General features: G+C 43.9%; 1 long non-coding RNA gene across 3 annotated transcripts; it reads left to right on the forward strand.

Annotated features, from left to right (window-relative positions):
* The first annotated feature begins 3,570 nt into the window (after nucleotides 1-3,570).
* LOC145514157 (uncharacterized) lies at nucleotides 3,571-33,031 on the forward strand. Of its 3 annotated transcripts, XR_014059879.1 has the most exons (11): nucleotides 3,571-3,692; nucleotides 4,827-4,900; nucleotides 5,650-5,725; nucleotides 5,859-5,910; nucleotides 9,993-10,085; nucleotides 10,759-10,873; nucleotides 18,978-19,127; nucleotides 24,785-24,860; nucleotides 26,665-26,798; nucleotides 32,018-32,285; nucleotides 32,773-33,031. It is a non-coding gene; the product is annotated as an uncharacterized LOC145514157 (long non-coding RNA). The 3 variants fall into 3 exon arrangements; XR_014059878.1 differs by lacking the exons at nucleotides 5,650-5,725; nucleotides 24,785-24,860; nucleotides 26,665-26,798; XR_014059880.1 differs by lacking the exons at nucleotides 5,650-5,725; nucleotides 5,859-5,910; nucleotides 9,993-10,085; nucleotides 24,785-24,860 and having other exon boundaries at nucleotides 4,752-4,900.
* Nucleotides 33,032-72,089: the final 39,058 nt, after the last annotated feature.

Below are 72,089 nucleotides of genomic sequence, written 5' to 3' on the forward strand. Positions count from 1 at the left end.
TCTCATAAAATGCTAGGTAATAAGTAGGCCCTAAACAATTAGGGTTTTTTTCACTGTAAACTGAAGACAGAAGCATCTGAACTGACTCTACTTAAGCCAACTTGATATTTCCTGTCTCCAGCAATGAAAGGAGAAATAAGACAAAATTTTATATACATAGAGATTCTATTCAAGGTCTCTATGCATTGTAGAATAATGGAGGATCTAAATTTTTAGAAAATTGTCTATTTTATCCAGTGAGCAGAACAATATGGCCACTTGGTCATAGTGAAACACATGAATTTTAATGTTAGCTGAGAGCAGCATAAAATCAGATTTAGACGCTAAGGGCGGAAACTATCTTCTTTAGGGTTCCCGGAAACAGCTGCTCTGGTGTGGTGTACACAGGAAGTGCTGAAAGTGCTTGTGAAGTATTTTACTGAAGTGCCCTTTATACATATTTATACACACATACATTTTTATAACTCACTTCTGTACCTTTGAGAATGAATCTTAAAAGAAAAAAATGTAATCCAGAGGGTGGGATGGGGTGGGGGATTGGTGGGAGGCTCAAGAGGGAGGGGATAGATACATATATACATATATATATATATACACACACACACATATATATATATACACCTATGGCTGATTCATGTTGTTGCAGAAACTAACATAACATTGCAAAGCAATTATCCTCCAATTAAAAATAAAAATTAAAAAAAAGAAAAAACACAGTCAAGCAGAGCCTTTGCTAGGATTGTCAAGGCCAGGCTTGAACACTGATGCATCCTTTGTTATTGTCATGAACTCTTGGTGCTGTACCAACAAGCAAGCCTGGGTAGGCAGAGGATGCGAGGGAAATAAACAACAAGCTGAACTCCTGCTCCATGAGGGCCTGGACTTCAAGTAATTTTCTTTTACCTATGTTTTCATTTTCTTTAATGAATATATTGAATACTTTTAAACTTTTAAACCCAGATCTCTTCCCTCCAATCATGGATATACAAGCATGTATGCATCCCCCAACCACTTCCTCAATACATACACACTATACCAGCGTGTGAATACCACCAGACAGGAGTCATTGGGGTCACCTTGAAGGCTGACTACCAGTGTTCTACAAAGTATGCTACAAAAATATTGCTGTTTTTTTAAACATCTGCTGAGTAGAGATGGAAGTAAGGGGTATGTGGGGGGAGATTTCCTTCTTTCCTGAGAATCATTTTCAACTTTTAGCAGAGTCTTTTACTGTGCTTACTTTTGATATAGATTTTCTGTCTCTTCTACTTTTTCTTACTTCCTATCCAAGTTTCTAAAATACTCTCCCTACTCTTCTTATTCTTGTTCTAGTCTTCCTGGATCTGTGGGCAAATAAAAATATTGAGTGCGGACGAAGGTAATGAGGTAACTTTCTGTAAGGTAAACATTTAAGTTTCAGGGAATGATTTCTCTGGAATATCTAACACAAAACATTTACAACTTGGACAGTGTTTAAGGATGTACAATTAGCTCATCATGGAAGGAAATAGAACTAATTATCTATGTAATAAAGACATTTGGGCATTAAGTGCAATATGACACATCACAAAGTTAGACATATTAGATGTGATTCCTGGCTTCAAAATTACCATGAAGAGAAGAGCCGAGATGAACTGAGATATGTTAAAGGACAGTTTGATGATTGCATATCTACTTAACCCCCACATAAGCTTTTTAGTAGAGTCACACGTTTGCCAACCCTACAGGACTATACAACGCCCCCAGTGTCCTGGAGGACCAACTTCATGTGATGATGCTGTCCTTCAACATCAATAGAAGGTGGACTCTTTGCTCTGAGGGTTGGCTGTGAATCAGGCAATAGAGAGCCATGGGAAGAGGTAGACTCTGGGCACATCTAGAATTCCCGTGGCTCTTTAAGAGCTTTTAAGACTCCTTCTGACTCTGCCGGTCATCTTTCACTGTTTTCTGGGCTCAGCCTCCACCTCACAGTCACTTCTAAGTTTTTATTCCTTTAGAATTGCTGTGGACCAAGAAGCAAAATAACCAAGCATATTTCATTTAAGTAAAAAAAAAAAGAAAAGGATATTAATACTATTAATAAAATGAATAATATTAAATGAATGCAGCCACCAGATCCCCTGGGATCTGGCTGTGTGTTGGAGGGGGTCCAGAGCTGGGTAGAAGAGTTCTGAGTTAACCCAGTTAAAATGTTGACCTACTAGTACTGAGTTACTTGTGCAGAGCAACTCCAACAGAAGCCTCATTAAGGCGTTCCAAGAAGGCAAATGTCTGTTCTCTGGTGTGCAGGTGGAGTTAAGGAATAATAAGAAGGGTCTGTGGATTCAGTCAGTACAAAGACTTCAGCCTACCAGCTGGGTGACCATGGACAGATTTTTTAGCCTCTTGAAGCCTTAATACCTCTTCCTTTAAACAGGAGAGAAAAGTACCCAGCACATAAGTTTTTGTAAGGATTAATGAATAAATACATATAAGGCCCTCAGCACACTGCTTAGTGTACAATAAGCTTTCAAACACTAGCATTTATTAAAAAAACACATGCACACACCTTGGATCCTCACAGTATTTCACCATGGGATTTCATTTTTTAAAGGTAGGACACTTTAAAGTGAGAATCTTCTCTTTTTTCCCACCAATTAAAACCTCTTATTTAAAGAACAGTGATAGAGCAAGAATGGGTCTTATGGAATAGCAGTTGGCATATGACTGTGGGATGGAATGTATTCATGTACACATATATCAGAGGCTCAAAGGCTTTGGCAGGTGTGGGTTTATATGGGAAATGTCCTTTCAGAGTTAGATGCTGATCTGAGTTTAAAAGACTAGAGGGGATAATATGGAAAATTTAAGGCCAAGGCCACAAAAGAATGGATGATAACCATCTAAATAAGTTAGGCAGAAGCTGGGGAGGGGATGAGCTTAGGTGTTGGGAGGCTTTCAGGGAAAGAATCACATAGTATGTAGCTGAAGCAAACATGGGACTTGACTTGCTCACAGAAGTGAACTCCAGGCTCCAGACAGGGTCAGATGCAAGGCTCAAATGGTGTGTATAGGAAGTCCCCTGCCTCCACCTGGCAGACATATTCTCTCCATGTGGTGAGCAAGACTCACATTCTTTTAGCTCAATGCACAGAGAAAGTGTTATCTGAGAACTCAAATTATAAGAGGTTTGGCTAGACCTGGGTCACAGGTTCAACTTTATTCCAGTCACTGTGGCCTTGGAGGAAGTGGGTGCTCTGAGGATGAGGGGAGGTCAGCTGACCCACAGGGATGGGCTCACCACAACCAAGAGGAGGTTTTCTCCTAGAAAAGCAGGGCGAAGAATGCTGTGCAGGCAAGAGGAAAGTGGTTCCAGCTGGCAGTGCTTGACTTAACCTCCCCTTGCCATCTTCCAGTACTCCATGGGCATCCATACCTTCTGCTTCAGCTTGACACCAGCCCTCTGAGCCAATAAGACCCCCTGAGATGATTGTGAAGTCACATAGGTTCCTGGAAACCCCGTCTTAGAGCAGATAGTTGTTACGAGGACTGAGTGTAGGCAGTTCCTTTGTTCCAAGAATGACAGAATTCACTGAAGATGAGATCAGCAGAGTGAGGAGTAGGGTGAGGGTATTGCTCAGGTGGTGTCACACGAGCACAGCCACTGGGACCATGTAGGACCTGGCCACAGGTTGAAGGGAGTCCAGTGCCGGGTAGGTTACAGTAGACCTGTTGTGAGTCAGCCCAAGTAAAACATTAGTAGAGACCTGTTAGTACTGAGTTACATGTACAGCCTCATTTCTAGTATCCTTCCCATGAAGACATGTGGTCTTCAGTTCAATGGGATATTATTCTTTCTCTCTAGTAGAACAATCTCAGGGACATTTTTAGAGAACTGCTTATTTACAGTAAGAATTAGTACACATCCTGTGCTTGACATGCACGCTTCAAAGGCTTCTGGGTGAAGAGGCACATGCGGCTGGTGCAAGGACCAGAGGAAAGTCGAGCACAGGTTACTAGAATGCTTTAGAAATCCTTTTCTGCTTCAGATAAGTGGCTAATTAAATTTGGGATTGGCTACTGGAGAAGTGCCAGTTATGGAAACGAGCATCTGTTGATCACACTTTGCTTCGGAAGCTTGGCTCCTGACTCGAGCCATGTTGGGGAGAAAGCGGGGTGCCGTGCTCACACCACACACCGGCATGGTGGGAGGAGTGATTCATCGTATTTACTTTCAGGCTTTCATCTTGTAACAAGATTAATTCAGTAGAATTCAACTTCTAGAGAAAAATGGACCATTTATTGTTTTAGATTCAGGCTTAGGCACAGCAGGTGGATTTTCAAAATTGCCTCATCTGACATTTCCTAGAAATGTAAGCTAACATGATTCCATTTTTTTGGCAACTGGAAAGTTATATTTGAACATTCTACAAGTCAGTTGGCAGGACCAGGAATTTCGAACATTTAACTATCTTGCTTGAGCTTGATTTTGTCGAATGATTTGTAGCTATGTGACAGTCCTTTTTGTGTGACAGTCCTGAGATCTGGAAATCAGCTCAGAAAATGTAAGTCATTTGCCAAGGGTCACTGAATAATACACACATGAAAGCTGGGAACTGGTGAATATTGATTAGAATCTAGTTCTCTTATTTCTCGGAGTCACTTGTAAAAAGTGACCACAATTTGTGATGTGTGTAACTTTGTTTAACACATGGAGGAAATGAAGATTTTTGACATCCATCTCCTCCTGGCTTTTTCCCCGGTACTTCTAGGGCTTGCTTACTATGGTGTCTGCTCTACCGTAAGTGTGTGTGAAAAGCTACGAATCACATTTACCTTTCTCCTAGAAGCACATGTTCCTGCTCTGTTGGGCAGATCCAGCAAGAAAATCAACTTTGCCAACAGTAATACCATATTCCAGGTAATGACGTTCTTTGATCTTTTCAATGGGAAATGGTAGGCCTAAGCAAATTAAATCCAAGCAAAAACAATCAGTTTTGACTTCTTAATTAATAGTTGTCTCATCTTCACCAGTTGTCTCTAAGGTACCATATTAATTCACTATTTAATCTGTTTTCCCATACTTCTTTGGGAGTTTCTTTATTCAATAATTTTTTAGGTTATTCTTCAATGTTTTTCTTGTTTGCTTTTATGGATGTCACAGATTTCTCCCATATTCCTCTTTATCTTTGGGATTGTTTAATGTGTGTAGCATTTTCTTGTTTAGAATTTCTGATATTTGAAAGTAACTCTTAGGTTGATAAAATTCAGGCATTTTCTGGGGATGTGGATTTGAAAAGAGATGAGAAAATAGATGAGTTTGGATTTAGACTTATTTATCTAGGTGCCTCTGGCCCATCACCTCTGGCACAGCCAGGTGGACATAACCAGTAAGCACTGAGAAATGGTTTGGAACTAAGAGTTTAGGACTAAAGATAGATCTTTGGAATTACCAGCTTTTAAGTAATATATGACATCATGAGAATAGATGTAAACATCCAAAGGAGAAAGTGCAAGTGGGAAAAAAGCTAGTATTAAGTGCAGCCAGGGCAGTGTGAGTGGCAGGTGAAGAGAAAGGAGGACAGTGGATTCAAGGAGATTGGCAGCGAGAAGGGGAGGAGTAGAAGGAAGAGGTTTTTCAGGACGGAGAGCACTGACCGTGTTTCTCAGGGAGAAGATGGGGTCGGAGAATCACTGGCAACGAAGAAAATGAAGAAAGAGGATGGAGCACCATCAGGAGCATTATGTGGGTTTCGGAAGGGGTACCCATTCCTTCAGCTGGAGGCAGGAGTTGAGTGAACATGTAGGTTAGGAAATAGAGAGGAGAGACGTGGAGCAAGTTATCAGTCCTGATGCCCTTTTTCTTCTTCATGGATCAGGAAACTGAGTCATCTGCTGACCACGGAGGGAATTTGAACAGCTGACCACTTGGTAAAGTTTGTAAGCATCTTTATAAATTAAAAATCCAGTGTACCTAGATCTTGTGGAACTATATGGTACACTTCCACTTCAGAATTGAAGTCATTTTCACTTCCTTCTGAGCCCTAAAACATGATGGTTGAGAGCCAGCAACTTATACCAAAAAACAGAGAAGCATGAGGGTCCCAGCACTCCTTGTAATACTCACCCTGGGAATTTCTGACCATCTGAAGGCTTGCCCCCAGATGAGCAACTTGGTCTCCTATAGCACATCTATGCAGATCTGATTGCTATAAAGATTGATGGCTGAGCAATGGATGCCTTAACTAATGTGATAACTTGACTCACTCCTTAAGAATGTTCTATCTTCTTTGGAGATGGAGTAAAAACTCCTTGGGGCAGGGGATCCCTTGAGAAATGTTAGTGTTCCTGAAGTAATAATAGGCTAAAAAGCCTTTTACTGTGGGATGATTGTGATAGCTAAGAAATGGAAAGAAATGAACATGAGTCACACAAAAACCTCAATCCATGACCTTCAGTTGTTGTCAATCATATTTAAGAAAATGTTGTGAGTAACTTCAATATTAGGTATTTCATTTATATTTTCTATAATATCTATGATTGCTATATATGTTGGCTTCAATTCAGAGGAGAAATGAGACAAATACGTAGTTTCACTTTCCCCTAGGCAGAAACTCCTTAGGCAGAGTGATCAGTCATGAGGGAAGAGGGCAGGGAGGAGATACAGGCTTCTGTGTCTCAGCGGAATCCTTAGAATTTTAAAATTTGCTCTATTTTCCTTTAGGACTCTTTACCTTTGGCCCAGGTTTCCCTTTTCAGAGCCTAACTTGGAGTAAGCCCAGAGCAGGCTCCTCCTCTCCGTGTATCCACAGAACTCAGCAGCACTTGCTTGTTCTTGTCCCGGCTTCACACCGCACCTCAGGGTTGGGTACAGAGCAGCTTTCCAAATCTGAGGTATGGCCGGCCAGAACCTGTTCACTGTTGGCCAGTGGCCAACTTTGGAGCCACTGGTGCTGTGGCTCTCAAGGCCCTGCTAATTGGCACATTTGGTTACCCGGGATTGGGGAAGGTGGAGGGAGACACGGCCTGGGATGACTTGGTCCTTCTTTGGCCTAACTAACAACACAAGACCCTTACATGTAGCGTGAACTGAGGGACAAAGCTAAGGAAAACTAGAACAAGAAGCATTGGAAAGATTTTACCTTAACTTAAAATTTCCCCACTTCTCTTTTTAAAAGAAATTCAATGAATTCGCATGTATCAAGCATTGATCATGCTTTGACCAATGCTAAGACTTTGCAGTGCTCACTGCAGGTTTGTAGAATAGCAGCTCAGAATCAGCCTGCAATGTGGGAAACCCAGGTTCCATCCCTGGGTCGGGAAGATGCCCTCGAGAACGGAATGGCTACTCACTCCAGTATTCTTGCCTGGAGAATCCCATGGACAGAGGAGCCTGGTGGGCTATAGTACATGGGGTCCCAAAGAGTCGGACACGACTAAGCAACTAATACACACACAGATTTGAATGTGCCCTTAGACCTCATCTGGTTTTTCCCTTTCCAGAGCATGTGTTCCCCTCTGTCTGGATCCTGATGAACCTCTTGAAAAAGGGAGATTCTTTTGTCAGACTCAGATCCTGAGGCTTCTTCCCTCCAGTGCTGACAGATGTGAGAGAAGCCTCAGCCTCCAACAGAGGCTATGTCTGCTCACTTTGTCTGCTGCCCGAAGCTGGCGAAGCAGCCAGGAGCAGTCACGCAAGTGGGGCGATTATGTTCCCAGCCACTATCATAATCCCTTGGACAGCCTCTTCCTCCTATGCTTGTCTATCTTCCTTCACATTTTTTTGGTTTGTTTTTTAATTTAAGTCTAGTTGCTTACAATATTGTGTTAGTTTCAGATGTACAGCACAGTGATATAGTTATATGTTTTATATATATATCCTTCTTCAGATTCTCTTCCCTTATAGATTATTATAAAATGTTGAGTATAGTTCCTCGACTATACAGTGGGTCCTTGTTGGTTGTCTATTTTAAATATAGTATTGTGTATATGTTAATCCAAACCTCCTAATTTATCCCTCTCCCCACTTCCTATTTTTATTAAGGGTTCTCTGTTTTCTTCTGAGTCTTCAAACACAATTTGTGTCTTATGTATTGTTGGATGTATCGAGGATAGTGTTTTTCTGCCTCTTGAAGAGCTTAAAAAACAGGATATATTCCTACTTTTCAAGAATTTAGTTCTGCCTCTAAGTAAGGAGATGAAATAACTTTCTAATTCTGTGGTCCTTAAGCCTGAATATGAATGTATGTGTGCATGCACAGACGCACATTCGTATCCAACTCTTTGGGACCCCATGGACTGTAGCCCACCAGGCTCCTCTGTCCATGGGGTTATCCTGGCAAGAATACTGGAGTGGGTTGCTATTTCCTCCTCCTCCAAGGGGTCTTCCCGACCCAGGGATCGATAAGGTCCTTAAGCTTATCTTCCCTCTTAACTTTACCAGGTAGCCAACAGGACTCATGTGTACTCTGAGAGGTAAGAGGTGAGAGATAAAGTGAAAGTGTTGTTCTAAATGTGGGTGCCTGGCAAGCCTCTGTCCCTGAGCTGGGAATTGCTATCATAATCTAAAATCAACAGAAAAAGCAATCCAGGGCCAAGTACGGGGCAGGAATCAGGGTCATGGGTTACAAATTGATCTGGGAGTGAAATTACAAGCCTACGTAACACTTTTACAGGGCTTGATTCCAAGAAATAAGGCAAACGTATTTCCAAGGTAGTTCATGTAAAGCTGGAGCTTTCAGAACTTTAATACGCTTTTGTTCTCCCTAAATGGTTGGGAATGTGGTGGACATTTGCCTAGTTTGTTTTCTGCCCAGCATCCCCCTTTCCATCTGGAGGCAATGCCTCATTATGTGTCGTACTGGGGAGGAGCAGTGCTCCGCTGTGTATCAAGGACGATCCCTCCTCCCTACCCCAGACATTCTGAGGAGAATCTAGGCTCAGCCAGTCAGACCCTCCTCTCTGGGACATTGAACATCAAGGGAGTAAAGCGAAGATTCAAAGATTGTTCAGAAACCACTTGTAGTGATGGTGTCATGCTGTGGGCTGTAGTGGGGACTAGCAGGGGCAGACACTCCTATGGCATGACCTTGCTCCCTACTGTCCATCCTCTCTTGGTGTCCAGCCCATTTTCTGAACCTTGGTCTCCAATCCTCCTGTTTATCCTATGAACTCTTCAATATCCTCCCAATACTCCATCCAAGATAAAGTGAGCAGAGTTGTCTTCTGTTGCTTGCAACCAGGCATTAGGTTGGACCATCTGATGCTCCTGAAATTTAAAGAGGTATTTCTGGTGCTGCTAGTTGGTCTCTATATAGATTGGTCTGGCAGCATGCATGCTGTGCCCCTCCACATGAAAGCTGCTGTACTTAGAGATTTTAAGACAAATCTAGAGTCAAGGGTTTCTGGCACTTTCCCAAAGTGGACACAACTAACTTAACATAGAGAGGGATTTCACTCAGAGTGGGACGTAAATGGTCAATGTTTGCAGGTATGACTTCTAGGCCACAGACCTAGGTGGCAAGGGATACTGAGTTTTTGCATGTATTTAAATCAACTTGATTTCAACCTCACCTTTTCCCATATAACAAGAGGGTAATGTATATCTATAGGCATACATGATTGCCCCCAGTGCCTCCTCACCCCAAGGGTTGTTTGGAAGTTCGGGGTCTCATAGCACCAAGATATAGGGGAAGGCCCTCTGGTCGTCAGTCCCTGGACTGTACTGGTGACCTCTGAGACACCTTCTGCCCAAACCAGTACAGTCTCTTCAAACCTGCTGGCTCTGGTTTTTCCCCTGCAGCACATAGAGCATGGTGACCTGTGGTGAGGCTGCTGCCTAGAGTTCTAGTTCCTTGTCATAAAGCTGAGCCTTTGAAGATCTGGTTACTCCTTAGGGCACTTACAGAGATGGCTCTGGTCGCTGATGCTTGAGGAACCTCTGTCTGTCTCCCTTGTCTCCTGGAATCTTTTACTTTGATGAACACTCCACTTTCTTCGTGTTTCCTTTATAGATCCCCCACCCCTCCTGCCACACATGCACCCCACAAATGAGTCAACGGCTTAAGCTTTTGAAAAGAAAAGTCAAGAAGGAAAATATATTGCAGGTAACTTGTGCTCTATGCTCTGCCACAGCATCCTTTGAGACAAGGAAGCACAGAGCCTGTTCTTTGTTCTCATGGTAGAAGGGAGAGAGGGGTCACGGCATGGGGTGGGAGAGGGATAAAAACAAATGAATAGGTTAAAAAAGTCTTGTCAATAGCACTTAAAATTAATGAGGGGAAAAAGAAAATAGACATGCTGAAAGGCTATCAGCTGCCAAATAGAAGGGTTAATTGGCTTTGTATTTGGTGTCACTATCTTCTGTGATTCCTTAAAATTTCATAAGTGATGCAACCTCATCTCGAAGCTATTCTGGTATGAATAGTGTCACTCCTCCTTTCCCCCTCTAACTTTTTCGAGTCAGGAATGAGGAGTGTATCTTGTCTACGTTCTGTAAACCAAGTCAGCAATTCTAGCTCTAATTAATATGCGACTCCTACTCCAGCTGGAAACAAATATTTGTGTAACAAATAAAACAGCATATAATCCACAATCAAGCTGCTTACTGAGCCCCTTATTTCAGCTACTTCTCTGAATAGGGCCCATTTATTATTATAGCCTCCAACCTTGCATAGCAAGGCAGCTTAGGTGGGGTATCTCTGCTGGCGTGTGAGCCTAGTAATTTGTTGATATATTTAAGATAAGCAAGCATATGCTAATTTTTTTTATTCATTATAGATCTTATTCCAAGAAGCAAAGAATCTACATCTTGGGAATTCACAAGTCTAATTCATGCCATACATATGAAGGCTGGATTCTAGTAAAAAACTGATGAATCACTAGAAGAGGGAAGGTCAGTTCTTCTTAAACCTGTAACCATGATCGACTGAGTCACAGAAACTATGATTCAAATGGGGTTAAACAATAGGGGGATTTATTGTTCCACTTAAAAGGCCAGAGGTGGGTTGATTCTAGCATTGGTTAATCCAGGGGCTCAGTGACATCATGGAAGACCCGGGCTCTATCCAACTTTCTTCCCTGCCACCCTCTGTGTGTTGGCTCTTCCCTTATGGTCCAAAGACAGATGAAGCTCTTCCAAGCTCTGAATCCCAGCAAGATTTCCAGAGTCAGAGGGAAGGAATGGCCTGTTCTTGCCTGTCACTCCTTAATAGCAAGAAAGTTTCTCTCAGAAGTATACCCCTAACCAGAAGATTTCTTCTCATGTCTCATTGGCTAGAATTGAATCTAGAATACTGTCCCAGGGCTTAACCCATGGTGCCCCTTCCATGGCACCTGGCTATGGGAACCAAGTCAAGGCTTTCCCAAGAGTGGAAGGGATACATTTAAACAGGCAACCAACAGTGTATATCATACCAGCTTAACCCCCATGAGCTAATAAATGGCTTATAAATGTGTTTTCTGGAATGTAGTTAGAAGTAAATATATGATGTTAACACATATCTATCAACTGTGTTTTTTTGTGTGTGTGTTCCTTTTGTTTACTTTTTTAGCCTCGATTTTAGTTCCTTGACCAGGGATTGAACCAGGGTCCTTAGCAGTGAGAGCATAGAGTCCTAATCACTAGACTGCCAGGCAATTCCCTACTCAATTAACTGCTAGATGTTTCATCTGAACTTTCATCAACTTTTGGAAGACACAAAATAATTTTTAATGAGTACCTTTAATGATCTAAGTTTTTCTTAATTCATATCATTTACACTTCTTTAAGGATTGTCTTAGGAATCATGGAGATGTTATATGACTTGGAGGCTGCTACTTCTCAAGAGTCATCCTGAGAAGGTGTCTTCTGAGGCTCCTCTGTAGACTCATCCAGTCATTGTATCCGCATCTTGGTCTTGCTCTTTGTTCTTCTTTGTACCTGTCTGCTCCTCTAGAGAGGCATCTGCTTATGCGATGCTCCTATCGCAACCATGTGAATTATGGCCACGTTTACATTTTGGTTCTTTCTTCCAAACCGCCTCCCTCACATTTCCATATGATTGATAGATACTCCCAGTTAGGTATATTGCTAGTAACTCAAACTCAGCACATTTAAAGTCACCATACCTTCTCTCATCATCTCCAGTTTTATTCCTATCATTTAATCAAAGTAAACCAACTCAAATTTTATCTTCTTTGTAAAGAACTTTCTAATTGTCACACATCCAATAAAATAATGTGTATCAAGTGCCTGTCATGGGTCTTGACCTACTGTAGACCTCACTATAAGGTGGTGAGCAAGCCCCCATAGAGCATATGTTCCTGTGCAGTGATGTATCAGATCATGAGTGACCAATCGTCTCCGCTGGAGCTGACCTCTGGTCTCTGATCTTCCAGAACTTTCACTATGTGAGACACTGCAATAATGAAGTTATACCTTGGAAAGAATTCGGGTAGGGTGCTGTACTAAGTGCCTAAAATGTAATAACTCATTTAACCATCATGACAACCCTGTGAGGTGGCCCTGTTTGCCCCACCCTTTATAGAGGAGGAAACTAAGAGAAGAAAGGTTAAGAAACTCACTCAGGTTTACAAAGCCAGTAAGTGATAAGCTTCCTTCCTTGAAAGTCAGGAAATTAAATTAGAATAAATTCTAGTTTGAGTAAAAATAAAATATTGAAACTTAAAATAATGTGATGTTTAGTGCACCTACTTGCTCATTTTCAACGTTTTCTCAACTACATCAGTGTCACAGAAAAATAATAGCAATTAAAGACACAATGAAACATCTACATAGCGATCCATGTTTTTCTTTTGTTTCAGGCTCCAGTATGACTTGACACAGGCTTGCTGGAGATTCTGTGTATTTAAACTTTTGCTATTTTGTGCATCATGAGTTTTTGTATTAATTTTGATTTTTAAAAATATTGCATTAAAATATTATTTATCTTGATCTCCAAACTTTCGGCACCCTTGTAAATTGTGTGCCCAAGGTGAGCCCTTAACTCTAATCCTGGCTTTCAGATGTAGAGTTAGGATTTAAAATGAGGCACTGGGTTCCAGGTCTGTACTTTTGACTATCGCACAACTCATGTCCTAACACTGTTGATTTTTGTATCTATATCTACATACTACTGCTCTTTCCAACTAAACTAAAAATGCCTTGAGGACACAGACCATATATCATACTGCCTTCTTGTATTCCTAAAGCATCTGGCATGGTGTTTGTTTGACATATAGGGTGCTAGATAAAGATTGGCTGAAAGGGACTTTTCTAGTAAGCTAAAATTTACTACAGAACCAGCTACTTTTACCACAAATTGTAGTTTTGCTTTCTTTCCTGCAATTTCCCTCTTATATATTACATTTTAATTTTATAAAGATAATTAACTGAATAACGCATCTCATATAAAGATGATGAATGAACACGTGCTAACAAAAATGTTATAAAAATAAAATGCTTTCTTCTACCTAGTATTTTCTTTTAGTGAGACCTTTTGCATTTTTCAGAAATATATGGCCTTTGAGAAGAACATCTGTGTTAGTTTTGTAAGTGAAACAGATGGATATAGTAAAGAGAAAGTAGAATGTTCATTGACATAATTATCAGCTCTTTGGTTACAATGCAGCAGTTTCTGAAGTACAACAGTTCTGTGATTTATGCCTCCCTGCAAACTAGAGCTCTGCTCATTACCTCCCACACCTTGCTGGGGATCAGCTTCACCTGTGGGTGTACCCCTCTCAGTGTAGTGATGACACGCCTGAGTGGTTATGTTTTCTCTAGCACTACTTCTGGGAATGATGGAAGGGTGATGAGTATCTTCTCTCCTGCCACTGAACTTAGAAATGTGGCCTTTGGAAGGAAGAGGGAATCAGTGATGAATGCAGCGATTTCTTCATTATATAAAAGCCATTGACTTGTTTTTCTGTATGTTAACATCCTATGAGCAGGTTTTAACAGCTTTTGAATTTTATCTTTAAGCAGTCTACAGGTAAATTCTATAGGATACTCTACCAAGGTATAGAGTAGTATATTCTATACTTTACTATAGTAAATATAGAATTCTATACCTTCTAGTTTATTTATTATTCTATACCTTCTAGTTTATTTATTAATTTTACAAAAGAGATTTTACAGAGGAGAGCCTGGCAAATTGTCACTTGCTTGACATTTGGGAATTATACAGATGCACCCTTACTCTCTGGGTTTCTGCTGAGAAAACAGTACTATACTCAGGCTAACTTGGAAATGGTATTATTATATGATACAGTATGAAGCACTGTGTAATTACCCGAATTCTGCAGCTATTAATATTTGCCTAATTTTATGAGGAAACAAGGTGTGAGGAGAACAGTGAGAATTGTGAGTTTGCTCTAAAGGCAGTTTTACTAAAGGCTGTATATTGTCACCCTACTTATTTAACTTATATGCAGAGTACATCATGAGAAACTCTGGGCTGGAGGAAGCACAAGCTGGAATCAAGATTGCCAGGAGAAATATCAATAACCTCAGATATGCAGATGACACCACCCTTATGGCAGAAAGTGAAGAACTAAAGAGCCTTTTGATGAAAGTGAAAGAGGAGAGTGAAAAAGCTGGCTTAAAGCTCAACATTCAGAAAACTAAGATCATGGCATCTGGTCCCATCACTTCATGGGAAATAGATGGGGAAACAGTGGAAATAGTGACTGACTTTATCTTTCTGGGCTCCAAAATCACTGCAGATGGTGACTGCAGCCATGAAATTAAAAGACGCTTACTCCTTGGAAGAAAAGTTATGGCCAACCTAGATAGCATATTAAAAAGCAGAGACATTACTTTGCCAACAAAGTCTGTCTAGTCAAGGCTATGGTTTTTCCAGTGGTCATGTATGGATGTGAGAATTGGACTATAAAGAATGCTGAGTGCCGAAGAATTGATGCTTTTGAACTGTGGTGTTGGATAAGACTCTTGAAAGTCCCTTGGACTGCAAGGAGATCCAACCAGTTCATCCTAAAGAAGATCAGTCCTGGATTTTCATTGGAAGGACTGATGTTGAAGCTGAAACTCCAATCCTTTGGCCACCTGAGGCGAAGAGCTGACTCATTGGAAAAGACCCTGATGCTGGGAAAGATTGAGGGCAGGAGGAGAAGGGGACGACAGAGGATGAGATGGTTGGATGGCATCACCGACTCGATGGACATGGGTTTGGATGGACTCCAGGAGTTGGTGATGGACAGGGAGGCCTGGTGTGCTGCAGGTTCATGGGGTTGCAAAGAGTCAGACACGACTGAGCAACTGAACTGAAGGTCACACTCCCCATAAGATTTGTTTCTTGAAAACCCTGCTCTATTTTTGGTACAAACACAACCTCATGTATCTTAGGGGGAAGAAGACATGCTCCTGGAGAAGATATTATTTTCTCCACACAGCCTTTAGCTACTCCAGGGGCACCTCTGTATTCATCAGTTAGACCAGCATAGACTGTGATGAGTGGCAACAAACTTAAAGCTTAATAAGACTCAAGTCCATACTAACTTCTAATAAACTGAGCAGAGAAAATAGTTTAGTAGGTCATCTGAGTGAAACAGGTGAGACACAGTCTTCAAATATATGAAGAAGGGTAGCAGGAAGAGTTGGTACAACATGAGAAAAACAGTTGCAAAGAGTGGATAGTGGTAGGGCCCAGTGTCCAAGTCCTGGCGTGGACGTTACCTCTCTGAGTCCTCAGGGGAGGTTGGAATGTTTAGAAAACAAGGCAGCCAGAACACCCTGTGAGGTAAGCTGGAACTTAGACCAGACACAGCACAAAGGATCAAGTACCCTTTCTATTTCTGCACTGAGGCTAGTTCTATGTACCATGGCAGGATCTTGTAAATTGAGAGACATGAGGATTTAGAGTTCACTCCTGGTCTTAGATTTAGATGCCAGAGCCTAAGAAAGTAACAAATGGGGAGGTCTGTGAGGATGCGATTCAAGAAATACTTGACCTGGCGGTCTGAGTTGTGGTCAGATTCCACCTTCATGGGAGCCAGGGAGTTATCCGGGCAAGCATGGCTGCCACCCCTGCTGCTCGTGCTGCCCTTGCTGCTGGCTGCATGGCTCGGGGCCTCCCCTTTTGCCCAGGCCATGGCTGCTACCAGCCCCCCTGCTGGGAACAGCGTGCCCAGCTGGGGTGCAGGACAAACTCTGGGCCTCACAAGTATGGGTCTCCATCGGATCTGCCCAAGAACTGGAACTGGTGCAAGGTGGGATGGGGTCAACTAGGTCAGTGTTACCAGCAACGAGCACACCCCCAGCAGAATTCAGACAGTGCCATATCCTCCAGAACCACACCTTCTAGAAAGTTGGTGACTTCTCCCTCTCTGGGAGGGAGAACATGATGGTAGAAATCTGGGCGAGCGGGTCCATCAGCCGCAGTACAATGGCAACAGGAAAGATGTCTAACCCCTCTGGAGACATCTACACTGAATACCATGAGGAGACCCATTACCATGGCCAGGTGGGATGTCCGCAATGGAAGACAGTACTGAATTGTCCAGAATTTACAGAGTGATCCATGGGGTGAGAGAGGCTGTATGAGGATAGTGACCAGCATCTACCAAGATGGGAAGAGTACTGATTACAACCTTGCTATCCAGGAGAACTGCACATTTGGGGACCCCATCACTTAAGGCAGATGTCTCCAGAAGAACAGTTCTTAAAGAAATGATCTCATGAGCCATAACCAGAGGGGATTCCATCATCAAGGGCACTGGGTTGGTACTGCCATGGTTTGAAGGGATGGGAGTTAATGTTCAAGCATCTGATGGCTGGTAACAGCACAGAGTACGGAGGAGGGACAGCTGTCTAAATGCCAGCATGGCCTGAAGGAGCATTCCTGGGGGAGAGTCTGATTGGGGGTGACTTGGCACCTACACAGGATGACTTCCTGCCACAATGATGGCTGTGAACCATCTACCTGGAGAAAAGTGATCGCCAGACAGTGAGTGATGTGACCTATGTTTTATTCAGTAAATGATTCGGCAACTGTGGTCTGTGATGAATTTAAGAGGCAAAACAGTTCAGACTTATCACTAGTTTGTCACCTTGAAATCAGTGGTAGGGTGGGGGGAGGGGAGATGGCAATTTCAAGTTGCCTAAGGGATGAATAAAATACACATGAAACACCAGAAAAAGGGAAAGAAGGGAGGGAGGGAAAAGGAAAGAGAGAAAGGAAGGAAGGAAGGGAGGGCGGCAGGCAGGAAGAAAGGGAGGAGGGAGGGAGGGAGAGAGGGAAAGGAACTGAAAGCCCGTCCTGGGGCAAAGTGCTGGCCCCAGGACTGGAGACACCGGCATGATTGGACACAATGCTGCCCTCAAGTAGCTGTGATCTGTCTGGGATTATGTGTTTTACATGCCAGCCTATTGTAGGTTTCCAAGATTGGACAAGGTGCAAATACACTTTCAGAACCATGTGCTTATATGTGTGGAAATAGTAACCGAAAAGTCTATAGTGATAGGACTCTGTTTTCTTTCCTTAATTTAGTAGTATTTCTCACACTTCAGAAAACCTTTGTATTATGCATCTTCCAGGCCATGTTTCTTCAATACCTGTCTTGACTTCTCTCCTGCTGAGCCCTGTTCTACCATACATTTGCCTCCCTAGAGAGCTAATTATAAGCCTGATTTTAATGCCTACATACAAGAAAAGCTTGTGTCAAAAGCAGCACACACACACACACACACACACACATATATATAAATTGCAAAGACTACAATTCCAGAACAGTGATGGAGCAATGCCCTTGGATATGTTCACCAAGGAATGATTCAGGGAAGTTGAAATAGGTCTGTTCAGGTTAGTGCTGGCCAAGTCCCGATGCTTAATAAGTTTTATTGACAATAATCATCATGATAGTGATGAAATGACCTGGTAAAGTTTATTTGGGACCCTTTCTAGCTATAAAAAGGGGCAGATGAACTTCTGTGCTTGTCAAGATCAGTGCTTAGGTTACTGCAGCCTTGAAGGTAAGTTCACGCCTTTGCAGGTCCGTAAAGTTTTTCACTAGTCCTTCTCAATCTTGAGAAATAATGTTTCTGCTGTAATAGTAGCTTAAATATTTGAGTGTTAGGTCTTAAATTCTGGACTTTTAATCACAGGCTTTCTAGTTAATGTTACAATCTCTTTTCAGCCTTTGGTCTCTTGAGCCAGTTCTGAAAAGCTGAGATGCCATTATCACTTTCTCTTTTGTACTGAAATGTTATGAGGTGTAAGGGGGGAAAAGTATAAATAGGAATAGTTTAAGTGTGTATTTACATCTTGGATTTTTGAAGAGGAAACTCAGATCTCCCAAATTGTCTTTTATCATCTATTTAAGGTCGAGAGCACTATTGAAGTTCGCCTTCCCATAAAACCAAACAAACAAAATTTTTTTTCAGAGTTTCCATGAACTTCTGTGTTTATAGATGGAAATATCTGTGAAACTACACACTTTCAAGCCTTATTGCAGGACCCTAGTTTTAGCGGGATCATGTAAAACCTTGTATTGTTGAAAACCCAACCTTGTATTGTCTTCCATCTTGAAGCAGCATTGAATATTTTATCAAACTGATAGCAAGGAAGTGTTTTACCTGCTTGACTTTTTCTTACTATTTCATGCAAGTTTCAGTGCAGTGTGTCTACACCCTGCTGGGTGTGGAGGCCATGACTCACCTAGAGAGAGGATGTATGTAGTTCTCTGGGCACATCCAGGGTGTTGCAGGATGACTGAGGCACTTCTCACTTGGGCTTGATGCCATTTTGTTCCTTCCCTGGTTCTCACTTGGATATTTACTTGGCTACTTGCTCCCAAGGAGAACCAGTCCGTTGAGTATTCAAATATTAATTCCTCTTTCTACACAAGTGGCTGAGCAAGTTTTTACTGGAAGTGTAGACTAGTGCCTGAGGAAAGATGGGGGTGGGGAGAAGAGAGATTGAGGTTAAAAGGCAGCGGGACCTGCAGAAAATAGCTTTCCTGTCTGATTACAAATCTTATGATGCTTTCCCATTGTCCAGGATCTCTGTGCGCAAGACGAAGAACACGTTTTGGTGAAAATAACCTCATGTTGATCAGTTCATGCCAAGGAGCTCCCTTTCCTGCTGCAGCACCACCGTTTGGCCCATTAGAGCTCAGGGAGGGACCTGACGCCTGGTAATCTGAGTCCTGTAAGTTGCATTTTGTACGTAGCACCTTCTCCTTTCACCCTCTCTCAGACTAAGCAGTTGCCCAGAATGCTAGTGGCTGCAGGCCAGGTGTAACTGCGGGGAGGAGCTATCTGGATGGAGGCAGGTGCAGTCAGGCCAAGGGTGACCCTGTGCACCATGCAACCTTTCCTCCCGAGGGTGTCAATGCTCTCCTCATTCTCAGAGGCTCACTCACCCCTGGGTCCTTTTCTTTCCCTCCTGTGGGCACTTCTAGAGCTGGTAGCTTGGGTACATTTCTTATCCAGAGGCTTTTCTTTCTTTTTTAAAATATAATATGACTAGTTGATGAAGAGTTGTATCTAAGAGGGGTCAGACTGGGTATTTGGGGTAGTCAGGCCCAAACCCAACTCTTTATCAGAAACGTGGGAACAGGGGAGAGGGAGAAGTTGGTTAAAAAATATACACTCCAAAACAACAAGTACCTACCGTATATCACAAGGAACTGTATTTAATATCCTATGATAAACCATAATGGAAAAGAATATGAAAAAGAATGTATATGTGTATAACTGAATTACTTTGAGGTACAGCAGACATTAACACAACATTGTAAATCAATCATGAAAGTGAAAGCGTTAGCCACTCAGTGGGGTCTGACTCTATGACCCCATGGACAGGCTTTTCTGTCCATGGAAGTCTCCAGGCAAGAATACTGGCGTAGGGTAGCCATTCCCTTCCCTAGGAGACCTTCCCGACCCAGGGATAAAACTGAGGTCTCTGACATTGCAGGCAGATTCTTTACCGTTTGGGCCACCAGGAGATCATACTTCAATAAAATAAATTAGGGAAAAAACCATTTCAGGATGAGATATCTTTACTGATGCATTCCACCAAAAATTTAAAGAAGCCTTAATACCACTCTTTCTCACAATCTTCCTAAACTGAACAGAAGGGAGTATTTTTTAACTCATTCTATGAGACCAGAATTACCCTGATACCAAAGCCAGAAAAAGACACTACAAGGAAAGAAAACTATATACCAGGGCCCAATAAGAATATAGCTTTTTAAAAAAATATTAGCAGATCAAATTCAGCAACATTAAAAGGATTATGTACCATGACCAGATGGAATTTATTCATGAAATGCAAGGAGAGTTCAATATTTAAAAATCAACCTCTGCAATATACCACATTAATGCAATGAAGAAAAAAATCTCACAGGATCATTTCAATTAATGCAGAAAACTATTTGACAAATTTAACACTCAATGACAAAAACACTCAATTAACTAGAAACAGAGGGAAACTTCCTCAGTATTAAAAAGGCCATATATTAAAAATCCTCAGCAAATATCATACTCAATGGTGAAAGACTGAGAGCTTTTCTCTTAAGATTAGGAACGAAAGAAAGATGTCTGCTTCTAGCTAACATAATATTGGAAGTTCTAGCCAGAGATATTAGGCGATAGAAAGAATGAAAAGATATCTAAATTGGAAAGAAAAGAATAAAATTATCTCTGTTCAGAGATGACAGAATTTTTTATGTAAAAAATTCTAATGATCACACACACACACAAAACTAGAGTGAATAATATTTAGCAGCTGCAGGATACAAAATAACATACAAAAAAATCAGTTACATTTCTATATACTAGCAATGAAAAGTCTGAAATGGAAATTAAGAAAACTATTCCATTTATTAGGATGTCAAAAAGAATATAGTATTCAGGAATAAAAAATTTGTTTTTGGTGCCACTGTGCAGCATGTGGGATCTTAGTTCCCCACCAGGGAACAAACCTGTGACCTCTGTGGTGGAAGCATAGTCTTAACCACTGGACTACCAAGGAGGTCTCAGGAATAAATTTTTAATCAAGGAGGCTAAAGACTTGAACATTGAAAATTACAAAACATTGCTGAAGGAAGTTAAAGAACACAAATAAATGGAAAGACATCATGTGTTCATGGACTGGAAGACTTGTTAAGATGAAGTGTGTGTTAGTCACTTGGTTGCGTGTGATTCTTAGTGACCCCGTGAACTGTAGCCCATAGCCCACCAGACTCCTCAGTCCATGGAATTCTCCAGGCAAGAATACTGGAGTGAATAGCCATTCTCTTCTCCAGGAGAGCTTCCTGATCCAGGGATCAAACTTGTTCTCTTGCATTGCAGGCAGATTCTTTACCATCTGAGTCACCAAGGAAGCCCATTAAGATGAAAATATTACAGAAATTGCTCTACACATTCAATGCAATCTCTTTCAAAATCTCAACAGCATTTTTTTCAGAATAGAAAAATCTATTCTAAAATTCATATGGAATATCAAAGGATCTGGAATAATCAAAACAATATTTCAAAAGAGGAACAAAGAACAGAATTGGAGGTTTCATACTTCCTGATTTCAAAACTTACTACAAAGCTACAGTAATCAAAGCAGTGTGGTATTGGCATAAGGACAGACATATAGACCGATGGTACAAAATAGAATCCTAGAAACAAACCCTTGTATATATGGTCAAATGATTTTTGACAAGGGTGCCAAGACCATGCAATAGGGAATGGACAATCTTTTCAACAAATGGTACTGTGAAAGCTGGATATCCACATGTATAAGAATGAAACTGGACACTTTCCTTATACTATTTTTAAAAAATCAGCTTTGTTTAGGAACAAAGACCTAAATTTAAGAGCTAAACTATAAAACTCTTAGAAGAAAACACAGGAGAAAAGCTTCATAACACTGGACTTGGTAATGATTTCTTGGCTATGACACCAAAAGCACAGGCAAGAAAAGAAAAAATAGACTGGGCTTCAACAAAATAAAAAAACCTTAGAGCATCAAAGGACACTCTGAAGAGAGTAAAAAGACAACCCACACAATGGGAAAAAATATTTGCAAGTCTGATAAGGAGTTAATATTCAGGATATATTAAAACTCCTATAACTCAGAAACAAAAAATAAAACCAAGCCTAATTTTAAAATGGACAAAGGACTTGAATAGATATGTCTCCAAAGAAGATATACATATAGCCAATAAGCACACAAAAAGATGTTCAACATCATTAGTCATGTTGTTATTGTTTTGTTGTTAAGTGGTGTCCAACTCTTTTGCAACTCTATGGAAAGGTAGGCTGCCAGGCTCCTTCTGTCCATGGGATTTCCTAGATAAGAATACTGGAGTAGGTTGCCGTTTCCTTCTCCAGGGGATTTTCCTGACCCAGAGATCAAACCCACAACTCCTGCATTGGCAGGCAGGTTCTTTACCATTGAGCCACCAGGGAAGCCTCTATTAATCATGAGGAAAATGCAAATCAAAACTACAAAGAGATATCACTCTACACCCCTTAGGATGGCTTTTACCAAAACTAAACAAAATGAAAAACAAAAAGAAGCAAACAAAAACAATGAAAAAGCAAACAGAAAATAGTAAGTGTTGACATAGTTGTAGAGCAACTGGAACTCTTATACATTGCTGATGGGAATGTGAAATGGTGCAGCTGTTGTGGAAACCAGTTTGATGATTGCTCAAAATGGTAAACATAGCCTTACTTGTATTCAGCAGTTCCACTCCTTGGTATACACTCAAAACAACTGAAAGCAGGCAACGAAATAGAAACTTGTACACCAATGTCTGTGGCAGCATTATTCACAACAGCTGAAAAGTAGAAACAACCCAACTGTTTACCGTGAGATAAATGGTTAAAGGAAATGGACCTTATACATATAATGGATATTTAGCCATAAAGAGGAATGAAATTCTAATACATGTTATAATAAATGAAACTTGAAAATATTATGCTAAGTAAAATAACAAAAGGACAAATATCATATGATTCAATATATATATATGTGGTACCTGGAAAGTAGAATAGAGATTGCCTGGAGCTCGGCGGGAGGGAGAAATGGGGAGTTATTTTTAAACTATTACTGAGTTTCTGTTTGGGATGATAAAAAATGCTTTGGGAAATGAACAGTGGTGATGATGGCACAACATTGCAAATGCATTAAAGCCACTAAATTGTACATATGTTTGCTTAGTCGTGCTTATTCCCTCAGTTGTGTCTGACTCTTGTGACCACCCCCCGCTACCCCACCATGGACTGTAGCCCACCAGGCTCCTCTGTCCATGGGATTCTCCAGGCATGAATACTGGAGTGGGTTGCCATGCCCTCCTCCAAGGGATCTTTCCAACCCAGGGATTGAACCCAGGCCTCCTGCATTGCAGATGGATTCTTAACCGTCTGAGCCACCAGGGAAGCCCAAATTGTACATTAAAAAAAAAAACAAAAAAACACACCACTTATTTTTAAATTGGACATATAAAAATGCTTAAAATGGTAAATTTTATATTATAAATATTTTACTATAGTTAAAAACAGTTTAAAAAAATACACATACTAGGGCTCCATTCTTGAAGAACTGAGAGGCAGATGCTGTAAATATGGGATGGGAACTTGGAATCTGTAATTTTTTTTTTAAATGCTTTCCTGTCTTTCTTGGGCATAGACAGGTTTGGGAATTTAGGATCGGAGAAGGCAACGGCACCCCACTCCAGTACTCTTGCCTGGGAAACCCCATGGACGGAGGAGCCTGGTAGGCTGCAGCCCATGGGGTTGCGAAGAGTCTGACACGACTGAGCGACTTCACTTTCACTTTTCACTTTCATGCACTGGAGGAGGAAATGGCAACCCACTCCAGTATTCTTGCCTGGAGAATCCCAGGGACGGAGGAGCCTGGTGGGCTGCCGTCTATGGGGTCGCACAGAGTCGGACACGACTGATGCAACTTAGCAGCAGCAGCAGCAACTCTTTCCAAGGGGACTGACACCAGCCTGTGAGGAAATGTTTAACAGTCTATGAGGAAAATGTGTTTTTCCTAAGATCTTAGTGTTTTAAAGTGCTGCTTTTAAAAATCTGAGATTGTCATTTTCACATTGTTTTGGTATTGAGGTGCCTACTCATTTATGGTGGTGAGAGTCAGGTTGTTTTTGAAACCATCTGTAGTTGGTAAAATGAAAATCAGCAATCCTTTGTTGGGCTCTCCCCAAACTGTGAAATTTTAATGGCTTATTAAATTCCAAAGGCTGGAAAAGTTTGCTTCAGATGCTAACCATTTGAAAATATGGTAGCATAAACTGCTCCTGCTATTTATTTGTACAATAAGAAACTGGAAGGATGTATGCATTTTTCGTTGTTCCTAGGATCCTTGAGCAAAAAAAAAAAAAAAAAAAATGGTATAAAGTCGACAGTATTAAGATGTTATTTCTCCTGCTGCCTGTTGCAGTGTTCTTCCTCCATAAGTGGAGGCGGGGCCAGAAGGACAGAATAGTATAACTCTTCTCGGAGAAAAACTGCCTTCTAGGCGGGGCCTTGAAAGCCCTTCTCCTCTCTGTGTTTGGGGGCTGAGGAAGGGCAGGGGCCAGGGAACAGCCACTGCTAAGGGATGCCTTTGCATTCCAAAGGACTGCTTCTGTCCAGGGAGTGTTGAGCCTGTGGGAGCCACACCCACCCCGCCCTTTAGGCAGTTTAGTTAATTACTGAAAAGTGCTTTGGAAGCACAAAGGGCTGGAGAGACTCCATGTGCCCTTGCTTGGGCCTGTGTGGGAGCTGGCATTTGTGAGACACTGAGACTCCTCTGGGAGGCTGTGGAACAAGAAACACTTCTTTCCTATTGCGTTTCAGTCTTCGCAGGATTTGTCCAGGAAACAGAGAGCCGGTCCAAGGACTGCATTCTATCTATCTCCAGAGAGAAGTTAAGGTGCTTTTTGTGTGTGTGTGATAGGATTTGTAAGATATTTAGATAAATGAGCCACATCACATTTTCGTTTTGTTATCTTGATTTAAATTTTATTTTAAAAATTTGCATTCGGGTCATTTATATATAAACGAGATCATATAATATGTTCCTGTTCTGTGACTTAACTTTTTTTAAACTTAACAATGTTCGCTGGAGTTCTTTTCATGTTAGTACATAAAAGCTTCCCTCATTTTCTTTAAAGGCTACATTCTTGCCAAATTATGGACACATAGATGGTTTGCCATTTTTCAGCATCAAACAAACAATACTACTGCAAGCTTTCTTGTTCACAAATTTGTGTGCTTATGCATCAATATTTCTTAAGGATATATTCCTGAAGCAGGATTTCTGCATCAAAAGGCATGCACATTTGAATTTTGGGTAAATAATGCCAAAGCTTCTCCCTGAAAATTCTGTTCTAATCTATAAAGACACCAAAATACTTACAAACATTGAACATTATAAATTAAAAAAAATTGCCAGCATCATATGCAGAGAAAGCTGCATCATTTAAAATTGCATCTTTTCATTGTGCATCTTTTCATATGCCTGTTGACCATTTGGATTTTTGGTAGCATTTTCTCGTAGTATAAAAATACAGAAAAGTATACAAGTCAGAAAAGTATAAAAGTATACAGAAAAGTATACTACTGAAAGAATTAACAGAATTCTTATACCCACCATCCAGGTCAAGAAATAGAATATTATCAGAACTTTTCCCACCTCCCTCAAAGTAATCACTATTCTGTAATATAACTTGCATAGATGAGGCATGCCTGGTTTTAAACTTCATAAAATGGAATCATACAGCATGTACTCACATCTAGCTTCCTTCATTCAACATTACGAGTCATTCATGTACTTGCTTGTAGCTGTAATATATTCATTTACATTGCTTATTATATTCCATTATGTGAATATACCACAATTTATTTACTGATGGATATTTGGGTTCTTTCCAACTTTCAATTACTAGCAATTAATGATGCTATGGATGTTCTTGTGCATGTCTTTCAGAATACATTTGTATACATGTGCATACATTTTTGTTGGGTATATTATCTAGGAATGAAATTTTGGGGTCATGAGTAATATCAACTTGGCTAATTATATTTGTGAATTTTCTATAACTATTCCTTATACATTAATTATTGGGTGGTTTGTATGTATTCTATTTATTCTGGGTGTTTTTTCTGTGTTATAGCTCTTATAAATATTTTCTCATGGTCTTTATTTATATTGACTTTTACTTCGCCGAGTTTAAAATTTTTATACAAAGTTATAAATCTTTTTCTTTATGGTTTTTGAGTTTTATATTTTGTTTAGAAAGTCTTTCCCTATCTCAAGATTGTAAAATATTCTATGTTTCTTTTGAATACTCATTTTGATTTTTACATTAGGATTTTTAACCAGTCTGAAATTTATGATGGTGAGAGGCAGAGGCTAATTCATGCCCAACACTCAGGGCATGAATAAAATAATACCATTTGCTGTCTGGATTTTTAGATATTTATTTAAAAAAATTTCAAGACAAGTGATGACACCAACGAGCTAAGAAACTGTCAAAAATTTTTTTTTAAAATTCTTTTTTTTTACTTTCTAATAGTTTTCCCTAACATAAGCCTCAGATCTTAAATGGGCAAAAGTTCTGTATTAGTGGTTGCTACCACAAACGCCATGCACGTAAATGATCAGTGACAATTCATTTACTGTGTATTTATGGAACTTTAAAGTGCAGTTCTCATGGATTTTTGTGTCTGATAAGGAGGAAGACTCCACCCTAGAATCTTCAAGGTAGACTGATGGCACACTGGATCTGGGCTCTTAGGCCAGGAAACCCACAGCTTCTTCTTCCCTCCTAAGGCTCCAGCTCCTGTCCATCTGAGCAGATGCCCCCAGGTAGGTTGTGTGATCTGAACCCATCCTCAGTATAGAAAGGGGTCCAGTTAAAATGTTATCCAGTCCCCAGGGTCAACTTTTGTTCATAGACATGACTTCCTCCAAGCAAGTCTGCTCAACTAAGGGAAACTACTTTCTTGCCCACCTGGATGAGGGATGTAGGGCCACATATGGACAAGCGTGTGAGAACTCAGTTTTTTCTCCCAGTTTGTCTGAAACGGAGCACTGGCTTGTGCCTGTTAACTAGCAGTGCTCAGTGTGGAGTTGTCTGGTTGTTCACAGACTTTCCACTGGCTCACAGTGTGAACTGGTTTTATTCTGTTCGCCTCTCCTCTTTAAAACCTTTTTCCTTACACATTTTGGAGAGGGCTGGTTATCTGTGGTTTAGTTAATAAGTTATAGGACTGGAGCTTGAGCTGGAATGAGAAGAAACATCCCCCTAGCTTGACAAAGAGCTTGGTTTTGGGCTGGTGAACCGCACATTCCCTGAGCTGGTTCACTTGGAAATTGCTCTGCTGACCAAGCTCCAAAAATATAATCAAAGTGGGTTGAAACCACTCATTTTCCCACTTTCATTCTTAGTTTCACAATTTAAGGATTTGGCTGGTGACTGTCCTGAAAGCATGGAATTTTCTATTTGTGACCATGGCATTGTGTGTGCGTGCACATATTCAGTGTACCGGGCTTGTCTGTACAGGCATGTTTTCAGCTGAACTATTTATACCTAAAGGCATGCAGTGATTAAAGATCACAGTGTATGGCAGGTTTTCTTTGATTTCCAGAATTGCCTATCTGAATTTGTAGGTTAGTGTCTTTGGAGAAATGCAATGTGCATCCAACTGATCCCCTAGGTAGAGGACCTTGCCTCAGAAATATCCGAGGATAATTTACTTAGAAGAAATCAATATGCCTATTTTTTTTTTTTTTTTTTTTTTTGAGGAACAGGTGTATTTGACCACACATTGGGGAAGTGAAGACCTGAGCTTAGAGGAAGTCAAGTGTGAGGCCTCAAGAGTGGTTATTTATATCAGAGTGATGTGTATTGAGAGTCAAAGACTTTCATTCCCCCGATATCACAGAACCAATTTAGAGAAGAGGAAAGGTGTGAGTTTTGCCTTGTTAAATATCTGTTGCACTGAGAAGAGTTCTGGTGGGGGTCAGACTTCTCATGATCCACACACAGGCTCTACTGTAGACAGAAGGGTGCTCACGTGCTCTTGCTTCAATACTTTGTGGATAAAGTGGCTCACTTCCCATTGGTTGATAGATGTGTGACTGGATTCTTGCTTCTTTTCCCAAGATCGTCCTCCCCCCACCTCACCATGTGAGCAGCCTGATGTTCATGTTGGGAGGAAGAACCTTACATTTTCTCTCAGCTCAAAATAAGAACACTGGACTCTTAACAACAACCCCAAACTATACGTTAGAAGCTCTTGCGTTTGCTGTTAAAACAAATGAAGCCTCGTGTGACTAGTTTCCACTTTTATGTCTCTTGAATTGTAAAGTTCCCCTGCTCCAGGCTCTTTTGGTTATGGGAAACAAGTGTGTTTTCAGACCAACATGTCAGAATTATGAGGAAGAAACTTGGCTGTGGAACAAACTACGTGATATGCTTGACAAGAACTGAGTAAAAATATATCTGAGATTTTCTGAGGCGGTCTTCCATTTTTGGTTCAGAAATAGGACCCAGTAGCCACAGAAAGGGAAGCACCTTTGCGGCACCTTTAGGGTCACATAGAGTCTCGAGTAAGGAACCAACAGAGGATGTTTCTGCACAGAAAGATGGGGTGTCTCTAGGAGGAGAAGTTAGTCCTTTTTCCACCAGGGGCAGGTGGAAACTGAAGAGAGAATTTGTGATCATTTGCTCCAAACGAGAAGACCAAGGTGCAGAGTCCCCAGAAGGATGGAGCAGCGAGGAAATGTGAGGTGGCGGGAAATCACGAGCCCGTTTACATAAATGGTTAGCTCCTTCTTGGCTCGCCTAATCCTAGTCCTTTGGAGTTGGCCTTTTACGAGAGTAAACATGGTTTAAGAGTGAGCAAATATTAGTTCACATAATTAAAACCTGTTGAGTTGAACAGGAAATGTTCAAGGGAAATCTGCAGGTGTCTGCAAGCAAGGGTGACTCTGGAAGGATCTCCGTATGTCGGCGCCTTTTCTCCCAAGGGGAGTGTCCCTGGAAGGAAGCCACCAAGGACAGGAGAGGAAACAGACAGCTTGTAAAAAACTAGAGCAGCGTGGAAAGGTTCTGAACTGATTAATAAGCCGCTAGCCCCGGGGAGGGTGTAAAAGGCAGCTGGGATATTTGCATTTTTGTTTATTGAAGGGAGGAAGGCGTCTCACAGCTCCCTCTCTCTCCCTAATTCATTCAGGACATGGTATTTCCAAGACTGCTGCCATCTCAAGGCTTGAATCTTTTTTCAACTTCTCTCCAGGTTTCATCACACATGTATATTAAAAAAAAAAAAAAAAAGACAGTTCCAACGTGACTTTAAAAAGAAAAGCCAGCCTGACTTGTAAATCCAACTTTGCTCCCTGGATGTGTTTTCTTCCTGGAGGGGGGCCATCTCCCCTCCTCACTGTCCTGCATTCTCTGCATTCCAAGGCCTGGTCACAGCCAGATAGAAACCCTTATCCTCAGGCTCTCCGTAGTGAATGAGAGGGAGGCCTTGTTCAGCTCAAGAGTGGAGACAAATGGGTGTGTAACTCACCATAATCCATGGCAAGAAATGATACATGTCATGAGAGAAAAATTAAGTGTTGATGGAAAATTAATCTCATTAGAGAGATTTGTTTGTGGTGGCATTTGAAATGAGCCTGAAAAAATGAGTAGGATTTTGACAGATGGCAAAGAGTATCACTGGTATTATTATGGTGTTAACTTTCAATAAAATCTAAATGAATCTGCATCTGTTCAGAACTCTATAAACTTCTGTGAGGCTGGGCCTGGGCACACTGTTCTGCTGGTAGTAGAACCCTAATTATGCTCTGGAAGATCGTCTCCCAATCTCAACCTAGCTCCTGGCTCCAGGTTCAGGCATGTGACCCAGACTAACCAATAAGAGAACCACATTCCCTTAACACAGTGATTGATTCGGTTGTGAGCATGTGACCCAGGCTGAGCAATCCCGGAGCTTTTTCTGGAACCACTGGGTAAAAGTCATCCTCTTTCTGCTGGGATTGCTGAGGTGGTGGGTTGATATGCAGGAGTCTCAGGTGGCCAGTCTTGTTACCACAGAGAGAGAACCTGAGAGACAGAGAGATTCCTGAGCACTTGGAGCCAGCTGTGCCTGAAATTCTACTTTGGACTTTTTAGTCAGGGCAATAAATTCACTTTTTAATAAGGCATTTTAAGTTTTTCTCTTGCAAACAAAAATGTCCTAACCTATACAGAAAATTTTAGTCTGCTTTAACAAACAAAAAACCCCAGTGGGGCAAGGGTGGTTACAGATTCTCAGAGCGGTTTGCTAGCAAAAAGAAATCTTCCTACTGCTAACATTTCCAGGTGCCAGTGACTAAGAATTTGGAGACTTTATCCTTAACCCCCCTGGTCTGAGGCTGCTCACCAATCTAAGTGACTCCTGTGTGCTGGATATTTTTCAATGAATCAGAAATGAAATATGCAGCACAATAGCCACAAAGCATTGAAAACAGCTCGTTCACCTTTTGTTTCTCTCCAAGCTTTATTTTTTCTGGGTCACACTTTGTAAGTGAAGAGTCATAGTGATGATTCTGTTTGGATTTATTAACAGTTGAATAGACCTTTGAGAAAAGATTTGTTAATCATCAGAAGCAATTCACTGCAGAAGCATTGTAGACAGAGAGTGGGATGGTTGCCTTGAGCCAACTAATTCTCTGCCCCTTCAGGGAAAACTCTTGGATGTTTGAATTAAGTGCCACATCTGGAAATGCAGAAAGAGAATTGCTTTTATTGAATGCATAGTATGTCCTTGGTACAAAGAACAGGATTTTGCCTGCATTCTCTCTCAATTTCATTAGTTCTATGAGGCAGGTCTTAGTCCTGTTTTACAGGTATAGAATGATACAGACACTGCCAGTTGCTACCCCAAATCCATCCTCTTTTTTTTCCTTACAGATAACCCCAAGCAGTTACTGCTTCTAGTTCAGCGTTTACACTCCATGGGTGATTGCTGTCAACATTAATCATTTTGCAAACATTTTATCATGTCTCTCCTACAGCTATGAATGGCCATGTGATACGGTTCTGGCCAGTGAGACTTAAGTAGAAGTCTTCTGGGGATTTCTGGGAAAATGTGGCTGTCCTTATATGGACATTGCCCCTTCCTCCTGTTCTTTCCTTCACCCTACTTGAAACACGGATGTGAGGCTGGTGGTGGAGCAGCCATGTTGTGACCTTGAGGCACCCATAAGGAGGACAGCCATATCCTGAGGGTGGTGAAGCAGGAATACAGAAGAAAACTGGGGTATTTTGACAGTGTGAAGCTACTCTTTCTGCCCCCAAAGGCCTACTTTCAGTCTTGGTGTGTGAAAAAATAAACCATTGTTTCATTAACACAGTGAGGTTGGGTTTCTGCTATAGACAACTGAATTCTATCCCTGGCTGACACAGAAACTGAACTAAAGAAGTTTAAGGGACTTGCTCACATTCCCATATAAAGTAATGTCTCAAAGCTGAATGAGACATAGTACCCACCCTTAAAGAATTTAAGCCTAGTTTGGGAGGCAGATACATAAATAGATAATTATAGTGTGATGATGGGATTTGCCTAAGGGTACCATAGATGCCTCAAAAAAAAAAAAAAAAAAGAGAGAGAGTCAGAAGTGGAACGGGAGTCAGCCAGGCAAAGGAATGAGGTGGGGAAAAGAGAGTATATCTTGAATAAAAGGTTTGGAAGTGAGATGCAGCACAGCCTATGCAGGGAGTCACACAGGCTGCTATGAGTTGTTGAAGCATAAAGTATGAGGCAGGCAGTGGGGAGAAATGCAGCTGGAGGGGTGTTTCATTTTACTATTGAGCATAATAAGCCACTACCCCAAACTTGATGGGTTAAAACTACATTTTATCATTTCTCATAATTCTGCAGTCTGAGCTGAGTTCAGCTAGGTGGTTCTTCTGTTCATGGAGTATCTACTGGGATTGGAACATCCAAGAAAACTTCTTAACCCCCAGGTTTGGTGCCTTGGCTGGGATAAATGGAAGAGCCGGGCCATTCTCTCTCTTTCTCTGGCTTCTTCAGGTGGCTTCCTTACAGTATGATGACATCAGAGTACATGGCAGATGGCTTCCAACTGAGAGAAAGAAGAAGCTTCCAATGCATGTAGAGTCTGGGTTCACAACTACCAGAACATTACTTCTACTGCACTCTGTTGATCAAAGCAAGTCACAAGACTACCCCTGAGTCAGGGAAAGGAAGTACCTTCTACTTGTTGATGGGAGGAGGACTTTGCACACACAAGGAGAGATGAATTAACAGTGGTCCTCTTTGGAGACTACCTATCCCAGAGGTAAGAAGGGTACAGATGAAGGACAACCTTGTCTGCTTGTCAGGGAGGTTGATGTGAACCCCTGACTTGGGAGTGGATGGATGTTGCTCTGCTTCATATTTGGGATCAGAAAGGAAAATACCTCTCAAACTGCCCCAACTTACCACAGTGAAACAGAGTAGTGTGATTAGGCAGAGGAAGGCTGGAGCTTGGCTTCTCTGAACCCCTTTCAGTTCCCATGTCTTATGGGAGATGGTTGAGTTGAGAATCAGAGAGTCTACTCTGGGGTCTGCAGTGGTAAAGGACAAGGGGAGCTGCCAGCCAAGGCTGGGAGGGCCTCTTGGGTCATGGGCTGGAGGGGAAGGTGGCAGGGGAAGCTGAGCTGAGTTGCCCGGGAAGCTGAGCAGGCTGAGTCCAGCTACCCCACAGCAGGAATCAGCAAGGATCTGGAGGATGTGGTATGGATCTTGAGCACCTTGTCTTCTACCCTCCCAACCCCTACCCACAGGGTCCCCAAAGACAACACCCTTCCCACCCAGTGAATTTGCACAAAGCATCACACTGGAGAGCAGCAAGGAGGAGCGGTGACCTGAGAGTCTGAGAATGTACCCGAAGGGACAACTTTTTCAATGGTCTCTTCATAGCCTTTCCTGGACTTCCCTGAAATCTAACCAGCAAGAGAGACTCATAAGGAATAATGACAAGTTATAATGAAATAGAAAAGCCATATTAAGGAAAATTACAAAGACATCAGAGGAGTACTGGCAGATGCAGAATGGCAGTTACCTCTATGGGAGAGGAGGGGAGGGGACGCAGAGAGAGTTTTGGCTGTTGTAGAGATAGGGCTTTATCTCTGAAGTTAGGGGATGGGTATGCATGTTGTTACAGTCTTTATGCCTTTTTGTGGGTTTTAAATAGCTCATAATGTAACTTTTAAAAAAGCTGCCATTCTGAATAGAATTGTGAGCTGCCAATGCCAAGTTTAGGTTGTGAACATATTGCATGGGAGTGGGAACATAGAAAGAGGCTTGAAATGGAATTAGATTTGCTTGCTCGAAAAATCAGCCAGGCTGGATATGAGGAGGACACGAGTAGAGACAGGGAGGCCAGGGAGGGGGCTGCCACTCCAGTCCCCTGAGAGGTGACGGTGGCCTGACTGATGTCCCCGGTTGTGGTTAGAGTGGCTTAGGGGTCTAGTTGGTCATAAGGACTTGGTAAGATGCAAGGGTGGGATGGTGGGGAAGGTTTCTGCTGTGAGTGAGCACCCCACCCCATGACTAAGATAATAGAATCCAAGTGGAAGGCATATTAGAATGGAGAGGCGCCAGGGTCACTCAGGAAAGGTTGGATTTGAGGTGCCAGTGGGATGTCATGATGGAGGAGGGATGCATGAGTCTGGTCCCCAGGGAAGAGATCTGGGAACCTCGAGCGCTGATGCAGATGGGAGCTGCAGAGGTAGGTGAGATGCTCTGATGGGGATCCTTGTAGGGGAGAAGAGAGGACCCAGGACAGACAAATCAGGCAGAGAAAGGGAAGCTCCAGCAGCTCCCAGCCCTGCAGACGCCCTTTTGCCATCTCCCTCTCTGGTTAGCAGGAAAACCACCCCCTACCACTACTTGCTCTGGTGGGCTCCTCCCTCTGGCCTCCCCCAGTGCGGCCCTACCCTTCCTGCCCCTGCCCATCCTGTTCTCTATTTGCTGTGAAGGTTTGCCTGCCTGGGGGATTGTATTCCTTTCCCTCCAGAATTATTAAAAGGGCCAGAGAGAAAGGCTCCCTCCACAACCAGATCTGGATTGAGATCCTCACCCAGGAAGCAGAAGGCCCAGCAAACCCCTGGGCCTGTCTCTTTCAAAGACAGAGCCCTGAAAGACCCAATCTTGGAGCCTCCTCTGAAGTAGAGGCCAAATCGAAGAAGAGTACACAAGATGGGTTACAGCCTAGCCCGCCCCTTCCTTCAGCCTCACACCTCCCTTTATTTTTCCTTATGATAAACGCGAGACAGTGTCAGGCTTTGTCTGTTGACAACCTAAGTATCCTCTCTTCTACGCAGCCCCTGTCTTCTAGAACTGGAAATCTGTTTCTTACAATTTGAACTTTGATACGAAGTTTGGGCCCTGAGTTAGGCAGGGATGGGTCCAAGCTCTAGGAAAAAAAAAAAGTGTTTCTGTCTCAAATTTGGGAAAACTAAAAACAACGAAGTTGCATTTCAGAAATACCAACCTCTCAAAGCATTTCTCCAAAAATGTAGATTTCAATTGTGGTATGAAAATATACTGGAGGGAATGTTACAGGGTTTTGCTTTTCTAAAAGCAACCCTATGGTCAAAAGTAATAGAGCTATGAAATAAGATAATTAAAAAAGGAAAGTTTTCATGCAGGAAACATTTTAATGAGTCAGTTTAATGTTAAACTGTTGCATCTATCTACTTGGAGATCTCAGAGTGGCTTTCAGAGTGAGTTACTTACCAGCCCTTTGAAACTCACTTGTATAAACCATAACCTTCTGCTCTAAAACATATGCCAAGAAGAACAGGTGTGTGCAAATAAGCACTCTCCAGTCTCATGATATTTCTTTTCACCCAATAATTGGCTTCACAGAACTGCGCAGGAGGCATTGAAAGGTCCATTGGTTCATTCCTCTGCATCCAACTGAACATCTACCAAATCAGAGAGCAGGCAGCCATTCCCTCTCAAGCTCTCCTCTGCAAACCTACTCTGGTCTTTGGTTTCCTTTCCTTGAACATCAGATTGTTTCTGATGTGCCTTCTAACTCGTGGAATGCTCACTGCTGTCACTGTTATTCTGGGCTTATCCTTGGGGGACGGTAGCCCTGGCCCAGTCCTTCCATCTGTGCTCACTGTGGGCCAGGATTCAGCCAGATGATTGAATCAATAACCTGGGGGAAGAGTTGAAAGTGGTGCTTTTCCCAGGTAATATATTTACATTTTAATAAGAGTCTCCTGGGAGAAAAAAGTGTTAACTTCCAGGCATTAAAACTAGCTGTGTGTGTGTGTATAGAGGGAAGGAGAGAGAAGAAGGGGTGAATGAGGAGGAGGAAGAGAGTGGCTGCCATTTATCAATGCAGCAAGAAGAACACAGAGATTACCCAGAGATGATCTCTGTTAATATTTTGATTTGGGCTTCCCAGGTGGCTCTTGGCTTCCCTGGTGGCTAGACGGTAAAGCACCTGCCTACAATGCGGGAGACCCAGGTTCAATCCCTAGGTTGAGAAGATCTCCTGGAGAAGGAAATGGCAACACATTCCAGTATTCTTGCCTGGAAAATCCCATGGATGGAGGAGCCTGGTAGGCTACAGTCCAAGGGGTCGCAAAAAGTCGGACACGACTGAGCGACTTCACTTTCACTTTTCAGGGGTAAAGAATCTGCCTACAAAGAAGGAGACACAGGTTCGATCCCTGGGTCAAGAAGTAGTTCGATCCCTGGAGTCGGAAATGCAACCCACTCCAGTATTCTTGCCTGGGAAATCCCTGGGACAGAGGAGCCTGGCAGGCTATAGTCCATGGGGTTGCAAAAGAATCAGACATGGCTTAGTGACTAAACAACAACAATATCTTAGTATAATATATATCCTCCCAAGGACCTAGTGTTATAAATATGAATAATTATCCTTATCTCTATCAGTCAAATTTTAGACACTTTTATAAAACTCAAAATTTGTACACATTGTTTTATACGTCCCATTTAGTAACACTTACACTGCTGTTCCAGTAATCCCACTTCTAGGAATTTATCCTAAAGAAAAAACTAGAATGATAAGAATAACATTAGCTCTTATATATTGAATTTTAATTGTGTACCAAGGGTACTGCACACACATTAACTCACTGAATTCTTACACCCAGCCTACAAGGCAGATAACATCACACCCCACCCGAGGTCAGAGAAGCGAAGGACCTCAGGCAGGGCACTCTGCTAGCAGGTGGGTCTGGAGCTGGGGCTCTGTGTGGGGGAAGGAACCCCAGAAAAAAGCATCATCCATTGGCCTCTCCAAGAGGAGTATATCCCTTATCCCAGGGTCTCCTGTCCTCCCCAATTGCTCCAAAAGTCCTGGACGGGAGGAATGTGGCCAAAGTCTTGCCCTCACCTTCAGGAGTGGGTGGCAGCAGATGACAGTGCCTGTGTGCCTCCCACTGTCTAGTTTTCAGCTCTTCTTTGAAAGCACCTCTTCCAGGAAGCCTTCCCTCAATCTCTCAGACCAATTCTGTCTCCCCTTTCTCTGTTCTTTCTGGGACTGCAGCCACCTCAGTGAAGCTTGCAAGAGATTCTACTGCCTTCTACTGTGTCACTGTGTCTCTCAAAATACGTTCTTAGGGTCCCAATGAGAATTCCCTGGAGAGGTGTTAAAAGTGCAGACCAACTGGATCAGATTCTCTAGTGGGGGGTGGGGCCCAAGAATCTGCTTGTCATAAGCACATTCAAGTCGGCGGGGGGGGGGGGGGGGACACTGCACTGGCATGGATGCCTCCTCAGAGCAGGGACTGTCCCATCACTCTTTGAATTCCCCACGACCCTTAGCGCAGGGGGGTACAGCAGACAGTAGTGTTTGGCGGATTCAGCATAGAGATGTATTTTGAGGGAAAGGAAATGAAAGTAGAGGAGGTGGAAAAAGTGGGATTGTGGGTGTGGAATAACTGAAGAGGGTATAATTTGAGAGCTTTTACAGAAGAGTAAATGAGATGAGAAATCTTGGGGCTGATTGGGGTCCTTTGAGTGCTACCAATAGATATTTGGTCAATATCTTTCCCCCTCCTTTTTACTCCCACAGATATTAATACATACTTTAGTCCCAGGGATTTTTTTGTTTTTAATCTGGACTTTCAATGCCAGAATGAGTAATTGTGTATAAAGTGGGTCACAAGGAAGTGATAACTAATGCACAGACTATTTTAACTGCTGAATCAGAAATCTCTATGCTACATTATGAAATATGCAGGAAGGAAAATAAGCAGATGATAGGAGTGAAAGCAATCCTAAAATAATATTTTCACAAACAGATTCTAGCCCAACATATGCCTGAGGGGTGGGGGGAGGGGAGCTGCAATGGTACACTCCTGCGCGTTGACAAATGGAAGTAAGATCGCCGAACTAGAGAGCTTTCCAAGTGACATAAGACCTTCTGAGGCGCATGACCACACAAACCCACAGCCTGAATGGCTTTGGCAATGTTGCGGGGGCATCTTAGTCACTCTCCTTCCTAGCACAGGCAGGCAGGGCTTAAAGCAAGCAGAAACAAACAGAACAAAACCCAAACGGAATTTAAAAATCTGTTCTATATACTCTTCCTAAAACAAATAAACAAAACCCATCTTTTCAGCTTAATTTTTGTTTAATAGATTTTTTTTCCTTGTGGTAAAATATATACAACATAAAAATTACTATTTTAACCATGTTTAAGTGTATGATTCAGTGGCATTAAGGACCTTCACAATATTGAACAACCATCACCACTATTTTCCAGAACATTTTTATCAACCCAAACAGAAACTCTGTACCCAATGAGGAACAACTTCCCAACCGCCCTGCCCAGATCTTGGTAACCATCATTTTACTTTCTGTCTCTGAATTTGCCTCTTCCAGGAAACTCACATAAAGGGGGGAAAAATTGTCCTTTGGGACAAAAATAACACAGTATTTGTCCTTTTTCATTTTGCATCATATAGTCAAGTTTCTCTCATGTTGTAGCATATATCAGAATTTTGTTCATCATTATGGCTGAATAATATTTCACTGTGTACATATACGACATTTTTAAAAATCCCTTCATAGGCTGGTGGACAGTTGGGTTGTTCCACCTTTGGTCATTGTAAATGATGCTCCTCCTAGCACTAGGGTGCAGGGTATCTGGTTCAGTCCCTCTTTTCAGTTCTTTAGGAATGGAATTGCTGAATCATGGTAATTCTATGTTTAATTTCTGGGGAACTACAAACTGTTTTTCACAGTGGCTGCATCATTTTATAGTCCCACCAGTAAGTGTTCCAATTTTTCCACATTCTGCCAATACTTACTGTTTTGCGTTTAAAAAAAATAATAGTCATCCTAATGGGTGTGAAATAGCATTTCATTGTGGCTTGGAGAGATTTTTTAAACAGAAATCATACCAAGAACACATATTATAGATAATTTCATATAATTTAGATTTTGAATCAAAAGTAGGAATCATAACACATACTGAAAACAATACTAAGGATATCTATAAACTCATTGTGCACAGCATCTTTTGGTTTATTCTACTTTTGGTGTAAAGTTCTAACCTCCTATATTCTCATCCTGTACATTAGTTGATTTTTCTTTCTGACACAAGTTTAAATTTTATCTAATATCCTAAAAATAATTTGTGTACATAACATTAAAAGATGTGTTCACCTCTGGTGGTGATTGTTATTACTTCTGGTATCCTATTGCACTAGTTTTCAAGGTTGAACAGATTCCTTGAATTCCACTGTTGGGTTATGTAGCATTTTACAGTCATAAGGAACAAAGATAAGAAGCTATTTCTTTGAAGTTGGCCTGTGGTCTTTTCTTAAACTGCTTCTTATATCAAATGACAGATCTAATGTGTTGCAATACTCTCTGTTACATCTTAATTTTCTTTGGGCATAACCAACACATTTGATAAAGAGAGACCTTTCACGAACGCTTGGTTAACAAAGTTGAAGGCCCTTCTATGAGCCAGCCATGCTGCTGGATCTGGATATACACTGGTGACTAAACAGACTTTATGGCATGTGGTAGACATTTTCAGAAAGAGATAGTCCTATTGTTTGACTAATACCTTAAAGGATAACTAACAATTTAAGGGATAACTCATAGAATTTTAGAGATAAATTTGGACCAGGACCAAATTACACTTATTGAATTGAATTTTACCTGATTTCCCCTAAAGGAATTGAGTTAACTTATAAAAGATATATATAATAATGTTCATATACAGAAAGACAGAATCCAGATCAAGAAGTAAGGGAGGTAGCAACATACTTGCCCTAAGTTGCCTATATTAGACACAATTACTATTATGTGATTATGATGTTTGACACAAACTTTAGAGATGCATTTGCTTGCAGAAAAACAATTAACATTGACTTGTTATAACATCAATATATTGAGGCTCATATATCTCACATAACAAGAAGACTCAAGTTATGCAATCCAGGGCTGCCACAGTAATTCTCTATTAGGACCCAGTTTCATTATCTTTCTGCTATGCCATCCTTAGCATGTTGACCTTTGTCCTCATGCCTGTCACCTCATGGTCCCCAAATTGAGGTTGCTGTAACCTCAAGACAGGAAGAAAGGAGAAGGGCCAGTGGGCAAGAATTTTCACCTACTTTTCTTTCTTCTTTTAAAAAATTTAACCAAAAAACAATGAAGGGTCTGAGGTATCATTCTGTTTGCAAGCTAAGAAGTTAGCCTGCCTTGGTTTTATGGTTGCTGGTAGAAGTTATGAGACTCCTGGGTCAGGGACAGCCAGCTCTATTACTCAGCACGCAGCAAGCAGCGGGATTTGTGGCGGTTCTTGCCCTCAAGTCCGGTAGGGATGATACAGACAGGCCCACAGGAATGTCGGCACACTCAACGGGTTGCCTCCCGGGAGAGGAACCTTGAACTCAGGGACCCCAAATCTTACATGATGAGCAGTAGGCAGGCCTGCCCTTTGCTCTGGAGAGAGAGGATCTGTATCTTCAGAGGCTGTTATGCTATGCAAGCATCCTTGGAAGGATACTCTGTTGCTATCAGCAAGTCCTCTGCTTGTAAGGTACACAGAAATGAGAGAGACTCTGGAGAACTGTCTCCCAACATCCTTCCCAGTGACTTCTGCCTGTACGCTACTGCCTGGAGCTATATCTCTGGGCCACCTCTGATCTGCCAGGGAGCTGTGAACTGGGCACTCTGGCTGGGTGCACTGCTGTTCATAAGGAAAGACGAGTGCAGGATGGAGCGTCTCAAGAGCACAACAAAAGCTGTGCCCACAACTCTTTATCTGTGTGACCAATGTCTTTTTCTCATTGTATAACAAGTTTTATGACACTTTTTTGGTCCTGCCAGAAATAGTGTGTCCAACTTAGAAGAAAACTCCTAGTAAGTACCATTTTGTAAATTTCAAACAAGCTATTGGCAGTTTAGTGCAGAATTTTAATGTCTTAACTGCATAATATTTAAGTGTATAGGCCCATCACTCCTTAGAACTCTACACATTAAAAAAAAAAAAAAATCTGCATTTGTTATTTTTCCAGATCATTTTTAGGGGGTGAGAATAACCATTCTTTTAAGAAAATGTTTATGTCATGAAATTCCTCCCAATCTTTGAGTATCTGTCGCTTAAGGAACAGGTTCTACTTTGTCAACAGATAGGTGTCTGGTAAGAGGTTTATAAATATATCTTTTCTGGTTTCATTTATTTTAAGAGAATTTTTTCACCTCATGACAGTCATTTGGGGCTGACGATGTTACCATGGTAACCATGCGCCACAATGCTGGTTGCTGGTGAATATTGATCCTCAGCCTCTTTCACTACAGTACTTGCTCCCTTACTAGAAGGAGGCCTTGCTCAGAGCACATCTAGGTCAAGGAACCCAGGCCCTGTGGCAGCTGGTACTGTAACAGAAATCTCCTGGCTTTTCCTCCCAGGAACCAGTCTGAAGATTCCATTCAGAACCCTGGCTCAACCCATATCATCACGGCTTACATTTCTACTGTGACAGATAGAGGCAAAACTTCTTTGTTTCTTTTTTTGGCTGCACTGTGAGAGCTCAGAAGCTCAGTCAGTGCAACAGCTAAGGCACTGAGGGAAAATCTCTGACGTGAATGGACATGCCTTCCCCAGTGGCAGAGAAGTTTGCAAACTACTTTTCAAAGCCCTTACTGTATGATTTTGAAATAAAAATGCTTCTTTCCTGAGAAGCAAGGGGAGATTTTAATCTGGGTGGTGCCCTGGGAATTTAATGATGGAGCAGAGTCCAGGGGCATCCCAGAGGTGATGACTATCAAGGCTGTGGCAGGGTGATCGCAGATGGGGTTGACCTCGCTTCTCCACAAATAGGGGAGAGCCTCTCCCCTTCAGCAAGGTTTTGTGTATGAGAAGCAGGGGTGGCAGGGGGTGAGTGGGTGGGGAATGGGAGTTTGTTAGAGAAAGCAGCTTCGAAAACTTCATTCTCCTCGCCAAGAACTAATGGACTGTCTTCAATGTGCATGAAAATCTGTTCGGCATGGTGACCAGGGGAGCCAAAATGAGGCCTCCACAGACCTAATTTGGCATCAGTCTATCTCCGTGTGAGAAGGTCTGGATGTGTTTATTCTACTCTCTGCTGTAACTAAGAAGAAAACAAATAAAAAACCTTGCAAAGGTTCATTGAGACAACAGTTGGTCACAAAAAAGGAATTTGAACCAAGATAACGCTGGTTACATTTTATCCACATGTTCCTGAAGCCAGTGCACTCACAGTTGAATACATAGCCTTTCACTATTAGATAAAAAAGGAGCCTAATCAGCGTAGACTTTGTAAAATTCAAGTAATCTACATACACACACTTTTGATATCTCAAGAACACTGACAGAATGAAAGGACTCCTGCATCAAGTGAGACATTTCATTCTCTTTTCATCTTTGTCCCCTGTTGGGAGAGGTGAATGAGTGTTGGTAGAATGGAAACGCGTTGAAAAACTGCTCCCCTGTCACTTGCAGTGACAGCCAGCCTTTATGGAGCTCTGTGACCTGGACACTGTTCCTTAGCGTTTTCCAGTGGGATTTCGCTGAATGCTGGTTAGTGGCCCTTTTAAGTAAACTCGATCCTAATCCCCACTTTACTGTTGTGACAACTGAAGCACAGAGAAGTTAAGAGACTTGTCCAGCAACACACAGCTGGTTGTACAGGACCTATGCCTCTTGTGTAAAATGATTTGCATGCCCCCTCTAGCTTTGTGGCTCAAGGTCCTCAGAACAAAATGCTCCAACAGGACGGGGAGAGGAAACCAGGCTGTGGTATATTGGAGTGGGGAAAAAAATAAGGGAGGCTCTTAAAGCCCACCAGGCAGCATCTCCAAGGACAGCGCAATTTCTCATCCATGAGCTATTGGTCAGGCGCCCTGGCCTCAGAGGCCTGTCCGGGGTCACATTGCTCAACTGCCGGTAGGGGAGCTGCAGGCCTGGAAAGAAGCCCAGGCTGTAGGGCTGCCAGGGCCTGGCTGGTCTTCGACTCCAAGATAGAGGAGAATGTTGTTCTGGGGACATTTTCCTTCTAATGACCTTTCCAAGATAAGCAGAAAGGTCATTTCAAGGTCATTCTGTTTCCCAAACTGTCTTCCTCCCTTTGTCTTCTTCAGCACCAAAAAGTCTCCTCCTCTGAGATCCAGCCAGTTCCCCTGACCTCCTTGGGGACTTCTGACTGTGCTTCTAGGGGAGTGAAGTCATTCCCGGCATTGCTTTTCTATGGGGATCCAGTCAGGCTGATGGTGGTGTGACGCTTGAGTACAGACTGGCTTTTCAGCAAGATGCACTTCTTTTTGGTTTATGCTGCCCGTTTTCCCCAGAGAATCAAATTTTGTTTAATCTGAATGGGAACTGTTTGGAATGGTGATATCACTGTCTGTCATTGGAAATTAAAAGCAGAGGGGATATATGCCAACATCTTCCCTTGGAATTTCTTTACCTCCTCCCCTTTCAATACAGTAACAAAGCCTCTTGGATCCTAAATCTTTTCACCCTTTATCTTTTGGTCATCAAGACGATGAATGCTTCTGGCCCTAAAATATGCATTATTTCAATTCTTTGGTTTAAGAATATATGGATAGTTTTAATAAAAGAGATGACAGGATCAATTCAACTTTATAAATCCAAAGTCAAGCCCTCTTGGTTAAACCTATAATACTGTGTCTCACAGGTTTAGTTTTAAACCAAGGATTTAAAGCATACCTTATTTGTTCCTCTGAAAAACTTAAAAAAAATCCAAATGGGGATAATTGTTCACATCTGCCTAATGATGTTTCTATTTGAAAAAACACAAGAGAATGTACATTTTTGAGTTACAATAGCTTCCAGTTTACAATTAAAATCAAAATGGGAAGTTCAAGTGAAAGAACTAGATACTTTTGAAAGGTATTCTTTATATAAAGACTCAAGGTAACACATTTTCTTAGCTTTATCAGACATCGATTTTGTATCTTTATTTTTTTCTATTTTTGTGCAGGTGAGGTAGGGAGGAGCAGATGTTTCATCTCCATCATGTCAATAATTCACTTCATTATTATTGTTTGACTTGCCTTGTGTGTGCCGTTCACTAATGAGGCCTACAATGTTGTCCACGGGGTCTGAAATGCATAAGAAGGGGTCAGAAGGCCTTGGGAGAACTGAAAAAGAAGTCACTGCCCTGGCTTCAGTCACCTGTCCCCAGAACAAACCACAGCTAGTCATCCATGACAGTTTGGAAACCAGCCCCCACTCAGCTGCTATTTTCGACTACAGTCCTTGTTGCCCTAGGCGCTCACCCATGAGATTGAGAACTTTAATGCCAGAAAGAAGTTAGAAACATAGTTTCTAACTACGTTCTTTACTAAGAAGTAAAGAACATAGTTCTAGGGAGACTGGTGAATGAAGAAGGGTAAGTATGAATGGTGCCTGACTAGAGTGTGACAGAAAAGAAGATCAAATGTGCTGACGTAAATGGAAGCCAAGATTCTAATGAAAGACTAAGGTGGTAGAACTGAAAGACAGCAGGTGCTCAACAAAAGCTTCTTAACTGGATTAATCACAAGGTGGTGGTCAAGGGATCCTTGGTGGTGGTGGTAGGTGGTGGGGTAGGGGGGCGGGGAGCAACCAGCTCAAGATGTTAAGGGTCTGAAAAAGTGAAAGTGAAAGTCACTCTGTCTTGTCTAACTCTTTGTGAACCCATGGATTATACAGTCCATGGAATTCTCCAAGCCAGGATACTGGAGTGGGTAGCCTTTTCCTTCTCCAGGGGATCTTCCCAACCCAGGGATCAAACCCAGGTCTCCCGCATTGCAGGTGGATTCTTTACCAGCTGAACTGCAAGGGAAGCCCAAGGATACTGAAGTGGGTAGCCTATCCCTTCTCCAGCAGATCTTCCCAACCCAGGAATCGAAGCGGGGTCTTCTGCATTGCAGGCAGATTCTTTACCAACTGTTAAGAGTCTGTGGAGAGGGTAATTGCAGTTTGAATCAGGGAGTCTCTGGAGGAGGATATACCAAGCAACAGAACTGAACACTGAAGCCAGGCTTGGTTGTGATGTGGGATGGGGCAAAAACTGCTAGTTGCCTATACAGTATCTACTTTCCCCTTTTCCCCTCATAACACAATTCAGATTTTAAACTGGATGACAATATGCCCAGCTGGAAGATTATATTTGTCAACCACATTTGCATCTGGGCTGGCCATTGAGATATAAGCTGAAGTCTTTGGGTTGATCTTCATGAAAACTCCTTAAGAGGGGCTAGACTACTGACCTACTTTTTTAATTTTTTCCTCCTTCTCCCTTCCTCTTGTGCCTTCTTGGAACAGAAGATCAGTGTGATAGCTGGAGCTCTAGCTGCCACATTGGACCATGAAGTGAATTTGAAGATGCAAGTCATATGCTAAGGATGGCAGAACAAAAAGAGGAAATCTGAAACTTTGATGGCACTGTAGTTCCCATATCAGCCAAAATCCTGTTTTATTTTGTATGATAGAGAAATAGGCTTCTATCTTATTAAAACCATTGTTATTTCCTCCTTCACCTGGGACATCACAAGCCTAGGGAATTTTTGGAAGGCCTTGACTAACGAGTGAAAAATTAGGGATTTTATTTGTTTTTTGGTATGTTCATTTTTGAAGTTAAATAAGCTGTAAAATAAAGGTGATATAACTTGACAAAACGGTCTCTGAGCTCAATCATAAAAGGAATCAAGAGGTTATGTATCATTGTGTTATGAATTCATTTGGTTTAAACAAAAAGAGGCTTTGTTTGCTTATGTAACTGAGAAATCCAGAGGTTGTGTGGGCTTAGGTAAGGCCAGATATAATAGCTGGACAAGCCAAAGAAGACCCAGTGTCTCTTCATTTCTTCTTAGTCTCCCATGGTTTTATTCTTAGACTGTCCAGGTGGCTATCCCCAAACCAATCACTGTGGCTAGGGTAGCTAGGACAATAGAACCCACTGGATGTCTTGACCCTACCAAGTCCACCCAGAGAACTACAGTTAGGTTAATCTCTCCCAAATGCTTGGCTAGGAAGTGTGTGGCTCTGCTAGGAAGGGGGAGAAGGAAATGCATATGGGGAGGTCACCATGTGTTCTATATCTCTCCTGGCCATCCTTCCCAAATAGTGTTATTTAAAGTGCTTCAGTTATGAAAAGGCAAAAGTCTTTTTCTCTCAAAATCATTTTTACTAGCCCGAAAGCCAGTCTTAGGCTTATCAGTTGGAAGTAAGGCGTGGGATTGCCAGAGAAACTTTGCTACTATTACTTTAATTAATTCAACAGTAAATATATTGGGCGTACTAATTATGTGTCATATGGGGCTTCCTAGGTGGCACTAGTTTAAGAACCTGCCTGCCAGTGCAGGAGACATAAGAGATGTGGGTTCAATCTCTGGGTCTGAAAGATTCGCTGGAGGAAGAAATGGCAGCACACTCCGGTATACTTGCCTGGAGAATCCCATGGACAGAGGAGCCTGGTGGGCTATGGTCCATAGGGTCGCAAAGAGTCAGACACGACTGAAGTGACTTAGCACACAAGCAAGTATGTATCATATAATCAGTAGGTCTTGCCTGAGGGGATGAGCATATATTAAGCCATGAGGCTCAGTGGCACTAGCACACAGGGACACATATACTCCTTATGAAGGTCAGGAAGCATGTATGAGGGCATGGGGAACAGAACAGGGAAGACTATGACTAGGAGTGGACATTGGGTGATGCTCAGAGAGGGTGCACCTGTGTGGGTCCCTAAGCACAGCCCCTGGGTGGCTCACTGGTCCTGTGCACCTGAGAGAGGGAAAAGCAGATGGGGGATGCACATGGGGGCCTCAAGCTGCACCTGTTTTGCAGTCTTACCAGTGCTGGGTTTTGACTGGGGTTCTGAGTCCTCCTGGTTGGGGAGTCTGGGGGAGGAGGATGGATAGAATTATTGGCTCCTACCTGGGGTTTGGGGGATGCTTGGGGATAAACTGTTAGGAAATGAGGGTGAAATCCCTGAAATGCTCAGGAAGAGTTTCTGCCGATCCAGCCACGCGGCTGCTCTCCCGACCCTGAAGCAGTTTCTTGGGGGTTTTCAGTTTATCATGACACAATTCTTTTTCCTACAAGAGTTAGAGAATAAGGGCTCTGTAACCCAAAATAATTCAGAGCATGGTATTGTCTCTATTTTAAATCATCTCCCATGGGGTTCGGTTAACAATGTACATGTCAAATTATGTCACGTCCATTAGCCGCTCTAATTTGGTCAGGCTGGGTCAGGCAGTCCCTGAACTGACGGAGCTGTGAACGTCCCAGCAGACAGTTACAGCTGTGGCGCCCGAGCTGCCCTTTGCTTAAGCTGCATCAGGGTGTGACATCCCACTAGGGAGCACCAGGCAGTGACACATGGAAGGTTAACCTCATGATGACAGACCTGTCATCAACCCCTTTTATCAGAGCTTTGCCCCTGGAGACCAGAGTATGTGGGTTTGAATCCCGGCTCTGTCATTTAGCAGCTCTGTGATCCTGGGCAAGTTCTTTAACTTTTCTGAGCCGATTTTCCACATCTGTAAAATGAGAAAACTTGTAACACTTCATTTATAGGGCTGTAGTGAGAATGAAATGTATGTAAAATGTTTGGCAGAGTGCCTGACACTTAAATAACAACTCAATCCTAGCTATTTACTACTAGTAGTAGTATTTAATTTTTTATCTTGTTTGTGTGTATGTGTGTTAGTCACTCAGTCATGTCCGACTCTTTGCGACCCCATGGACTGTAATCTACCAGGCTCCTCTGTCCATGGTATTCTCCAGGCAAGAATGCTGGAGTGGGTTGCTGTACCTTTCTCCAGGATCTTCCCCATCTAGGGACTGAACACGGGTGTTCCGCATTGCAGGCAGATTCTTTACCATCTGAGCCACCAGGGAAACCCTTACCTCATTTAGTCCTACAAAACTGGGGCTCCAAGATCACCCCCTCAAAATTCTTCACCAGCCCTCCAGAGACCAAGAGAAGATGAGCAGCCCTTCCTGGAGGGCATGTAGGGGTGGCCAGAGGAGTCACAATGGTATTTTGACATAGAATTATTTAAAATGTGGCAAGAGTAGCCTTGACTTTAAGACCGGCTCTGAGTGGGCATGGAAGGCTTCTTTCTCTGCCTGAGTGACCATAGGATGCCCTTGTATGGCCACACAATGGGTCAGCAGAGCTCCAAAAAGGCAGACATAAAGGGCCACCATCCTCTCCATTTTTCTATAGAGGTAAACTGAAGCACAGAGAAGTCCACACACACATGCATAGTTCCTTCCCCAATCTCTGAAAGAACAAGTGAAACTGGGGTAATTATAGAGGCAGAAGCAATATGTCCTCCCCCGATGACAAGAGACTGAGGCATCTGGGCCATAAACCACAATGGACACTAACATTAGGGAAGTGATCTAAGGTTGCTTCACATGCACAGAGACTTTGCCTTTCACCCTCTTCCTCCTCCAAACCCTCTGGAGTTGTCTGGCCGCCCCTTCGTGGGTACATCCAGGAGGTGGTGTGTTGTAGGAAAAAAGTGGTAGTTGTTCAGTTGTGTCCAACTCTTTGCTACCCCATAGATCGTAACCTGCCAGGCTCCTCTGTCCATGGGATTTTCCAGATAAGAATACTGGGGTGGGTAGCCATTCCCTTCTCCAGGGGATCTTCCTGACCCAAGGATCAAACCTGGGTCTCCTGCACTGCAGGTGGATTCTTTACCATCTGAGTCACCAGGGAAGCCTAAAGTGAAGAAAGTGTTAGTTGTTCAGTCCTGTCTGACTCTTTGTGACCCTATGGACTAAAAAGCCCCGGTTTGTATTCAAGAGATCTGTACTTTAAGCCCAGTCCTGGCAGACCAGCTGTGTGACCTTGGAAAAGTTACTTAACCTAGGAGTATACTTTAGAAATGGAAGTGAAGGGTTTGCATGACATCAATGGTTTCCCAACCGTGACTAGTCAGGGGAATCTCTGGGTGTGTGTTGGGGAGTACGGTGGGGAGGTGAGATCTGGAGCCTCAGAATCTGTATTTGCAACGTGTTCTAAGTGATTCTGAAGAGCAGTCTCTGTTGGGAACCCTGGAGCAGATGCTATCTAGGATCCCTCAAAGGGCTCCAGGGTTTTCTGACAACAAAGCCTCCTTAAGCACATGTTGCACAATTCAGTCCAAAGGAGATGGCAGCCCTCACAGTGAACCCCATGAGAGAGTTGGTGTGTACCCCCAGAAGCAGCTGACACTGCTGAGTGTATGGCGTGTACCATGTGTGGGAGTGGGCTCTGGGGCTGGGCCTGTTTCTTAGCTGGTTCTCCTTTGTAGCCAGTGAATTGGGCTTGCCTGGGGTCAGTGGGACCTTGGCCTTGACTGTGACTGTCTGCTGCCTTGTCCCTGAGGGCTCGGTGCTTCTTGCCATTGTGCTGTGGTCTGGAACACCCAACACACCTGCCTCAAGACTCAAGAGGCCATCAAGAATCTCACAAGCCTGCTGTGCATTCTGGAGGCTGACATCCTTCACGTGAGCTTTGGAATTATTCAGCCCTGTGCCTCCAGCTGTCCCCAAGTCACAGGAAGTCCTGGTTTTAATGAGGAGCTGTGGAATGCCACGGCCAAAGCTGCCTTTAGTTCTTTTTCAAAAAGTTTCAATTATGGGTTGATCCTGACATTCTTTGGCTTTACAAAATGGGGAGGAGGCTTTTGTGTTTGTGTGGGGGCTGAGGCAGGAGTCAGTCATGGCTCTTGGGGCTGACTTTGATTGGGAAATGTGTGTCTAGACTGCCTCTGAGTGGCAGAGAGAATGGGAGTGGTGGTCCCTAGCGGGACCCTCCGTGCCTGCAGGGCACCTGAGCAGGGGGGCGCTGCATGAGTGTGTGTGTGGGGATTGCTGTGCCTTAGTTCATGGGCTTGGCCACCATGCCAACAGCTCTTGCCTGTTGTTGCCATGTACCAATGAGAGCCTAATGTTGCCAATACTCCTGCCACTTTAAAGAAGTCAGAAGTTTCAATTTTACCTGAATTCTCCCAATTTTAAAATAATGACACTTTGAATTTAGAAATTCCTCAGACCAAGCAAACCATACCTTCAAGCCACAGTCTGAGACTCTGAGTGGAAAACCTGGTCCAGAGGACTGGTCTGGGTATGCTCTAAAAGTCTGCTTCCAAATGAGCAGAAGCCCCAGAGAGGGACTATTAGGTCTTAAGAGTTAAATCCGTCTCCTTGGTGATTTCCTTGGTTGGAAGGGGAAGGAAGGCTCTGGCTTTCTGAGGCCCTAGAAATCCCCCTTTCCACTGCTGTATAATACCCCGCTGTACCACCAGGGACCCACAGTGCTCACCTGGGCTCTCCCTCTATGTGACCTTGCTCCCAACAGCCCCTAATAACAGCCTGCTTCCTCAGGTGTGACACCCAGTATACAGACTGAGACACCAATTCTTTTCCCACCTAGAAAAACACCTGAACCCAAGTAACACAGCAATAACTTCTGACATGGACAACTCTGAGGTTTCTTTTATTTTTTGAAGGTTAATCACTTATGTAATACTTTGGTACTCTAATAGAGACGATTTATTCATGACACACATCTCAGTGTGGTGATACATAAAACAGAAAAGGAACAAGAAGTGGCTCCAGAATTTCTATATGGGAAAATCTTGGGGGTGGCATTTTGTTGGAAGCAAGGAATAGCTGAAGGATTTCTTCTAAAGCTACACTATATACTCTTAAATTGCACATTTATCTCAAAAGCCAAGGAATCCCCAGCAGCCAGGCTTTGGCCCTACCCTTGTGATTGGTCAGGACACGTGCAAGAACAACACTAAGGCAGAGACCCACCCCGCTCCTTCTAGGTGGGGAGGGGGATGGGCAGGATGAAGTCCCAGCACAACCCAGGTGCAGCATAGGCCCCAGTGCTCAAGAAGATATTCAATTTGTGGCTGTTACCAAAAAGTCTACAAATGAATGTTGGAGAGGGTGTGGAGAAAAGGGAACCCTCCTACACTGTTGGTGGGAATGTAAAGCAGTACAGACACTGTGGAAAATAGTATGATTCCTTAAGAAGCTAAAAATAGAGCTACCATATGATGCAACAATTTCACTTTTTGGTATACACCTGGAAAAAATGAAAACTCTAATTTGAAATGATATATGCACCCCAATGTGCAAAGCAGCACTATTTATAATAGCCAAGCCATGGAAGCAACTCAAGTGCCCATCAACAGAAGACTGGCTTAAGATGTGGCATATGTACTCAATGGAATAGTACTCAGCCATAAAAAAGAATGAAATATTGCCATTTGCAGCAACATAAATTAACTTAGAGAATATTACATTTAATAAAGTAAGTCAAAGGAAATTTTTATATGATATCATTCATATGTGGAATATAAAAATAAAACAAATTATTTTATATATAAAACAGAAACAGACTGACAGACATAGAAAATAAACTTACGGTTTACCAAAGGGGAGAGTGAAGGTTGGAGGGAGGGACAAATGAGAAGTATGAGATTAACAGATACAAACTACTATACATAAAACAGATAAGCAACAAGGATTTACTACACAGCACGGGGAATTATAACCCATAATGGAATATAATCTGCAAAAAACAAACTCAAATCAATTTGTTGTAAAACTGAAACAGAATATTATAAATCAACTATACTTCAATTTAAAAATACTTAATTATAAGAAAATATTCAATTTGGAGGCTGACGATTTTGAGCCTAATCTCTAAAGTGTCTTGGACCAAGAGTGGAGGTTAAGCCATTCTGGATAAAACCAAACCTGCTCCTTGGTAAAAAGGTCAATGGTAATGTCAGTAATATCTCATACACCTGCTCCCATGGGCTCCGTCCGCCAGGCAGCCAGATGGCTCATTATGACCAACACGCAGCCCTCCAGGTCTGGTGGCCTGGTTTGTTGGCAGCAGATGGCCTGGGGGACAGGGACTTAACCCCATTGCTCAGAGTGGTTCCCAGGGGATCCTGCCCTTGGGTCCCTCCTTAGAACCAGCAAACTCAAGGATAACCAGGGGAAAGTTTACTTTGAAGTGACTTATAAACTAACTCTAGAAAAGGAGAATAAAATGAAATACTCATACTTGCCAAGAAGTGGCTGAATTATTTCCATCACGATAATGCTACTATTAATATTTGGTAATATTTCAAATATTACCAATATTCACATATAACTCAGAGGGTTCCAATATTTGAAAACAAACAAACAAACCACTGACCCTTCATTAAACTGGTGGTTGTCATCACACTTAAAAACTATCTCACCAGCACATCATACCTTCCTGGAATATCGATCATCAACAACTGGTGAGAACTCACATCGTTTTCACTTAAATTTATCTGTTCATAGATGGCTGGATTGTCTTTTTTTCTTTGACTTTTTAAGCCGTAGTAACTTGACACTGAAAAGGCTTATGATGTTGGTAGCTTATGTTTCTCCCTGGGAACAAAGAAATCTGGCAGGACATACACACAGGTATATACATAGACATACATGTGGGTCTGCTTTCAGAGCTGTGTACCACTAATATTTTTGAGTTGAAGAGTGTATCTGGGGGACAAAGGGACCAGAAAGTCACTTCTGCAGAGGGGGTTCCAAACTGTGGTTTCCTCTGTCCTAAGTCACCTCCTTGCAGTTACCCCTGGGTGTGTGCTGTGCTCCGACCCACTCACCCAGCTCACCCACAGTGTTTCCTCCTCCACCTCCCTCAGGCCTGGCCAGCCAGGAAGTTCAGCCACAGCAGAGACCCTGAGCTGAGCATCTTCAATGGCCCCAAAGGCCAGAGGCACTTGGTAACATCCAAGGCAGGTCTGAGGCTTGGGGCCACTTCACAGTAGGACCATCTTTCTACTTGGGTCATTCCAGTTTAGAGCTCCACTGGATTTTTTTGCCTCAAATACCCTCAAATGTCTGCAGCTCTCCTGAAGGTTCGTCTGGTTTGCTATGTCTTAGCCTGCTAAACACAAGTGATAAGATGGTAGATGAGACAAGGGGCTTGGTAACATCAGTTCTTGATGATATGAGATGTAGAGGATATATGTGCAATTTCTTAACATGCATGTGGCCTAAACATTTGCACATGCAGCATCTTGAGAACAGAGAGTGACTTCTTTAACTGTTTTTTTTTTTAAAGGAATGATAGTAATCCAACCAGCATACATCATCTGAGAACAGTTGCTATTTTTCAGGCATTATCACAAAACCATGAGGTTCAATGTCAGAAAGCCCCTGCCCTTCAGAGTTTTACAGTTTCAGTGGAAAGAGATTCTTGCTAAAAAGTATAAAGCCAAATTCCTCTTGCTTCTCATGTCAGGGTTGTTCTATCCCAGTGTGAGCAGCAGCCTGCCAAGGAAGGTAACAGCACAGAGCCACGGGCTTAGCATGGTCCACAACTTCCGGTGAACAAAGGTCCTCAAAGATTTAGAGGGAACATTAATTGTTTTTCTTCAAATAACCATAAACCTATTTTGGAATAGCATACAAAAAAGTCATACAGTCCTCCCACCCCCAACTGCAGCTCCTCTTCCACCCATATCTCCTCGGTGGAAAAAGGGCTGCTGCTTAAGACGGGGATGCCAAAGGGCCAGGGAGTAGGTGAAGAAGGGAGAGTGGGGACAGTCAGAGAGGGTCAGCTGGGCATAGGCATCTAAGAATGTGTAAACCACAGACCGTGTCCCTGCTGAGCAGGCCTGAGCACCCCAGGTTAGAAGGAGACACACAGAAGTGTCTTTGGGGACCTTGTAGGCGTCAGCAGTTCTTCACTTAGTTTCAGAAACTGGGGACAGACATTCACCACGAGCTCCAGGAGGAGACACAGTGTTTGAAGCAAGCTGGGGTCTCCTCAGCTGTGGCCTTGTCTGCTTTAAAGTTCTCCTCTACTCTCCCCAGAAAGTGGGGAGGCTCTCGAGAGCCTGAAGCAGAGAAGTGGTGTAGAACAGAAAGAGCTGGGGCAGGCACACCATGCCTCCAGCACGTCAGGCTGGCAGGAAGCTCTGCGGAGTAACTTTGGTTTTAGTTGGAAACCTTCTGTCATGTTCCTGTTGGGGCAGCCGGGGCCAGGGGAGTGGGGGGCGCGGTGGGGGTGGAGTGTGGTTAGATTTCCTCCTTCCTTGCAGTGGGGAAGGGGTGGCAAGGAGTGACGGGGGATGAAGCCAGCCATGGACGTGTGGAGAAGTGACCTTGAGAGAAGGTGGAGGTTACCGCAGAGGACTTTCAACGCACAAAACTTTTCTGCTGTGGGGAGAGGGAGGGACACTTGCCTGTGCAACAGGCCACTGGAGGAGGTTCCAGAGGAGGGGCCGCCCAGGCCTCCTGACTTGTGGCTTTAATTACCCAGTTAGTCACTGGTTTACTGTCAGCCAAGTTTAATAAGCTTGACTGTGATCCAAAAAGTCGCCTAGGCCAAAAAGAACCCCAGCCACTCTAAGCTGTCTGGAAGGCTGAGGGGAGGACACTTGGAGCCCACCAGCCCTGAAAAGTAGGGGCCGCCTACCTCTTCATTTCTTTTTTCTTTTAGACCTGGGATCCTGAACACAGGGCCTCACGTGCAGGCCAGGCCAGTTAAACCAGAAACATTAAGGAGCCGACAGCCTGCAGCTGCTCAGAGGGAAGGTTCGCTGGCACAGAGCACCCATGAAAAGCAGAACCCCGATCTCCCAGCCTGGGAGGCTGTAGCTGAGGTGCTGGGACCCTGACAGGTGCTGGACTGCTCACCTAGCTTTTCATGGGCAGAGACAGGTCCCCGCTGGTCCTGGCCCCTTGCCCATGCCCAGGAGGAATGGATGTGTTTTGGGTGGCATCCTCCCAGACAGAAAGAGGCAGGGCTTTGTCCCCCGACCTTGGAGCACAGCCTGAAGCTCAGGGCGTAGCTCAAGCTTCCATCGTGAGAAACCTGATCCTCGGTCTTGAACACTCTGCTCTTTGTGTTCTGCACAACAGGATGGTCCTGCTACTCGCTCAGCTCAGTGTGTGTTCTGGCTTCAGCTTCCCTCCTAATCACCTGACTGCTGGCAGGTTACTGTGACTCGTGGCCATTATATCTGCTGGGCTTATACTTCCAGCATCTCACTGGCATGGGTATCTCCCAGGCGAGGGTTTCCATGCAGAGGCTGCCAGGCCAGCAGGAGAGGAGACCTCCAGCCCATCTGTCAGCACCGAATAATTTCATCCGCACGTACTTCTCTTCCAATCACCCAGGCTACTTTAGCTTCCCTGAACCACGCCGGCCAAAGGCACTGGACGACCTGCACCCTCTCACGCAGGACACATCTCCTTGGGTGCTCTGGGAGCCCCACTACACTGGTTTCTCTGTGAGGTCATCTTTGCCGTGGTTTCTAGATACTCTGGCCTCCTTCCTGGTAACTTCACACATTCTGGTTTGCCAGACTTCTGAAGGTGTTCAATTAAGTCAAAACATAAGGGGCTTCTGAGCATTCAGCTCTGTGCTTCAAGCCATGGAGGATAGAAAAGTCCCTAGCAGGATGGCTAAGAGTTATCCAAGGCTTGTCCACCCAAAGGGAGACCCAAAGAGAAAGAATTCCATTGTCAGTTAGATTGGGGAATCTTGATCCTTCAAAACACCTATTTTTACATGCAAGTTTCTGTGAAGTCCTGTCATAAAGAAATTCTGTTGCCTTTTTTGTTTTTAATCATTCCTACTGACATCTCAAGGAACTAATGAATGCTTTTGGAATATAATTTAGGAAATGAGTTAACTGATCTTCAGCCTAAGGAGTATAATCTCTAAGGAGCATTTGGACACAGGCAGAAGCATTTTGGGTTGTCCCGAAGAGAGGGAGGTGCTCCTGGCCTTAATGTATGGGGAGGGGTGATGCTACACTGCCGACAGTGCACCCCAGCCTCACTAAGCCAAGAATAGTTCTGCCTCAAGTGTCCTGGGCACTCCCCACCCCATTGACAAGTGGAAGCTGGACAAGTGCTCAGCACTGAGTCTCCCCGCCGCCCTTCACCCACAGGGTCTAACCCCTCCCAGCTATCTCCTTGATCCCCTGGTCTCTTGCTTCCTCTTATCAGGGTGCCTTCCTGGCACTACGGGACAGAGTTCATCCTTGGGTCTGGCAGAAGCAAGCAGAGAGCAGGGCTCCACAGTTCCAGAATGGATGAAAAAGGGTGCTCAAGTGGACCCTGGGAGATAAAGCGGAAGGGGCTCGTCTTCCTGAAAGTTCTTTCACCTCACCTCACCTGGCAGAGAGAAGCCTGCCCCATGGCTCAAGCCAAGGAAAAAACACCTGGCGCTTAGCCAAAGTCAGGTGACTTGAAAAGGAAGGTGAGAAGGGCGGGTGCAGCCCTCCATCCTTCCGGGTTAAAGGAGACACCAACTTCCACAGTCTGCAAAGTCAGGGGATTCGGTCTGTCCCTGCTTCTGTCAAAACAGAAAACGCCCATGGCAACCGGCTAGTGTTACCTGAAACCGCAGAGTGTGTTTCACAAAACAAGGGTGGCTCATCGATAGTCACCCGGGGAGATTCTGGCCCTGTGCCCACGAGGTGGCAGTTGGTGGGTGGGATCTCTGCAGAACTGGGGGTTTCCGGGCCGCCGCCCCTGCAGGGAGGAGCCGCAGGGGGAGCGCGCGGCCCGGCCCGCCGAGGGACCGAAAGCAGCCTCCATCCGGGCCTGGGGCGGGAGACAGGCGAGCAAATGGACTTGTGACGGAGAAGTGCGATCACCATCCGCCTCCTGTCCTACACAACGAAAGAAGCAACGCCTGCACATTTGCTCCTTGCAGGGCGAGTCCCATTTCTGCTCCCCTCATTCGGCTGTAAATATGCGTCGTTGGGTGGTGGTTTCTGGAGCAGTCAAAATGGTCTTCTTCCAGGATATTGCTTTGCATCTTTCTCCGCTTCCTCTTTCTCTCAGGATTAATTAGTACGGGTGATGAGGATGGGAGGGATGCGGGGGTTTCTTTTGTGTTCTGTGTGTGTGTGTTTAATTTCAAAAATGACCTTTAGCACAACGTCCTGCAAAATATACAGTCCCCCAAATCCCACATTTATAGACAAGAATACTGAGAACCAGTACAGTCAAATTTAAGGTCACCCTGCTGGTGAGCTGCCAAGCCAGGTAGAGAACCCTTGTGTCCCACACTTTGAGCATTTGGCCTCCCCATTCACTATCATATTCCCTTCTTTAGTACCCATTGAGGCAAAATGTTGATGTTTCTCCCTGTTAAGAACAATGATTAAAAAAAAAAAAAAAAGACTAAAGATTAAAACTTTCCGGGGAAGGGGCAAAAAACTTCTGATATCGAATGAAAGCAATGTCTAATGAGCCCATCTGCGGTCACCTGGCTCTCAGGGGAAGGTAACTTTGACTATTTGCTATTAATTAGAGTCTGGAAAGGCATAACATTGTAAAATTAGATGAGACTGTATAGAAACTGTTAAAATGTAAATGACTTTTCTGTTTCATAGTAATGCAAATGACTTCTATCTGGTTGGGAAAATATAACCCCAAAGATTAGTTTTGTTGCCCCTGTAACCAGTGACAGACTGTAACATTGACCACTTTTGTATCTAACTTTGCATTCTTACATCAGCATTCCTTTTTGTTCTGAGTGCACAAAATCTTTGATCCTATGTCCTCTAAAAATCAGCTTTGTCACCCCTCTACATTTTCCCCTAAAATAAATGAAAATCATGGGCACATATTCATCATCTGTCAAGGCTCCTGTTCCTCTTCCTCTACAGCCCCCACCAATCCACGATCAGCTTGGAAGGCACACTAAGCACCCACCGTTGATTCTTTGACCCAAGTGGAGCACACACATGGCATCAGGGGGACCTAGGGATATGCACTCACCAACTTTGCAGAGTAAAAGAAATCACTGTGATTGTCAGAAACACACTAGAACTGTCAAAAGGATACAAACTCAACACGTTAACTCCAAGTAATCTCTGCCCTTCCCCTCTCACACTTTAATCATGTCACAGCTATGATCAGGGGCTGGGGGCTCTGGCCCTCAGGACACCTGCTACACTTTCAGTCCCTGCAAAGAACGTCTGCCACCCCACACAGAGTCATACCCATGACCCCATCACCCTGGATCCAAGCAGCTGCCCACTTCTGGTCGGTTAGCTAGTTGAAGGCTCAGCCCAGTGACACCAATGAAATCCTCTATCTTGGCAAACTTGACAAGGAGACTTTGAAGGAACACTTGTTAGTAAAGGAGACAGAGACAAAGCAGGGGTTTGGGGTCCTGAAGCAGCAGATGTGTAAATAAGCAGCAAGAGCATGGGCAGAGAAGGAGTCCCCAGGTTGCCCCACTGACCAAGCATGAAGGCAAGGATGGATGGAGCCTGCTGCTCAGCTGGCAAGATGACGGAGTGTCATTTTCTTAGAGCTCTTGGTTCCTGAACTACATCTGGGGCTCTGTTGGGCTCTCCAGAGATCCTGTGCGATTTGTCCCAGGTCACCATTAGATCTGTCATTTGGTCTATGGCCCTTACTTCCTTTTCTATGTGTGGGCTTAAAATAAATCCTACCATGCTTAAGGGAACTTAGTGGATCTCTCCATCTTCCAATCTAGCTCCTGATCACTTTCTCATCTTTTTAAATAACTTAATAAGTTAAATAATATGGCAGGATTCTTGACCACCTTTTGTTCAGCCAACTCTCTCCAGATTCATCAAGGATTTTCTAGGAAAGAGCAAGTTTCCCTGGTTAGAGCTCCCTTTCCCCTCTGTGTCCCTCCATTTATTTCTGCTTGATTATTCATTCACTCATTCATTCTCTCCACAAGCTCACATGGATTCTAAAATGCACAGGGCCACATCCATGCTTTGAAGGAGCTCACAGTTTGCAAGGACAGCATCATAAGTGGGGTCAGTGCAGGAGTGAAGAGAAGGATGGGTACTGCATGCACCCCAAGGTGGAGGCACTGGAATCTGGGAGATTAAAGTGGGGGTGCGGAAGGCTACTCCTTGGCTCTACCGTCTGCACTGGCAGCTTTTCCTCCCGACCTTCCTGCAAATGCTGGCTTTTGTGCCTCTGGCCTGGAACCACATGTAACCAAAGCCATATGTTCAACTTGGTTTAATTAAATGGTGGCCTCAGCAAGTTTCTGATGCTGTGTATGATGCCTTGGTGTTATAATATTGTTAATATTTGTTACTGTATATTGTTTGTTATGTTTAACCCTGAGGCTGAGATTCTTTTAGTCTGTAAAGTTTAAATGTTGAGAAACTTCTGGTCTTGGTTTTTAAAAATCAGTATTATTTTTAATTTATTCCACGAGAACATATCTTCTCTCCTCTAGGTTGGACCTGGGAGGGTCCACAGTCCTAATTTTCCTGGGAGGTGACTATAATTTAGTCACCTCTGGGAAATGACTATTTGCAGGGCAGCAATGGAGACGCAGACATAGAGAACAGACTTACAGACACAGGGCAAGGGGATGGTGGTGGTGGGAGGAGAGGGTAGGACAAATAGAGAGTAACATGGAAACATATAATACAGATAGCCAGTGGGAATTTGCTGTATGACTCAGGGAACTCAAACCGGGGCTCTTTGACAACCTAGAGGGCTGGGTTGGGGTGGGAGGTGGGAGGGAGTTTTAAGAGGAAGGGGACATATGTATACCTAAGCTGTTTCATGGAATACATACATATCATTTTGATAAATGGCAGAAACCAACACAATATTTTAAAGCAATTATCCTTCAATTTAAAATAAATTTTAAAAAAAGAAATGTTAGAAGAGAATGTTGTGCTGTGACTACAAAGACCCGTCCTCAATTCTTAGCCCCAAACTGCAGAAAAACCTAAATTCCCAATCCAGTTTCTAAGTGCAGTTGCCAAGCACCCAAGATGGCAAGCAAAAGGGAAAAACCGCCTTTTCCTAGGCGAGGGCCTCTCACGCTTGGCTCAGCCCCTACTCTCCGAGGGCCCAGCTGGGCAGGTGAGAGGGGAAGCCTTGGCCAGGTGTATAAGTGAACCTGCCTGTGTTCTCTAGCCCACAGGGGTCTGCAGAGGCGGCAAAGCTGCCATCTTGGCCATTTCCCACTCGCGCAGCTTCTGTGCTGTTGACCCAAGGGCAGATTTGGTCATTTTAATTGGGGGTAATGGGGTGGGGTTGATACAGTGACGGAGAGTCCCTCCAACCTTGTGTAAGAGCCCTAAAGGGCAGGCCTAAGTGCTGGCTGGCTCCTCGGCAGTGCCAGCTGAGAGATGCCTGTTTCAGAAGGTGACAGTGACATGGGATGACATTGGGGGTGATTTCCTTGGGAGAAGGGGACCGAGGTTGCCTTTCTGATCCTTACATCCATATTTTGGGGCGGGGGCAAATTTCAGAGGCAAACAGGGCACTTCTGAAGGTGGGAGCCCCAGCATGGACCTTGAGGAGGGCCTGTAGGAACTTCCCTGAGGCCTCTAATCCCTGGGCAGGGCAGGGTTGGGCTGGGGACAGTGGTTGTGAGGCTCATAGCTGTGCTCCAGGCCCAGCAAGTGCAGTGAGACCTACCTGCCCTTCTCACTGGGCTGGAACTCAGGGAGCTGGGACTCCCCTTGCGTACTTCCCAGCACAGGTCCCTCACCCTATCTAACTGCTCTGTACATCTGCCTCTTGGATCCAGGGAGATTGGCCTTGATTTCAAATAAGCAATTCACATTCAGAAGACAGGCTTATACTTAGTTCCAAGGCTGCTGCCCCACCCCTTAGCTTTCAGCTTTCAGTTCAGTTCAGTTTAGTCTCTCAGTCGTGTCCGACTCTTTGCGACCCCATGGACTGCAGCATGCCAGGCCTCCCTGTCCATCACCAACTCCCAGAGTTTACTCAAACTCATGTCCATTGAGTCGGTGATGCCATCCAACCATCTCATCCTTTGATGTCCCCTTCTCCTCCTGCCTTCAATCTTTCCCAGCATCAAGGTCTTTTTAAATGAGTCAGCTCTTTGCATCAGGTGGCCAAAGTACTGGAGTTTCAGCTTCAGCTTCAGTCCTTCCAATGAATATTCAGGACTGATTTCCTTTAGGATGGACTGGTTGGATCTCCTTGCAGTCCAAGGGGCTCTCAAGTGTCTTCTCCAACACCACAGGTCAAAAGCATCAATTCTTCAGCGCTCAGCTTTTTTCACAGCCCAACTCTCACATCCATACATGACTACTGGAAAAACCATAGCCTTGACTAGACGGATCTTTGTGGGCAAAGTAATGTCTCTGCTTTTTAATATGCTGTCTAGGTTGGTCATAACTTTTCTTCCAAGGAGTAAGTGTCTTTTAATTTCATGGCTGCAATCACCATCTGCAGTGATTGTGGAGTCCCCCAAAATAGAGTCAGCCTCTGTTTCCACTGTTTCCCCATCTATTTGCCATGAAGTGATGGGACCAGATGCCATGATCTTAGTTTTCTGAATGTTGAGCTTTAAGCCAACTTTTTCACTCTCCTCTTTCACTTTCATCAAGAGGCTCTTTAGTTCTTCTCCGCTTTCTGCCATAAGGGTGGTATCATCTGCATATCTGAGGTTATTGATATTTCTCCTGGCAATCTTGATTCCAGCTTGTGCTTCCTCCAGCCCAGTGTTTCTCATGATGTACTCTGTATATAAGTTAAATAAGCAGGGTGACAATATCAGCCTTGACGTACTCCTTTTCCTATTTGCAACCAGTCTGTTGTTCCATGTCCAGTTCTAACCGTTGCTTCCTGATCTGCATACAGATTTCTCAAGAGGCAGGTCAGGTGGTCTAATATTCCCACCTCTTTCAGAATTTTCCACAGTTTATTGTGATCCACACAGTCAAAGGCTTTGGCATAGTCAATAAAGCAGAAATAGATGTTTTTCTGGAACTCACTTGCTTTTTCGATGATCCAATGCTATAAAGTTAGTCCCAGGATTTTTACTGAAACTATTGAAAAGGAGGGTTTGGCCTTCCACCAGGCTGGCTTGGCTGGAACCAGGTGGTCCTATGGCTCCTGTTGGCCCTCTTGCCACTACCTGGGGAGGGGGAGCCTTGTGCATAAGTGCTAAGTCACTTCAGTCATGTCTGATTCTTTGCAACACTATGGACTGTAAGCCCGCCAGGCTCCTCTGTCCATGGAATTTTCCAGGCAAGAATACTGGAATGGGTTGCCATTTCATCCTCCAGGGGATGTTCCCAGCCCAGGGATCCAACCCAAGTCTCCTGCATTGCAGGCAGATTCTTTACCATCTGAGCCACCAGGGAAGCCCAGGGAGCCTTGTAGAGAAAAGCAAAGCTGAGAGATAGTACTGAGGATGCAGTCCTGTATCCAGCTGCTTGTGGAGCCCCTGGACTTGTCAGTTAGATGAACTGATAAATTATTACTTTGTGTTTAGGTCTCTTTGAATAGGAATTTATTTCACTTTCAATTGAAAGAGATCTGACTGCTAGCTGGCTGATAAGTAAACTGATTTCTAGCAATCAGAGATAATGTGTTTTTTTCAGGTAAAGCAGAGGGAAAGAAAAGCAGGGTGAAGGAATAACAGAAGCTCGGGTGGAGAGCTGGGAGTCTAAAATGCTGCCTTTTTCTCACTGATTTTTAAAATCCTTCCCCTCCCACCCTCACAACCATGTAATCATGTGCTTTCGGGAACACATTCTTGAAAAGGAGACACTGAGAGACTTGCTTCGGTCATGCAGAATTTTTGAACCACAGTGAGGTTTTCTCTCAGAGGATCCCATCATGAATCCTTCCTAAGATTGTTTTGAGCTGACGGCAGTGGCTATGGGGAATGGTGATCTGGATCTCCCCTCTGACGTGGAAGATAACTCTTGGAGGAAGCGTGCGGCTTGCCGAAGTCTTCAAACCTCCAGTGGGACAAGCAGCCTCATGCCCTAACCAGGTGCCAGCGAGACTTAGATTCAGTTTGTAATGACCCCGCCCTCCACCCCCAAATGGTTAAAACCAGACAGAAATCCGTTTCTTTTTCACATAAAGGAAGTCTGGACTTAGGCTTCAGGAGGTTGTCGAGAACCCAGTATCGCTTTATCTCACCTTATCATCCTCAGTGTTGGGCGTGTTCCTCCCAGTATCCCTCCCCTGCTCCCTCAACCCTCCCCCCCACACACCACACATTCACTTACAACATCGTGCAGACGAGACACAACCAACAAGGCAGATGGAAAGACTCTCTTCGCTCTGCGTGCCAACTAAATATCGGGTGTACGTTACTCAGGAATAAAGCTAAAGTAGCTACTGGGGGACGCTAGGAGTCTCTGCTGGATAGTTAACCCATGATGGGACAGACCAAAGCCCCTCTCAGGGACTGCCCCTCTGCTGGGGCTGCCAGTGACGGTGAAACCTAGTTCCCCTAAAACTGAGTTCCCCTGCTGAGTTACTGATTAACCTCTCTATCCAAAGCTTTATTCCCTTTCCTGGTCCTCCGTTAGGGAGCTGCTGACAGAAACCACCTCCCTTGGCCAGGCCTGCTTGCCTGAGTCTTCTCACTGACAGGAGGTCCCAATCAGGAAGAGGTGCTGCTGCCTGAAAACTAAGCCGGGGAATTTGGGAGGGGCTGAGAGAGGGAGGAGATGGCCAAACTCCCAGAGTCCTTCTTGTTGGAATCCATCTTGGCTGAGCGATGCATGCCACCAGGAAGGACCCTGAGTCAGACTGTGAACCAAGCAAGATGACTGGCCGGAGACAACCTGGAAACTAACCCCATTACCATAAAACCTGAGACTAGGAGCCACGTGGCAGAGCAATTATCCTAGGTTCCCTCACCCTCCTGCTATCCGCCTGGGTGCCCCTTTCCAACAAAGTCTCTTACTTTGTCAGCACGTGTGGCTCCTTGGATGATTCATTTCTGAGTGTTAGACAAGAGCCCACTCTTGGGCCCTAGATGGGGCTCCCCTTTCCTGTCAAACCTCCCTGATTCCCTCAGGGTTGAGGAGGATCAAAGAAAAGGTGGGGGGGATTGGAACTGAGAAGGACCCTGTGAGGGCTTCCCAGGTACAAAAGCCCCTCCTGTTCCCCATGTCTTGATTTTAGAAAAAGGCTTGATAGCCTCCTAGCCTTCACTGAGTTCCAAAAAGTAGGCACAAGGAATGAGGGAATGCAGAAACAAAGGAAAAGCAGTCAAGCAAGAAAAGTAACGATTGTAAAACAGAGCCCAAGTTCCTCCTCAGGGGATATAGGTAACAGTCTTGTTTTGCAGACACTGAGAACCTCCTCCCCTCCCACACCATCCTCCCCTCCACCAAGGTGGAGAATGGTAACTATGTGCTGAAACCCCAGACTGGCTGGAACCAGAAGTTTGATGATTGAGATTCTTGGAACACCACCCTATTACCTCACCACCAACCAATCAGAAGAAAGTCATGTACACTGCAGCTCTCCCCACAAATATTGCCTAAAAACCTTTCCCTGAAAGCCATCCGGGAGTTAGGGTCTTCTGAGCATGAGCTGCCTTTTCTCCTTGCTTGGTGCCTGCAATAAATGCTGCACTTTCCTTCATCACAACCTGGTATCAGTAAATTGGCTTTGCTGCTTGGCAAGCAGACTCAAGTTCAGTTTGGTAACAAGGGCCACTGGGAAAAAGAATAATTCATTCCATTTGTATCAGTTGTATGTGTAATTCCTTCCTGTTATAAACACTAAGAAATGGCCTGGAACCACCTAGGGAAACCTTTCCCATCGTTATCTGTCCTGATCATTCAGGGGTCACTGTTCTTCAAGAGTAAGGACTCAAATTCCACCTCAACTTCTCAAGGACAGCTGGACTTATGATGGCATGAGATCCACAGAAATGTCTGAGGAAACCCAGGGAGCCAGAGAACAGGCAAAGGAGCTGTGTCCCTAGTTGACCCCATCTCAGCTGAGATTACACAATAGCAGCTTTCTTAGTGAAAAAAATAAAGTGGGAAGAGTTTCTTAATGTATTTCACTATCATTTTATATGAATAAGTGAACTGTGGATTTCCACACAAGGTTGTTGGATCCCAGAGCTCCTTCTGCAGCTCAGGAGAGCTGTAGCCACATTGGTTGGTCACTAACAAAAGGCAACCATCTTAGGGAAGAAACTCAACCTCCTTACTCACTGCTTAACATTTTCAAACTGCTTAAAATGCTGGTTGGCATTTGATAGGAGCTCAGTAAATAGTAATCGAATATGGGCCTGAGTATTTCTGGGTGAGAAAAGCACTTATGGTCATCATTACTATTTTTAAAAATATTTATTACACATATGTTATATATAAGGGACTGCTCTAAGGGCCGTGGGTTGTCACAGAGATGAAGAAGATACCATTCGTGCCTTCAAGGAGTTTATTAATATGCAACCCCATGGACTATAGCCCACCAGGCTCCTCTGTCCTTGGAATTCTCTAGGCAAGAACACTGGAGTGAGTAGCCATTCCCTACTCCAGGGGATCTTCCCAACCCAGGGATCGAACCAGGGTCCCCTGCATTGCAGGCAGATTCTTTTTCATCTGAGCCATGAGGGAAGACCATTACTAACAGAGAAGATAAGAATTGTGTTTTATTTCATGTCAATTACCAAAACAAAATAAAAAACAATCAAGAGAAGCTGGGATCCTGCTTCCTGCATTTGTAAGTGTCTTGGAAGAGGCTGGTTTCTAAATCCCCATGTCTGCCTCCTGGAAGAGATGCCGAGGTTTCACTGTACTTCACGTGGGCCAGGGCATGGGGAGTTGCAGGTAGACCTTTGGAAACAGCAACAGTGGTGCCTTTTGTTTGCCCTGTCACCTCCCACTCCCTTGTTGAGCCTCTGCCTCAGTTTACCTCTCTCCAAAATGAGGACAACCACATTTGTTTCTTCCCAACTCCCTCCATCCGTTGCACTCTGTGCTGATGAAAACAGCGATAGCTGTGACTCACGTGGAGCTTCCCAAGAAGTGGTTTTACATCAAAGGTTTCTTGGTATTGTAGGAGTAAAACAGCTGGCTTTTCAAAATAGCTGTTTCATTTTGAATTACTCTTTACCCCAGCTCTTTTCAGGATACATGATGAGATTGGGGAGAGAAGGCAGCACAAAATGCCCATGTGAGAGGAAACAAGATGCCAGAAGACCTGGGGAAAGACCAGTTGTTCCCAGAGCCCGCTCCTCTGCCCCCAGACAGCTCCTTGATCTCTGGGCACCATGTCCTTGAGGTCTGTATGTTGGGCAGTACTATCCCTACCCTAGGGCCACTCTCCTCCCCACCATACAGCAAGTGTGTGTGACCAGCAAACCATAGCTGACATCACTGGGGGCTTCAAAATCATCCACATTTATGTTTCATTCATTTGTTGGCTCATTTATTCATTCTCTGTTTATTCAACATTTACTGAGCACCAGTAGGTTCTGTCCGGAAATCTTGCCTCCATTTGATACCAGGAAGAGTATGTATTTGTATTGACTTTTCTGTACAATTAGTTTCATTTACCAAGAGTGGTTTTGAACTTGAAAGTAGATGTTACTCACAACCTTTTCTGAAAGCTGTGTCTCGAGTTCGCAGGGAGGGGCCCACTTCTCCAAAGAAGTCTTACATATCCTGGCCCAGGTGAGCACATCCTCAGGGGCATTCAGAAGACCCAGAGGTATCTTTGCACAGTCCCGGGCTGTCCCCAGGGAAATCAGAGCCACTTGGCTGCAACTAACAAGGACTCTTTGTGTTGATGGGGTAGAGTCACCTGACAGGTCTGAGATATAACTTTCTCCTCTGGGCCAGGGGAACTGAATGGCGAAAGACTAGAAAGATGGGTCAAAATGAAGATAAGATTTTAAAGGAATCAAAGTAGAGTGTTGTACTTAGTGGTTAAAAGGGGGTAAAAAACGACAAAAGAAGAAGGAATCCCATCTCGATGGTGTTGTGTGTGAAACTGACCTAGAGGTTTTGCAAACTCAGTGTAAACTAAGAGCTGATCCAGCATCTGGAAGACTGAACAGCCTTTGGCAGTGTTGGCAGAGTCATAAGTGTCTAGAGATGGAGGTGGGGGCCCTCTGGGCTTGTCACAGGTCAAGGCCATATCTGAAATGTTTAGGCTCAGTTCTGGGTCCACACTTTAAGAGACACTTTAATATATTAGAAGGATCCCTCAGGTGTTTGTGTGAAACCACACCACATGAGAAAACACTGGTGTTCAGCTAATTTATGGACTTGAATCTTTCTTCAAATAGTTGATTGCTCTGGTGGAGAGGAAGCCTGGAGAACTGAAGAAGGGCAACATCATTCTCAGATCACAACTTCCAGCCCCCTGCACATCAAAATTTGATATGCATCTTCCCCTATCCTTTCATTCCCTCCTGGTCTCAGAAGAATTGTTGCTCTTCCTTCTTGGAGGTTGACCTAATCCTCTCCCACCCCCTCCTGGACATGCCTTGCCAATTACCTTCCCTTCCAGAATCTTTCATTTTTCCTTCTCTGCCGGCTACTTCCCATCCTGCAAATATGACAAAGGTGGTGATCTGGGTACCTACTATATGCCAAGTACATGATGAGTTGTCTGCCTTATCTTGGTTAATCCTCACACCAACTCAACAAAGTATGAGATACCTTCTCCATTTAGAGATGAGGAAACTGAGGCTTCAAGGAATTCTGTGCTATTCATTCCCGAGCTCAAGCAATTGCCAAGTGATGAAACTAGGACTCACTTCAGGTTCATCTGCCTCCAGTACTCAGAACCTCACATCTACTCAGGCTGTTAATAACTCTCCTCCCCTTCCTAGCCAAATTCCTTTAAAGAAGTTCCTTTTCGTGTGTCTACTTCCTCACCTCTCATTCACTCCTCAGCCTGCTGCAGTCTGCTTTCTGCATTCACCCTCTGCAGAAATAGCACCACCTCCCTTCAAAGGTCATCAGAGACGTAATGGTCAATCCCAGTGATCTTTTCTCAGTTCTCATTCCAGCCAGCCCTTCTGCCACATTTGACATACTGGGCATGTACCCCTTTCTCCCTTCTGTGTCTGAGCTCATCCATTCCCACCACTTCACTTCTCACCCTTCTTATCCTCCTTCCAGTGTCATCAATCATCTTAATGGATCTGAGGACTCAGCTAAGGTTGGAAACCAGGAATCTGTGTCTGAGATTTCCCTGGTAGGGGTAGAGGTAAGACACAGTGTGCAAAGAATCAAACTGCTGGAAAGCATAGCTCCAGGGGTCCAACTGTCCTCATACCACTAGTGAGTGCAGTTAGAGGGGGTGGGGAAGTTATAGAGCAGAAATAAAAGGGCCAGGAAGGGGGATTGGTAGAGTCTCAAAAAGCAGAGAAAGGTGGCAGGGCAGAAGACAGGGAATGAGATGGTGAAGTTGAAGGAAAAAGCAGGCTGAGACCCTGGGAAAAAGGTGACCATGATACAGAGCAGGTGAATATTGCTGGAATTATAGGAACACTGCTGGAATGTCAAGAAATTAAGAGTCTAGATTGTTGGAATGGTTAGCCAGCTCCACCTAGACTCTGACATTCCCCTAGATCATGGCAGGAGGTGGGCTGAACCCCCCTGACTCGAACCTGGATCTCCTGTGAAGCTGTCTCCTCAGCAGCAAGTGCATGAACCCCTGGGGCCCATCGTCAGCTTCCAGTCTGCCATGAGCTGGGTGTCCTGCTCCAGTGAAGGAGGGGTGTGAGTCCAGGGATGTGCTGAGTGGCACAACTCCAGGAGTGCCCTTCACATGGAATTCCCACTGGGGGCCTGAAACCACTCCAACAGCATGGTGCTCAGCACGCAGAAGCACTGAATGAACCAACAGATGAACGAATACATTCATTTCCTGTGCCCCTGACTCCAATTCAGGTCAGCAGCATTCTCTGAGCAGCCAGGCTCTGTGTCAAGGAATTAGACGGATCAAGAGGAGAGGAGGGAGCCAAGGAGCAGCCTGCTGCCCAGGTGCTAATATCCTTGCCGATTCTAAATTAGAGTAAAACCTCAGAGGGTTCCAAACGCAGCCTTAATCTCTTTCTTCTGGGCTCAACATTTGCAAACCTCATTTCAAATCCCAGAAACTCTTTAGTCTGATAAATGACAGGAAGTCACCCTTGGTGAGACCACTCAAAAATATCTGGCCTTGGACTTGCCTGGTGGTCCAGTGGTTAAGAATTCACCTGGCAACACAAGGCACCTGGGACGTGCACTGTAAGGAAGAATAGCCACCGCTTGCCGTAACTAGAGAGAAGCCTGTGCATAGCAACCAAGACCCAGGGCAGCCAAAAATACAGATAAATAAATAAATAATTTAATAATGTATTACTGGTATATTAAAAAAAAGAGACATCTGGCCTCTCAGGTACTGGGCCACTCCCTACCCCTAGAGTCACCAGGTGAATGAAGTCAAATGTGTGTCCGCTGGACAGAGATGCTGCTAGGTCCTCAAGGGAAGCCTCTGGAAGCTGCATCCAATAAAGCCTCTCCAGATTCTCCCAGTGGGGAAGGGGAGTTAACTGCTCATCTCCTTTGCTTCCTCTCTCATCTAATTTTACTCTGAAAGGAGTCTGAGGATCTCTTTTTATTTTCACGTGGAAACAACTCCTGTCTCTAAAACCTTTGGAGTATTTCTTGCAGAACTACATTTTGATTCTTTTCTGTCTGCACCAACAATAGCTAGAGTATACAAGAGGTTCTCTTCCTGATTTCTAGGAGAAGAGCCTTCCAAGGAGAGCCCCACATCCCTCCTTGCTTTGCCCACACTGAAGTTGCCATATCCCCCGACTGTGTCTGGTTCTAAGTGGCGATGCTTCAGCAGAGCAGAGCTGATGATTCAGCTACACAAAAGCAGACCTCTCCGATGGTTACCACCATGCGCTGCTGCAGAGACTTCTAGAAGAGCCTCCCTCTCTGTCACTTGCCAGGTTAGCCATGAGTGTTCCTGCTGCAGGCCCTGGGCACCCAGGTTCTAGCTACAGGAGCTATGAAAACCCAAGCCACACTAGAGTATCCAAATGCTGTGGGTTTACCTTTTGTGGGCAGGCCTCCTCCATCAGTACCACCACCCCTGCCCCCAAACAGAAAGGGGGGAAGAAGCCAAAGAGAAGAGCTTGGGATAGTGGTGAGGAATGTATTGATCCACCAGACTTGGGGGGAAATCCTTTTACACAGAGCTAGCCTTGACACTTTGACGTTCAAGTGGAGCCATTTGCCAGAGGTTGGACCCAGACCTAAAGTGCCAGGACGCTGGTTCTGTTCAGATTCTGTGGGGAGACGCCGGGACTGAACCGCTCTAGTGACAACTGGCAAACCTGGGGACATGTTTGCTTGCAAACGTGTTGCACAATATTGTAAAAGAAAATTTGATCCAGTGTTTATAGACTGGATAGTCACAGATTTATAGCTTCTTTGGAGGAAAAAAAAAATCAAAGGATATTCTAAAGTGGGTTCTTGTGGCAAAATTGTCTGTGCTGGTTACACAGAATGGGTGGGGGGTGGGGCAATGTTCTCTGTATCCCCCTCTATGCCCATGTTGTCCCTCACACACAGCCAGGTGCTATCGATCTTGAACTCATGCCGCTGTTTTTCTTACAGTAGAAGGAGATTTCTCAATGTGCCCTTTGCCACCAAGTGATTTTTCCACACAGGATCTCCAGGCTCCTGTTGGCATTTGAATTTGCAACCCTTGATCTAAGGCACCTAAGAACAGCAGGAGCCACAAGAATGGCTGTTCCAGCCCACAGGACTCTCCCCTCCTCCCCATTTTGCTTGTTTCCACATATCCTTGTCTCATTCTCTTTCAGCAGAGATGCCTTGGCCACGTGGTGAGGATGATGGCCACCAGAAACCTCAATTTAGAAATCCCAGTAGAAAAAAAAGAGTTTCTTCTACTTCTGAAAATCAAACCTAGTAAAGAATGCTGGCCCCACATGGGGCGTGTGCCTCAGAGCTACAAGAGGTTGTCTTTGGAATCCAGCACGTAAGTAGCTGGTCATTGTTCTAAGCAGGTCACAGATAGTAACTTATTTAATCCCTGTTTTTTAAAGAAAGCCTATGATTTAGTTTCCATGACTGCCTCTGATACAAACAAAGAAACTGAGGTACAGATAAGTTGAGCTACTTTCCCAAGGCCACCCAGCTATTAAGAGGTAGAACTAGAATTTTAACCACATTGTCGAGCTTCATCTGTAGAACTGAGTTCTAAGGGGGTGAGAATAAAAGCTGACAGGCTTCAAGGTGTGAGTCAAGAAGTCACAGAGCATCTCTTTTGCTACATCCTACTGGTCAAAGCAAGTCACAGGACCAGCTCTAGACTTGTTGAAAAAAGTTGTCTACATAGGAATGGGAGGAATTTAGGGCTATTTTTTACAATTTGCCATATCTTCTCATTTTCTATAACCTCATTTCAATAAACTTGGCATGTGTCTGGCACACAAAGATGACAACTTGTAGTATGTGTGGGAGAATGTGGCAAACCCTGCTATGTCCCAACTCATTATTCATTCTCCACTTCTCTCTTATTGACAGAACCCCAGTTCTTTTTTTTTCACGGTGGCCACGTGCCCAGTTACAAGTATTCACCTTCCCAGATGCCCTCATAGCTGGGCTGACCACGTGACCTGGTTCTGGCCCATGAATGTAACTAGAAGTCTCCTGGGCAGGGCCTCTAGGAGAGCTGTTATTTTCTCAGTAAAAGGGAATAGGCTCTGTGTCCCTTGCCATTTGCCTTTCCCTTTCCTGTCTCATTTCTGCCTGGATCCCATATGCAACAGTTAGGGGTGGGACAGCCATCTGGAAACCACGAGTATGTCATGAAGGATGGCACAAAGGGACCACAGAAGAAGCCTGATCACTGATGACACCACAGGGCCTCTGCTCTAGTCCTGGACGCCGTATCTCTGACCTTGTCACCTGAGAAAAATAACCCCTACTTGGTTCGGTCACAGTTAAGAGTTGTGGATTTGGCTACTGAGAAAAGGAGTGACAAGAAAATAAGACTGAAAAGTGGGCAGAAGGCTGGCCGTGAAGCGTCGTGACTATTAGGGAGACCCGGCAGCTGCTGTGAACACTGCGGTGAGTTTCTGTCTTGTTATGCACATGTGCTTTTGTGTGTGTTTGATGTATGGGCATCTGGATGTATGTGTGTTTGGGTGTGGGGGCGAATGTGTGCATGGAAGGAAATGCTATAGTTATGGAAAAATTTTTAATCAAACTGGAGCCCAGATTTTAAAAGATTGAAAGAAAAATGTTGAAAGTGAAACGGCCAGTTTAATGGTGATGACTGTAAACCGAGTACTTAGATTTTTTTTAAGATGTCAGGATAGGAGAGTGTAGTTTCACAGCCTGGGGGCTTGGGTTGACTGCAAAGGCTAAGAATGAGCTCACAGAGTGAGCTGCGAGTGCCAGGAGCTCTGGCTCACCCTCTGGCTGTGATGATTATCTAGGATCCAGAACAGAGAGCAGACCGCCCAGCCTCTGCACAGTCAGAGCACTGGAAGCCTGCACCATGTCCATCCCAGGACGAGTGAATGGAGCCCAGCCAGAGGACGAGGCAGAGATCTGGGAAAGTTTAACTTGGACAAGAGAAGACCTGGAGCGGCCTGATGGGATAATAACTATAATAAGTCATCTATCACTATGTAGAAACCACACCTAAAACTTGGTGTCTTAAACCAACAACGGCCAGTCATTTGCTCACAATTCTGCAGTCTGGGTTGGAGAGATATTCTCTACCCCATGTGGTGCAGTGGCGTGGGCTGGGTTCACTGTTGCATTT

This window comes from Giraffa tippelskirchi, chromosome 7 (assembly GCF_054371585.1).
Source record: "Giraffa tippelskirchi isolate mGirTip1 chromosome 7, T2T-mGirTip1v1.2.pri, whole genome shotgun sequence".
Classification (NCBI taxonomy): Eukaryota; Metazoa; Chordata; class Mammalia; order Artiodactyla; family Giraffidae; genus Giraffa; species Giraffa tippelskirchi.